Consider the following 70,748-nt stretch of genomic DNA (forward strand, 5'->3'; position numbering starts at 1 on the left):
GGAAGAGACGTGGAGTATCAGAGTGGTTTAACAAAACGGTTTTAATGCCCCTAGTAAGAGATGTGAAGTATCAGAGTTGTTTAACAAGACGGTTTTAATGCCCTTTGGAAGAGACGTGAAGAATCAGAGTGGTTTAACAAGACGGTTTTAATGCCTCTTGGAAGAGACGTGGAGGTCACAGTAGCTTAACAAGACGTTTTTAAAGCCCCTTGGAAGAGACGTGGAGGTCAGAGTGGTTTAACAAGACAGTTTTAATGCCCCTTGGAGGAGATGTGGAGGTCAAAGTTGCTTAACAAGACGGTTTTAATGCCCCTTGGAAGAGACGTGGAGTTCAAAGTGGTTTAACTAGACGGTTTTATTGCCCCTTGGAAGAGACGTGGAGGTCACAGTAGCATAACAAGACGGTTTTAATGCCCGTTGGAAGAGACGTGGGGTTCAGAGTGGTTTAACAAGACGGTTTTAATGCCCCTTGGAAGAGACGTGGAGGTCACAGTAGCTTAACAAGACAGTTTTAATGCACATTGGAAGAGACGTGGATGTTAAAGTAGCTTAACAAGACGGTTTTAATGCCCCTTGGAAGAGACATGGAGTTCAGAGTGGTTTAACAAGACGGTTTTAATGCCCCTTGGAAGAGACGTGGAGTTCAGAGTGGTTTAAAAAGACGGATTTATTGCCCCTTGGAAGAGACGTGGAGGTCACAGTAGCTTAACAAGACGGTTTTAATGCCCCTTGGAAGAGACCTGGAGTTCAGAGTGGTTTAGCAAGACGGTTTTAATGCCACTTGGAAGAGACATGGAGGTCCCAGTAGCTTAACAAGACGGTTTTAATGCCCCTTGGAAGAGACGTGGAGGTCACAGTAGCTTAACAAGACGGTTTTAATGCCCGTTGGAAGAGACGTGGGGTTCAGAGTGGTTTAACAAGATGGTTTTAATGCCCCTTGGAAGAGACGTGGAAGTCACAGTAGCTTAACAAGACAGTTTTAATGGCCATTGGAAGAGACGTGGAGGTTAAAGTAGCTTATCAAGACGGTTTTAATGCCCCTTGGAAGAGACATGGAGTTCAGAGTGGTTTAACAAGACGGTTTTAATGCCCCTTGGAAGAGACGTGGAGTTCAGATTGGTTTAACAAGACGGTTTTAATGCCTCTTGGAAGAGACGTGGAGGTCACAGTAGCTTAACAAGACGGTTTTAATGCCCCTTGGAAGAGACATGGAGTTCAGAGTGGTTTAACAAGACATCTTTAATGCCCCTTGGAAGAGAAGTGGAGGTCAGAGAGGTTTAACAAGACGGTTTTAATGCCCCTTAGAGGAGACGTGGAGGTCAAAGTAGCTTAATAAGATGTTTTTAATGACCCTTGGAAGAGACGTGGAGTTCAGAGTGGTTTAACAAGACGGTTTTATTGCCCCTCTGAAGAGACGTGGAGGTCACAGTAGCTTAACAAGATGGTTTTAATGCCCCGTGGAAGAGATGTGGAGTTCAGAGTGGTTTAACAAGACAGTTTTTATGCCCCTTGGAAGAGACGTGGAGGTCACAGTAGCTTAATAAGATGGTTTTAATGCCCCTTGGATGAGAAGTGGAGGTTAAAGTAGCTTAACAAGACGGTTTTAATGCCCCTTGGAAGAGACGTGGAGTTCAGAGTGGTTTAAAAAGACGGATTTATTGCCCATTGGAAGAGACGTGGAGGTCACAGTAGCTTAACAAGACGCTTTTAATGCCCCTTGGAAGAGACCTGGAGTTCAGAGTGGTTTAGCAAGACGGTTTTAATGCCCCTTGGAAGAGACATGGAGGTCCCAGTAGCTTAACAAGACGGTTTTAATGCCCCTTGGAAGAGACGTGGAGGTCACAGTAGCTTAACAAGACGGTTTTAATGCCACTTGGAAGAGACGTGGAGGTCACAGTAGCTTAACAAGATGGTTTTAATGCCCCTTGGAAGAGACTTGGAGTTCAGAGTGGTTTAACAAGACGGTTTTATTGCCCCTTGGAAGAGACGTGGAGGTCACAGTAGCTTAACAAGATGGTTTTAATGCCCCGTGGAAGAGATGTGGAGTTCAGAGTGGTTTAACAAGACAGTTTTAATGCCCCTTGGAAGAGACGTGGAGGTCACAGTAGCTTAATAAGACGGTTTTAATGCCCCTTGGAAGAGAAGTGGAGGTTAAAGTAGCTTAACAAGACGGTTTTAATGCCCCTTGGAAGAGACGTGGAGTTCAGAGTGGTTTAAAAAGACGTATTTATTGCCCCTTGGAAGAGACGTGGAGGTCACAGTAGCTTAACAAGACGCTTTTAATGCCCCTTGGAAGAGACCTGGAGTTCAGAGTGGTTTAGCAAGACGGTTTTAATGCCCCTTGGAAGAGACATGGAGGTCCCAGTAGCTTAACAAGACGGTTTTAATGCCCCTTTGGATGAAACGTGGAGGTCACAGTAGCTTAACAAGACGGTTTTAATGCCTCTTGGAAGAGACGTGGAGTTCAGAGTGGTTTAACAAGACGGTTTTAATGCCCCTTGGAAGAGACGTGGAGGTCACAGTAGCTTAACAAGATGGTTTTAATGCCCCTTGGAAGAGACTTGGAGTTCAGAGTGGTTTAACAAGACGGTTTTAATGCCCCTTGGAAGAGACGTGGAGTTCAGAGTGGTTTAAGAAAACGGTTTTAATGCCCTTGGAAGAGAGGTGGAGTTCAGAGTGGTGTAACAAACTGGTTTTAATGCCCCTTGGAAGAGATGTGGAGGTCACAGTAGCTTAACAAGACATTTTTAATGCCCCTTGGAAGAGACGTAGAGGTCAGAGTGGTTTAACAAGACGGTTTTAAGGCCCCTTGGAAGAGACGTGGAGGTCAAAGTAGCTTAATAAGACGGTTTTAATGCCCCTTGGAAGAGACGTGGAGTTCAGAGTGGTTTAACAAGACGGTTTTAATGCCCCTTGGAAGAGACGTGGAGGTCACAGTAGCTTAACAAGATGCTTTTAATGCCCCTTGGAAGAGACTTGGAGTTCAGAGTGGTTTAACAAGACGGTTTTAATGCCCCTTGGAAGAGACGTGGAGGTTCCAGTAGCTTAACAAGACGGTTTTAATGCCCCTTGGAAGAGACGTGGAGGTCATAGTAGCTTAACAAGACGGTTTTAATGCCTCTTGGAAGAGACGTGGAGTACAGAGTGTTTTAAAAAGACGGTTTTAATGCCCCTTGGAAGAGATGTGGAGTTCAGAGTGGTTTAAGAAGACGGTTTTAATGCCCTTGGAAGAGAGGTGGAGTTCAGAGTGGTGTAACAAACTGGTTTTAATGCCCCTTGGAAGAGATGTGGAGGTCACAGTAGCTTAACAAGACAGTTTTAATGCCCCTTGGAAGAGACGTGGAGTTCAGAGTGGTTTAACAAGACGGTTTTAATGCCCCTTGGAAGAGACGTGGAGGTCACAGTAGCTTAACAAGACGGTTTTAATGCCCCTTGGAAGAGACGTGGAGTATCAGAGTGGTTTAACAAAACGGTTTTAATGCCCCTAGTAAGAGATGTGAAGTATCAGAGTTGTTTAACAAGACGGTTTTAATGCCCTTTGGAAGAGACGTGAAGAATCAGAGTGGTTTAACAAGACGGTTTTAATGCCTCTTGGAAGAGACGTGGAGGTCACAGTAGCTTAACAAGACGTTTTTAAAGCCCCTTGGAAGAGACGTGGAGGTCAGAGTGGTTTAACAAGACAGTTTTAATGCCCCTTGGAGGAGATGTGGAGGTCAAAGTTGCTTAATAAGACGGTTTTAATGCCCCTTGGAAGAGACAAGGAGTTCAAAGTGGTTTAACTAGACGGTTTTATTGCCCCTTGGAAGAGACGTGGAGGTCACAGTAGCATAACAAGACGGTTTTAATGCCTCTTGGAAGAAATGTGGAGTTCAGAGTGGTTTAAGAAGACGGTTTTAATGCCCCTTGGAAGAGACGTGGAGGTCACAGTAGCTTAACAAGACAGTTTTAATGCACATTGGAAGAGACGTGGATGTTAAAGTAGCTTAACAAGACGGTTTTAATGCCCCTTGGAAGAGACATGGAGTTCAGAGTGGTTTAACAAGACGGTTTTAATGCCCCTTGGAAGAGACGTGGAGTTCAGAGTGGTTTAAAAAGACGGATTTATTGCCCCTTGGAAGAGACGTGGAGGTCACAGTAGCTTAACAAGACGGTTTTAATGCCCCTTGGAAGAGACCTGGAGTTCAGAGTGGTTTAGCAAGACGGTTTTAATGCCACTTGGAAGAGACATGGAGGTCCCAGTAGCTTAACAAGACGGTTTTAATGCCCCTTGGAAGAGACGTGGAGGTCACAGTAGCTTAACAAGACGGTTTTAATGCCCGTTGGAAGAGACGTGGGGTTCAGAGTGGTTTAACAAGATGGTTTTAATGCCCCTTGGAAGAGACGTGGAAGTCACAGTAGCTTAACAAGACAGTTTTAATGGCCATTGGAAGAGACGTGGAGGTTAAAGTAGCTTATCAAGACGGTTTTAATGCCCCTTGGAAGAGACATGGAGTTCAGAGTGGTTTAACAAGACGGTTTTAATGCCCCTTGGAAGAGACGTGGAGTTCAGATTGGTTTAACAAGACGGTTTTAATGCCTCTTGGAAGAGACGTGGAGGTCACAGTAGCTTAACAAGACGGTTTTAATGCCCCTTGGAAGAGACATGGAGTTCAGAGTGGTTTAACAAGACATCTTTAATGCCCCTTGGAAGAGAAGTGGAGGTCAGAGAGGTTTAACAAGACGGTTTTAATGCCCCTTGGAGGAGACGTGGAGGTCAAAGTAGCTTAATAAGATGTTTTTAATGACCCTTGGAAGAGACGTGGAGTTCAGAGTGGTTTAACAAGACGGTTTTATTGCCCCTCTGAAGAGACGTGGAGGTCACAGTAGCTTAACAAGATGGTTTTAATGCCCCGTGGAAGAGATGTGGAGTTCAGAGTGGTTTAACAAGACAGTTTTTATGCCCCTTGGAAGAGACGTGGAGGTCACAGTAGCTTAATAAGATGGTTTTAATGCCCCTTGGATGAGAAGTGGAGGTTAAAGTAGCTTAACAAGACGGTTTTAATGCCCCTTGGAAGAGACGTGGAGTTCAGAGTGGTTTAAAAAGACGGATTTATTGCCCCTTGGAAGAGACGTGGAGGTCACAGTAGCTTAACAAGACGCTTTTAATGCCCCTTGGAAGAGACCTGGAGTTCAGAGTGGTTTAGCAAGACGGTTTTAATGCCCCTTGGAAGAGACATGGAGGTCCCAGTAGCTTAACAAGATGGTTTTAATGCCCCTTGGAAGAGACGTGGAGGTCACAGTAGCTTAACAAGACGGTTTTAATGCCACTTGGAAGAGACGTGGAGGTCACAGTAGCTTAACAAGATGGTTTTAATGCCCCTTGGAAGAGACTTGGAGTTCAGAGTGGTTTAACAAGACGGTTTTAATGCCCCTTGGAAGAGACGTGGAGGTCACAGTAGCTTAACAAGATGGTTTTAATGCCCCTTGGAAGAGACTTGGAGTTCAGAGTGGTTGAACAAGACGGTTTTAATGCCCCTTGGAAGAGACGTGGAGTTCAGAGTGGTTTAAGAAAACGGTTTTAATGCCCTTGGAAGAGAGGCGGAGTTCAGAGTGGTGTAACAAACTGGTTTTAATGCCCCTTGGAAGAGATGTGGAGGTCACAGTAGCTTAACAAGACATTTTTAATGCCCCTTGGAAGAGACGTAGAGGTCAGAGTGGTTTCACAAGATGGTTTTAAGGCCCCTTGGAAGAGACGTGGAGGTCAAAGTAGCTTAATAAGACGGTTTTAATGCCCCTTGGAAGAGACGTGGAGTTCAGAGTGGTTTAAAAAGACGGTTTTATTGCCCCTTGGAAGAGACGTGGAGGTCACAGTAGATTAACAAGACGGTTTTAATGCCCCTTGGAAGAGACGTGGAGTTCAGAGTGGTTTAACAAGACGGTTTTAATGCCCCTTGGAAGAGACGTGGAGGTCACAGTAGCTTAACAAGATGCTTTTAATGCCCCTTGGAAGAGACTTGGAGTTCAGAGTGGTTTAACAAGACGGTTTTAATGCCCCTTGGAAGAGACGTGGAGGTTCCAGTAGCTTAACAAGACGGTTTTAATGCCCCTTGGAAGAGATGTGGAGGTCACAGTAGCTTAACAAGACAGTTTGAATACCCCTTGGAAGAGACGTGGAGTTCAGAGTGGTTTAACAAGACGGTTTTAATGCCCCTTGGAAGAGACGTGGAGGTCACAGTAGCTTAACAAGACGGTTTTAATGCCCCTTGGAAGAGACGTGGAGTATCAGAGTGGTTTAACAAAACGGTTTTAATGCCCTTAGTAAGAGATGTGAAGTATCAGAGTTGTTTAACAAGACGGTTTTAATGCCCTTTGGAAGAGACGTGAAGAATCAGTGTGGTTTAACAAGACGGTTTTAATGCCTCTTGGAAGAGACGTGGAGGTCACAGTAGCTTAACAAGACGTTTTTAAAGCCCCTTGGAAGAGACGTGGAGGTCACAGTAGCTTAACAAGATGGTTTTAATGCCCCTTGGAAGAGACTTGGAGTTCAGAGTGGTTTAACAAGACGGTTTTAATGCCCCTTGGAAGAGACGTGGAGTTCAGAGTGGTTTAAGAAAACGGTTTTAATGCCCTTGGAAGAGAGGTGGAGTTCAGAGTGGTGTAACAAACTGGTTTTAATGCCCCTTGGAAGAGATGTGGAGGTCACAGTAGCTTAACAAGACATTTTTAATGCCCCTTGGAAGAGACGTAGAGGTCAGAGTGGTTTAACAAGATGGTTTTAATACCCCTTGGAGGAGACGTGGAGGTTACAGTAGCTTAACAAGACGGTTTTAATGCCCCTTGGAAGAGACGTGGAGTTCAAAGTGGTTTAACTAGACGGTTTTATTGCCCCTTGGAAGAGACGTGGAGGTCACAGTAGCATAACAAGACGGTTTTAATGCCCGTTGGAAGAGACGTGGGGTTCAGAGTGGTTTAACAAGATGGTTTTAATGCTCCTTGCAAGAGACGTGGAAGTCACAGTAGCTTAACAAGACAGTTTTAATGCCCATTGGAAGAGACGTGGAGGTTAAAGTAGCTTATCAAGACGGTTTTAATGCCCCTTGGAAGAGACATGGAGTTCAGAGTGGTTTAACAAGACGGTTTTAATGCCCCTTGGAAGAGACGTGGAGTTCAGAGTGGTTTAACAAGACGGTTTTAATGCCTCTTGGAAGAGACGTGGAGGTCACAGTAGCTTAACAAGACATCTTTAATGCCCCTTGGAAGAGAAGTGGAGGTCAGAGAGGTTTCACAAGACGGTTTTAATGCCCCTTGGAGGAGACGTGGAGGTCAAAGTAGCTTAATAAGATGTTTTTAATGACCCTTGGAAGAGGCGTGGAGTTCAGAGTGGTTTAACAAGACGGTTTTATTGCCCCTTGGAAGAGACGTGGAGGTCACAGTAGCTTAACAAGATGGTTTTAATGCCCCGTGGAAGAGATGTGGAGTTCAGAGTGGTTTAACAAGACAGTTTTAATGCCCCTTGGAAGAGACGTTGAGGTCACAGTAGCTTAATAAGACGGTTTTAATGCCCCTTGGAAGAGAAGTGGAGGTTAAAGTAGCTTAACAAGACGGTTTTAATGCCCTTTGGAAGAGACGTGGAGTTCAGAGTGGTTTAAAAAGACGGATTTATTGCCCCTTGGAAGAGACGTGGAGGTCACAGTAGCTTAACAAGACGCTTTTAATGCCCCTTGGAAGAGACCTGGAGTTCAGAGTGGTTTAGCAAGACGGTTTTAATGGCCCTTGGAAGAGACATGGAGGTCCCAGTAGCTTAACAAGACGGTTTTAATGCCCCTTGGAAGAGACGTGGAGGTCACAGTAGCTTAACAAGACGGTTTTAATGCCTCTTGGAAGAGACGTGGAGTTCAGAGTGGTTTAACAAGACGGTTTTAATGCCCCTTGGAAGAGACGTGGAGGTCACAGTAGCTTAACAAGATGGTTTTAATGCCCCTTGGAAGAGACTTGGAGTTCAGAGTGGTTTAACAAGACGGTTTTAATGCCCCTTGGAAGAGACGTGGAGTTCAGAGTGGTTTAAGAAAACGGTTTTAATGCCCTTGGAAGAGAGGTGGAGTTCAGAGTGGTGTAACAAACTGGTTTTAATGCCCCTTGGAAGAGATGTGGAGGTCACAGTAGCTTAACAAGACATTTTTAATGCCCCTTGGAAGAGACGTAGAGGTCAGAGTGGTTTAACAAGACGGTTTTAAGGCCCCTTGGAAGAGACGTGGAGGTCAAAGTAGCTTAATAAGACGGTTTTAATGCCCCTTGGAAGAGACGTGGAGTTCAGAGTGGTTTAAATAGACGGTTTTATTGCCCCTTGGAAGAGACGTGGAGGTCACAGTAGATTAACAAGACGATTTTAATGCCCCTTGGAAGAGACGTGGAGTTCAGAGTGGTTTAACAAGACGGTTTTAATGCCCCTTGGAAGAGACGTGGAGGTCACAGTAGCTTAACAAGATGCTTTTAATGCCCCTTGGAAGAGACTTGGAGTTCAGAGTGGTTTAACAAGACGGTTTTAATGCCCCTTGGAAGAGACGTGGAGGTTCCAGTAGCTTAACAAGACAGTTTTAATGCCCCTTGGAAGAGACGTGGAGGTCATAGTAGCTTAACAAGACGGTTTAATGCCTCTTGGAAGAGACGTGGAGTACAGAGTGTTTTAAAAAGACGGTTTTAATGCCCCTTGGAAGAGACGTGGAGTTCAGAGTGGTTTAAGAAGACAGTTTTAATGCCCTTGGAAGAGAGGTGGAGTTCAGAGTGGTGTAACAAACTGGTTTTAATGCCCCTTGGAAGAGATGTGGAGGTCACAGTAGCTTAACAAGACAGTTTTAATGCCCCTTGGAAGAGACGTGGAGTTCAGAGTGTTTTAACAAGACGGTTTTAATGCCCCTTGGAAGAGACGTGGAGGTCACAGTAGCTTAACAAGACGGTTTTAATGCCCCTTGAAAGAGACTTGGAGTTCAGAGTGGTTTAACAAGACGGTTTTAATGCCCCTTGGAAGAGACGTGGAGGTTCCAGTTGCTTAACAAGACGGTTTTAATGCCCCTTGGAAGAGACGTGGAGGTCATAGTAGCTTAACAAGACGGTTTTAATGCCTCTTGGAAGAGACGTGGAGTTCAGAGTGGTTTAACAAGACGGTTTTAATGCCCCTTGGAAGAGACGTGGAGGTCACAGTAGCTTAACAAGACGGTTTTAATGCCCCTTGGAAGAGACGTGGAGTATCAGAGTGGTTTAACAAAACGGTTTTAATGCCCCTAGTAAGAGATGTGAAGTATCAGAGTGGTTTAACAAGACGGTTTTAATGCCCTTTGGAAGAGACGTGAAGAATCAGAGTGGTTTAACAAGACGGTTTTAATGCCTCTTGGAAGAGACGTGGAGGTCACAGTAGCTTAACAAGATGTTTTTAAAGCCCCTTGGAAGAGACGTGGAGGTCAGAGTGGTTTAACAAGATGGTTTTAATGCCCCTTGGAGGAGACGTGGAGGTTAAAGTAGCTTAACAAGACGGTTTTAATGCCCCTTGGAAGAGACGTGGAGTTCAAAGTGGTTTAACTAGACGGTTTTATTGCCCCTTGGAAGAGACGTGGAGGTCACAGTAGCATAACAAGACGGTTTTAATGCCCGTTGGAAGAGACGTGGGGTTCAGAGTGGTTTAACAAGATGGTTTTAATGCCCCTTGGAAGAGACGTGGAAGTCACAGTAGCTTAACAAGACAGTTTTAATGGCCATTGGAAGAGACGTGGAGGTTAAAGTAGCTTATCAAGACGGTTTTAATGCCCCTTGGAAGAGACATGGAGTTCAGAGTGGTTTAACAAGACGGTTTTAATGCCCCTTGGAAGAGACGTGGAGTTCAGAGTGGTTTAACAAGACGGTTTTAATGCCTCTTGGAAGAGACGTGGAGGTCAGAGAGGTTTAACAAGACGGTTTTAATGCCCCTTGGAGGAGACGTGGAGGTCAAAGTAGCTTAATAAGATGTTTTTAATGACCCTTGGAAGAGACGTGGAGTTCAGAGTGGTTTAACAAGACGGTTTTATTGCCCCTTGGAAGAGATGTGGAGGTCACAGTAGCTTAACAAGATGGTTTTATTGCCCCTTGGAAGAGAAGTGGAGGTTAAAGTAGCTTAACAAGACGGTTTTAATGCCCCTTGGAAGAGACGTGGAGTTCAGAGTGGTTTAAAAAGACGGATTTATTGCCCCTTGGAAGAGACGTGGAGGTCACAGTAGCTTAACAAGATGCTTTTAATGCCCCTTGGAAGAGACCTGGAGTTCAGAGTGGTTTAGCAAGACGGTTTTAATGCCCCTTGGAAGAGACATGGAGGTCCCAGTAGCTTAACAAGACGGTTTTATTGCCCCTTGGAAGAGACGTGGAGGTCACAGTAGCTTAACAAGACGGTTTTAATGCCTCTTGGAAGAGATGTGGAGTTCAGAGTGGTTTAACAAGACGGTTTTAATGCCCCTTGGAAGAGACGTGGAGGTCACAGTAGCTTAAGAAGATGGTTTTAATGCCCCTTGGAAGAGACTTGGAGTTCAGAGTGGTTTAACAAGACGGTTTTAATGCCCCTTGGAAGAGACGTGGAGTTCAGAGTGGTTTAAGAAAACGGTTTTAATGCCCTTGGAAGAGAGGTGGAGTTCAGAGTGGTGTAACAAACTGGTTTTAATGCCCCTTGGAAGAGATGTGGAGGACACAGTAGCTTAACAAGACATTTTTAATGCCCCTTGGAAGAGACGTAGAGGTCAGAGTGGTTTAACAAGATGGTTTTAATGCCCCTTGGAGGAGACGTGGAGGTTAAAGTAGCTTAACAAGACGGTTTTAATGCCCCTTGGAAGAGACGTGGAGTTCAAAGTGGTTTAACTAGATGGTTTTATTGCCCCTTGGAAGATACGTGGAGGTCACAGTAGCATAACAAGACGGTTTTAATGCCCGTTGGAAGAGACGTGGGATTCAGAGAGGTTTAACAAGATGGTTTAAATGCCCCTTGGAAGAGACGTGGAAGTCACAGTAGCTTAACAAGACAGTTTTAATGCCCATTGGAAGAGACGTGGAGGTTAAAGTAGCTTATCAAGACGGTTTTAATGCCCCTTGGAAGAGACATGGAGTTCAGAGTGGTTTAACAAGACGGTTTTAATGCCCCTTGGAAGAGACGTGGAGTTCAGAGTGGTTTAACAAGACGGTTTTAATGCCTCTTGGAAGAGACGTGGAGGTCACAGTAGCTTAACAAGACATCTTTAATGCCCCTTGGAAGAGAAGTGGAGGTCAGAGAGGTTTCACAAGACGGTTTTAATGCCCCTTGGAGGAGACGTGGAGGTCAAAGTAGCTTAATAAGATGTTTTTAATGACCCTTGGAAGAGACGTGGAGTTCAGAGTGGTTTAACAAGACGGTTTTATTGCCCCTTGGAAGAGACGTGGAGGTCACAGTAGCTTAACAAGATGGTTTTAATGCCCCGTGGAAGAGATGTGGAGTTCAGAGTGGTTTAACAAGACAGTTTTAATGCCCCTTGGAAGAGACGTGGAGGTCACAGTAGCTTAATAAGACGGTTTTAATGCCCCTTGGAAGAGAAGTGGAGGTTAAAGTAGCTTAACAAGACGGTTTTAATGCCCCTTGGAAGAGACGTGGAGTTCAGAGTGGTTTAAAAAGACGTATTTATTGCCCCTTGGAAGAGACGTGGAGGTCACAGTAGCTTAACAAGACGCTTTTAATGCCCCTTGGAAGAGACCTGGAGTTCAGAGTGGTTTAGCAAGACGGTTTTAATGCCCCTTGGAAGAGACATGGAGGTCCCAGTAGCTTAACAAGACGGTTTTAATGCCCCTTTGGATGAGACGTGGAGGTCACAGTAGCTTAACAAGACGGTTTTAATGCCTCTTGGAAGAGACGTGGAGTTCAGAGTGGTTTAACAAGACGGTTTTAATGCCCCTTGGAAGAGACGTGGAGGTCACAGTAGCTTAACAAGATGGTTTTAATGCCCCTTGGAAGAGACTTGGAGTTCAGAGTGGTTTAACAAGACGGTTTTAATGCCCCTTGGAAGAGACGTGGAGTTCAGAGTGGTTTAAGAAAACGGTTTTAATGCCCTTGGAAGAGAGGTGGAGTTCAGAGTGGTGTAACAAACTGGTTTTAATGCCCCTTGGAAGAGATGTGGAGGTCACAGTAGCTTAACAAGACATTTTTAATGCCCCTTGGAAGAGACGTAGAGGTCAGAGTGGTTTAACAAGACGGTTTTAAGGCCCCTTGGAAGAGACGTGGAGGTCAAAGTAGCTTAATAAGACGGTTTTAATGCCCCTTGGAAGAGATGTGGAGTTCAGAGTGGTTTAACAAGACGGTTTTAATACCCCTTGGAAGAGACGTGGAGGTCACAGTAGCTTAACAAGATGCTTTTAATGCCCCTTGGAAGAGACTTGGAGTTCAGAGTGGTTTAACAAGACGGTTTTAATGCCCCTTGGAAGAGACGTGGAGGTTCCAGTAGCTTAACAAGACGGTTTTAATGCCCCTTGGAAGAGACGTGGAGGTCATAGTAGCTTAACAAGACGGTTTTAATGCCTCTTGGAAGAGACGTGGAGTACAGAGTGTTTTAAAAAGACGGTTTTAATGCCCCTTGGAAGAGAGGTGGAGTTCAGAGTGGTGTAACAAACTGGTTTTAATGCCCCTTGGAAGAGATGTGGAGGTCACAGTAGCTTAACAAGACAGTTTTAATGCCCCTTGGAAGAGACGTGGAGTTCAGAGTGGTTTAACAAGACGGTTTTAATGCCCCTTGGAAGAGACGTGGAGGTCACAGTAGCTTAACAAGACGGTTTTAATGCCCCTTGGAAGAGACGTGGAGTATCAGAGTGGTTTAACAAAACGGTTTTAATGCCCCTAGTAAGAGATGTGAAGTATCAGAGTTGTTTAACAAGACGGTTTTAATGCCCTTTGGAAGAGACGTGAAGAATCAGAGTGGTTTAACAAGACGGTTTTAATGCCTCTTGGAAGAGACGTGGAGGTCACAGTAGCTTAACAAGACGTTTTTAAAGCCCCTTGGAAGAGACGTGGAGGTCAGAGTGGTTTAACAAGACAGTTTTAATGCCCCTTGGAGGAGATGTGGAGGTCAAAGTTGCTTAACAAGACGGTTTTAATGCCCCTTGGAAGAGACGTGGAGTTCAAAGTGGTTTAACTAGACGGTTTTATTGCCCCTTGGAAGAGACGTGGAGGTCACAGTAGCATAACAAGACGGTTTTAATGCCCGTTGGAAGAGACGTGGGGTTCAGAGTGGTTTAACAAGACGGTTTTAATGCCCCTTGGAAGAGACGTGGAGGTCACAGTAGCTTAACAAGACAGTTTTAATGCACATTGGAAGAGACGTGGATGTTAAAGTAGCTTAACAAGACGGTTTTAATGCCCCTTGGAAGAGACATGGAGTTCAGAGTGGTTTAACAAGACGGTTTTAATGCCCCTTGGAAGAGACGTGGAGTTCAGAGTGGTTTAAAAAGACGGATTTATTGCCCCTTGGAAGAGACGTGGAGGTCACAGTAGCTTAACAAGACGGTTTTAATGCCCCTTGGAAGAGACCTGGAGTTCAGAGTGGTTTAGCAAGACGGTTTTAATGCCACTTGGAAGAGACATGGAGGTCCCAGTAGCTTAACAAGACGGTTTTAATGCCCCTTGGAAGAGACGTGGAGGTCACAGTAGCTTAACAAGACGGTTTTAATGCCCGTTGGAAGAGACGTGGGGTTCAGAGTGGTTTAACAAGATGGTTTTAATGCCCCTTGGAAGAGACGTGGAAGTCACAGTAGCTTAACAAGACAGTTTTAATGGCCATTGGAAGAGACGTGGAGATTAAAGTAGCTTATCAAGACGGTTTTAATGCCCCTTGGAAGAGACATGGAGTTCAGAGTGGTTTAACAAGACGGTTTTAGTGCCCCTTGGAAGAGACGTGGAGTTCAGATTGGTTTAACAAGACGGTTTTAATGCCTCTTGGAAGAGACGTGGAGGTCACAGTAGCTTAACAAGACGGTTTTAATGCCCCTTGGAAGAGACATGGAGTTCAGAGTGGTTTAACAAGACATCTTTAATGCCCCTTGGAAGAGAAGTGGAGGTCAGAGAGGTTTAACAAGACGGTTTTAATGCCCCTTAGAGGAGACGTGGAGGTCAAAGTAGCTTAATAAGATGTTTTTAATGACCCTTGGAAGAGACGTGGAGTTCAGAGTGGTTTAACAAGACGGTTTTATTGCCCCTCTGAAGAGACGTGGAGGTCACAGTAGCTTAACAAGATGGTTTTAATGCCCCGTGGAAGAGATGTGGAGTTCAGAGTGGTTTAACAAGACAGTTTTTATGCCCCTTGGAAGAGACGTGGAGGTCACAGTAGCTTAATAAGATGGTTTTAATGCCCCTTGGATGAGAAGTGGAGGTTAAAGTAGCTTAACAAGACGGTTTTAATGCCCCTTGGAAGAGACGTGGAGTTCAGAGTGGTTTAAAAAGACGGATTTATTGCCCATTGGAAGAGACGTGGAGGTCACAGTAGCTTAACAAGACGCTTTTAATGCCCCTTGGAAGAGACCTGGAGTTCAGAGTGGTTTAGCAAGACGGTTTTAATGCCCCTTGGAAGAGACATGGAGGTCCCAGTAGCTTAACAAGACGGTTTTAATGCCCCTTGGAAGAGACGTGGAGGTCACAGTAGCTTAACAAGACGGTTTTAATGCCACTTGGAAGAGACGTGGAGGTCACAGTAGCTTAACAAGATGGTTTTAATGCCCCTTGGAAGAGACTTGGAGTTCAGAGTGGTTTAACAAGACGGTTTTATTGCCCCTTGGAAGAGACGTGGAGGTCACAGTAGCTTAACAAGATGGTTTTAATGCCCCGTGGAAGAGATGTGGAGTTCAGAGTGGTTTAACAAGACAGTTTTAATGCCCCTTGGAAGAGACGTGGAGGTCACAGTAGCTTAATAAGACGGTTTTAATGCCCCTTGGAAGAGAAGTGGAGGTTAAAGTAGCTTAACAAGACGGTTTTAATGCCCCTTGGAAGAGACGTGGAGTTCAGAGTGGTTTAAAAAGACGTATTTATTGCCCCTTGGAAGAGACGTGGAGGTCACAGTAGCTTAACAAGACGCTTTTAATGCCCCTTGGAAGAGACCTGGAGTTCAGAGTGGTTTAGCAAGACGGTTTTAATGCCCCTTGGAAGAGACATGGAGGTCCCAGTAGCTTAACAAAACGGTTTTAATGCCCCTTTGGATGAAACGTGGAGGTCACAGTAGCTTAACAAGACGGTTTTAATGCCTCTTGGAAGAGACGTGGAGTTCAGAGTGGTTTAACAAGACGGTTTTAATGCCCCTTGGAAGAGACGTGGAGGTCACAGTAGCTTAACAAGATGGTTTTAATGCCCCTTGGAAGAGACTTGGAGTTCAGAGTGGTTTAACAAGACGGTTTTAATGCCCCTTGGAAGAGACGTGGAGTTCAGAGTGGTTTAAGAAAACGGTTTTAATGCCCTTGGAAGAGAGGTGGAGTTCAGAGTGGTGTAACAAACTGGTTTTAATGCCCCTTGGAAGAGATGTGGAGGTCACAGTAGCTTAACAAGACATTTTTAATGCCCCTTGGAAGAGACGTAGAGGTCAGAGTGGTTTAACAAGACGGTTTTAAGGCCCCTTGGAAGAGACGTGGAGGTCAAAGTAGCTTAATAAGACGGTTTTAATGCCCCTTGGAAGAGACGTGGAGTTCAGAGTGGTTTAACAAGACGGTTTTAATGCCCCTTGGAAGAGACGTGGAGGTCACAGTAGCTTAACAAGATGCTTTTAATGCCCCTTGGAAGAGACTTGGAGTTCAGAGTGGTTTAACAAGACGGTTTTAATGCCCCTTGGAAGAGACGTGGAGGTTCCAGTAGCTTAACAAGACGGTTTTAATGCCCCTTGGAAGAGACGTGGAGGTCATAGTAGCTTAACAAGACGGTTTTAATGCCTCTTGGAAGAGACGTGGAGTACAGAGTGTTTTAAAAAGACGGTTTTAATGCCCCTTGGAAGAGATGTGGAGTTCAGAGTGGTTTAAGAAGACGGTTTTAATGCCCTTGGAAGAGAGGTGGAGTTCAGAGTGGTGTAACAAACTGGTTTTAATGCCCCTTGGAAGAGATGTGGAGGTCACAGTAGCTTAACAAGACAGTTTTAATGCCCCTTGGAAGAGACGTGGAGTTCAGAGTGGTTTAACAAGACGGTTTTAATGCCCCTTGGAAGAGACGTGGAGGTCACAGTAGCTTAACAAGACGGTTTTAATGCCCCTTGGAAGAGACGTGGAGTATCAGAGTGGTTTAACAAAACGGTTTTAATGCCCCTAGTAAGAGATGTGAAGTATCAGAGTTGTTTAACAAGACGGTTTTAATGCCCTTTGGAAGAGACGTGAAGAATCAGAGTGGTTTAACAAGACGGTTTTAATGCCTCTTGGAAGAGACGTGGAGGTCACAGTAGCTTAACAAGACGTTTTTAAAGCCCCTTGGAAGAGACGTGGAGGTCAGAGTGGTTTAACAAGACAGTTTTAATGCCCCTTGGAGGAGATGTGGAGGTCAAAGTTGCTTAACAAGACGGTTTTAATGCCCCTTGGAAGAGACAAGGAGTTCAAAGTGGTTTAACTAGACGGTTTTATTGCCCCTTGGAAGAGACGTGGAGGTCACAGTAGCATAACAAGACGGTTTTAATGCCTCTTGGAAGAAATGTGGAGTTCAGAGTGGTTTAAGAAGACGGTTTTAATGCCCCTTGGAAGAGACGTGGAGGTCACAGTAGCTTAACAAGACAGTTTTAATGCACATTGGAAGAGACGTGGATGTTAAAGTAGCTTAACAAGACGGTTTTAATGCCCCTTGGAAGAGACATGGAGTTCAGAGTGGTTTAACAAGACGGTTTTAATGCCCCTTGGAAGAGACGTGGAGTTCAGAGTGGTTTAAAAAGACGGATTTATTGCCCCTTGGAAGAGACGTGGAGGTCACAGTAGCTTAACAAGACGGTTTTAATGCCCCTTGGAAGAGACCTGGAGTTCAGAGTGGTTTAGCAAGACGGTTTTAATGCCACTTGGAAGAGACATGGAGGTCCCAGTAGCTTAACAAGACGGTTTTAATGCCCCTTGGAAGAGACGTGGAGGTCACAGTAGCTTAACAAGACGGTTTTAATGCCCGTTGGAAGAGACGTGGGGTTCAGAGTGGTTTAACAAGATGGTTTTAATGCCCCTTGGAAGAGACGTGGAAGTCACAGTAGCTTAACAAGACAGTTTTAATGGCCATTGGAAGAGACGTGGAGGTTAAAGTAGCTTATCAAGACGGTTTTAATGCCCCTTGGAAGAGACATGGAGTTCAGAGTGGTTTAACAAGACGGTTTTAATGCCCCTTGGAAGAGACGTGGAGTTCAGATTGGTTTAACAAGACGGTTTTAATGCCTCTTGGAAGAGACGTGGAGGTCACAGTAGCTTAACAAGACGGTTTTAATGCCCCTTGGAAGAGACATGGAGTTCAGAGTGGTTTAACAAGACATCTTTAATGCCCCTTGGAAGAGAAGTGGAGGTCAGAGAGGTTTAACAAGACGGTTTTAATGCCCCTTGGAGGAGACGTGGAGGTCAAAGTAGCTTAATAAGATGTTTTTAATGACCCTTGGAAGAGACGTGGAGTTCAGAGTGGTTTAACAAGACGGTTTTATTGCCCCTCTGAAGAGACGTGGAGGTTACAGTAGCTTAACAAGATGGTTTTAATGCCCCGTGGAAGAGATGTGGAGTTCAGAGTGGTTTAACAAGACAGTTTTTATGCCCCTTGGAAGAGACGTGGAGGTCACAGTAGCTTAATAAGATGGTTTTAATGCCCCTTGGATGAGAAGTGGAGGTTAAAGTAGCTTAACAAGACGGTTTTAATGCCCCTTGGAAGAGACGTGGAGTTCAGAGTGGTTTAAAAAGACGGATTTATTGCCCCTTGGAAGAGACGTGGAGGTCACAGTAGCTTAACAAGACGCTTTTAATGCCCCTTGGAAGAGACCTGGAGTTCAGAGTGGTTTAGCAAGACGGTTTTAATGCCCCTTGGAAGAGACATGGAGGTCCCAGTAGCTTAACAAGATGGTTTTAATGCCCCTTGGAAGAGACGTGGAGGTCACAGTAGCTTAACAAGACGGTTTTAATGCCACTTGGAAGAGACGTGGAGGTCACAGTAGCTTAACAAGATGGTTTTAATGCCCCTTGGAAGAGACTTGGAGTTCAGAGTGGTTTAACAAGACGGTTTTAATGCCCCTTGGAAGAGACGTGGAGGTCACAGTAGCTTAACAAGATGGTTTTAATGCCCCTTGGAAGAGACTTGGAGTTCAGAGTGGTTGAACAAGACGGTTTTAATGCCCCTTGGAAGAGACGTGGAGTTCAGAGTGGTTTAAGAAAACGGTTTTAATGCCCTTGGAAGAGAGGCGGAGTTCAGAGTGGTGTAACAAACTGGTTTTAATGCCCCTTGGAAGAGATGTGGAGGTCACAGTAGCTTAACAAGACATTTTTAATGCCCCTTGGAAGAGACGTAGAGGTCAGAGTGGTTTCACAAGATGGTTTTAAGGCCCCTTGGAAGAGACGTGGAGGTCAAAGTAGCTTAATAAGACGGTTTTAATGCCCCTTGGAAGAGACGTGGAGTTCAGAGTGGTTTAAAAAGACGGTTTTATTGCCCCTTGGAAGAGACGTGGAGGTCACAGTAGATTAACAAGACGGTTTTAATGCCCCTTGGAAGAGACGTGGAGTTCAGAGTGGTTTAACAAGACGGTTTTAATGCCCCTTGGAAGAGACGTGGAGGTCACAGTAGCTTAACAAGATGCTTTTAATGCCCCTTGGAAGAGACTTGGAGTTCAGAGTGGTTTAACAAGACGGTTTTAATGCCCCTTGGAAGAGACGTGGAGGTTCCAGTAGCTTAACAAGACGGTTTTAATGCCCCTTGGAAGAGATGTGGAGGTCACAGTAGCTTAACAAGACAGTTTGAATACCCCTTGGAAGAGACGTGGAGTTCAGAGTGGTTTAACAAGACGGTTTTAATGCCCCTTGGAAGAGACGTGGAGGTCACAGTAGCTTAACAAGACGGTTTTAATGCCCCTTGGAAGAGACGTGGAGTATCAGAGTGGTTTAACAAAACGGTTTTAATGCCCCTAGTAAGAGATGTGAAGTATCAGAGTTGTTTAACAAGACGGTTTTAATGCCCTTTGGAAGAGACGTGAAGAATCAGTGTGGTTTAACAAGACGGTTTTAATGCCTCTTGGAAGAGACGTGGAGGTCACAGTAGCTTAACAAGACGTTTTTAAAGCCCCTTGGAAGAGACGTGGAGGTCACAGTAGCTTAACAAGATGGTTTTAATGCCCCTTGGAAGAGACTTGGAGTTCAGAGTGGTTTAACAAGACGGTTTTAATGCCCCTTGGAAGAGACGTGGAGTTCAGAGTGGTTTAAGAAAACGGTTTTAATGCCCTTGGAAGAGAGGTGGAGTTCAGAGTGGTGTAACAAACTGGTTTTAATGCCCCTTGGAAGAGATGTGGAGGTCACAGTAGCTTAACAAGACATTTTTAATGCCCCTTGGAAGAGACGTAGAGGTCAGAGTGGTTTAACAAGATGGTTTTAATACCCCTTGGAGGAGACGTGGAGGTTACAGTAGCTTAACAAGACGGTTTTAATGCCCCTTGGAAGAGACGTGGAGTTCAAAGTGGTTTAACTAGACGGTTTTATTGCCCCTTGGAAGAGACGTGGAGGTCACAGTAGCATAACAAGACGGTTTTAATGCCCGTTGGAAGAGACGTGGGGTTCAGAGTGGTTTAACAAGATGGTTTTAATGCTCCTTGCAAGAGACGTGGAAGTCACAGTAGCTTAACAAGACAGTTTTAATGCCCATTGGAAGAGACGTGGAGGTTAAAGTAGCTTATCAAGACGGTTTTAATGCCCCTTGGAAGAGACATGGAGTTCAGAGTGGTTTAACAAGACGGTTTTAATGCCCCTTGGAAGAGACGTGGAGTTCAGAGTGGTTTAACAAGACGGTTTTAATGCCTCTTGGAAGAGACGTGGAGGTCACAGTAGCTTAACAAGACATCTTTAATGCCCCTTGGAAGAGAAGTGGAGGTCAGAGAGGTTTCACAAGACGGTTTTAATGCCCCTTGGAGGAGACGTGGAGGTCAAAGTAGCTTAATAAGATGTTTTTAATGACCCTTGGAAGAGGCGTGGAGTTCAGAGTGGTTTAACAAGACGGTTTTATTGCCCCTTGGAAGAGACGTGGAGGTCACAGTAGCTTAACAAGATGGTTTTAATGCCCCGTGGAAGAGATGTGGAGTTCAGAGTGGTTTAACAAGACAGTTTTAATGCCCCTTGGAAGAGACGTGGAGGTCACAGTAGCTTAATAAGACGGTTTTAATGCCCCTTGGAAGAGAAGTGGAGGTTAAAGTAGCTTAACAAGACGGTTTTAATGCCCTTTGGAAGAGACGTGGAGTTCAGAGTGGTTTAAAAAGACGGATTTATTGCCCCTTGGAAGAGACGTGGAGGTCACAGTAGCTTAACAAGACGCTTTTAATGCCCCTTGGAAGAGACCTGGAGTTCAGAGTGGTTTAGCAAGACGGTTTTAATGGCCCTTGGAAGAGACATGGAGGTCCCAGTAGCTTAACAAGACGGTTTTAATGCCCCTTGGAAGAGACGTGGAGGTCACAGTAGCTTAACAAGACGGTTTTAATGCCTCTTGGAAGAGACGTGGAGTTCAGAGTGGTTTAACAAGACGGTTTTAATGCCCCTTGGAAGAGACGTGGAGGTCACAGTAGCTTAACAAGATGGTTTTAATGCCCCTTGGAAGAGACTTGGAGTTCAGAGTGGTTTAACAAGACGGTTTTAATGCCCCTTGGAAGAGACGTGGAGTTCAGAGTGGTTTAAGAAAACGGTTTTAATGCCCTTGGAAGAGAGGTGGAGCTCAGAGTGGTGTAACAAACTGGTTTTAATGCCCCTTGGAAGAGATGTGGAGGTCACAGTAGCTTAACAAGACATTTTTAATGCCCCTTGGAAGAGACGTAGAGGTCAGAGTGGTTTAACAAGACGGTTTTAAGGCCCCTTGGAAGAGACGTGGAGGTCAAAGTAGCTTAATAAGACGGTTTTAATGCCCCTTGGAAGAGACGTGGAGTTCAGAGTGGTTTAAATAGACGGTTTTATTGCCCCTTGGAAGAGACGTGGAGGTCACAGTAGATTAACAAGACGATTTTAATGCCCCTTGGAAGAGACGTGGAGTTCAGAGTGGTTTAACAAGACGGTTTTAATGCCCCTTGGAAGAGACGTGGAGGTCACAGTAGCTTAACAAGATGCTTTTAATGCCCCTTGGAAGAGACTTGGAGTTCAGAGTGGTTTAACAAGACGGTTTTAATGCCCCTTGGAAGAGACGTGGAGGTTCCAGTAGCTTAACAAGACAGTTTTAATGCCCCTTGGAAGAGACGTGGAGGTCATAGTAGCTTAACAAGACGGTTTTAATGCCTCTTGGAAGAGACGTGGAGTACAGAGTGTTTTAAAAAGACGGTTTTAATGCCCCTTGGAAGAGACGTGGAGTTCAGAGTGGTTTAAGAAGACAGTTTTAATGCCCTTGGAAGAGAGGTGGAGTTCAGAGTGGTGTAACAAACTGGTTTTAATGCCCCTTGGAAGAGATGTGGAGGTCACAGTAGATTAACAAGACAGTTTTAATGCCCCTTGGAAGAGACGTGGAGTTCAGAGTGTTTTAACAAGACGGTTTTAATGCCCCTTGGAAGAGACGTGGAGGTCACAGTAGCTTAACAAGACGGTTTTAATGCCCCTTGGAAGAGACGTGGAGTATCAGAGTGGTTTAACAAAACGGTTTTAATGCCCCTAGTAAGAGATGTGAAGTATCAGAGTTGTTTAACAAGACGGTTTTAATGCCCTTTGGAAGAGACGTGAAGAATCAGAGTGGTTTAACAAGACGGTTTTAATGCCTCTTGGAAGAGACGTGGAGGTCACAGTAGCTTAACAAAACGTTTTTAAAGCCCCTTTTAAGAGACGTGGAGGTCAGTGTGGTTTAACAAGACAGTTTTAATGCCCCTTGGAGTAGATGTGGAGGTCAAAGTAGCTTAACAAGACCGTTTTAATGCCCCTTGGAAGAGACGTGGAGTTCAAAGTGGTTTAACTAGACGGTTTTATTGCCCCTTGGAAGAGACGTGGAGGTCACAGTAGCATAACAAGACGGTTTTAATGCCCGTTGGAAGAGACGTGGGGTTCAGAGTGGTTTAACAAGACGGTTTTAATGCCCCTTGGAAGAGACGTGGAGGTCACAGTAGCTTAACAAGACAGTTTTAATGCACATTGGAAGAGACGTGGAGGTTAAAGTAGCTTAACAAGACGGTTTTAATGCCCCTTGGAAGAGACATGGAGTTCAGAGTGGTTTAACAAGACGGTTTTAATGCCCCTTGGAAGAGACGTGGAGTTCAGAGTGGTTTAAAAAGACGGATTTATTGCCCCTTGGAAGAGACGTGGAGGTCACAGTAGCTTAACAAGACGCTTTTAATGCCCCTTGGAAGAGACCTGGAGTTCAGAGTGGTTTAGCAAGACGGTTTTAATGCCAATTGGAAGAGACATGGAGGTCCCAGTAGCTTAACAAGACGGTTTTAATGCCCCTTGGAAGAGAGGTGGAGGTCACAGTAGCTTAACAAGACGGTTTTAATGCCTCTTGGAAGAGACGTGGAGTTCAGAGTGGTTTAACAAGACGGTTTAATTGCCCCTTGGAAGAGACGTGAAGGTCACAGTAGCTTAACAAGATGGTTTTAATGCCCCTTGGAAGAGACTTGGAGTTCAGAGAGGTTTAACAAGACGGTTTTAATGCCCCTTGGAAGAGACGTGGAGTTCAGAGTGGTTTAAGAAAACGGTTTTAATGCCCTTGGAAGAGAGGTGGAGTTCAGAGTGGTGTAACAAACTGGTTTTAATGCCCCTTGGAAGAGATGTGGAGGTTACAGTTGCTTAACAAGACGTTTTTAATGCCCCTTGGAAGAGACATGGAGGTCAGAGTGGTTTAACAAAACGGTTTTAAGGCCCCTTGGAAGAGACGTGGAGGTCAAAGTAGCTTAATAAGACTGTTTGAATGCCCCATGGAAGAGACGTGGAGTTCAGAGTGGTTTAAAAAGACGGTTTTATTGCCCCTTGGAAGAGACGTGGAGGTCACAGTAGATTAACAAGACGGTTTTAATGCCCCTTGGAAGAGACGTGGAGTTCAGAGTGGTTTAACAAGACGGTTTTAATGCCCGTTGGAACAGACGTGGAGGTCACAGTAGCTTAACAAGACGCTTTTAATGCCTCTTGAAAGAGACTTGGAGTTCAGAGTGGTTTAACAAGACGGTTTTAATGCCCCTTGGAAGAGACGTGGAGGTTCCAGTAGCTTAACAAGACGGTTTTAATGCCCCTTGGAAGAGACGTGGAGGTCATAGTAGCTTAACAAGACGGTTTTAATGCCTCTTGGAAGAGACGTGGAGTACAGAGTGGTTTAACAAGACGGTTTTAATGCCCCTTGGAAGAGACGTGGGGTTCAGAGTGGTTTAAGAAGACGGTTTTAATGCCCCTTGGAAGAGACGTGGAGGTCACAGTAGCTTAACAAGACAGTTTTAATGCCCCTTGGAAGAGACGTGGAGTATCAGAGTGGTTTAACAAAACGGTTTTAATGCCCCTAGTAAGAGATGTGAAGTATGAGAGTGGTTTAACAAGACGGTTTTAATGCCCTTTGGAAGAGACGTGAAGAATCAGAGTGGTTTACCAAGACGGTTTTAATGCCTCTTGGAAGAGACGTGGAGGTCACAGTAGCTTAACAAGATGTTTTTAAAGCCGCTTGGAAGAGACGTGGAGGTCAGAGTGGTTTAACAAGATGGTTTTAATGCCCCTTGGAGGAGACGTGGAGGTTAAAGTAGCTTAACAAGACGGTTTTAATGCCCCTTGGAACAGACGTGGAGTTCAAAGTGGTTTAACTAGACGGTTTTATTGCCCCTTGGAAGAGACGTGGAGGTCACAGTAGCATAACAAGACGGTTTTAATGCTCCTTGGAAGAGACGTGGGGTTCAGAGTGGTTTAACAAGATGGTTTTAATGCCCCTTGGAAGAGACATGGAAGTCACAGTAGCTTAACAAGACAGTTTTAATGCCCATTGGAAGAGACGTGGAGGTTAAAGTAGCTTATCAAGACGGTTTTAATGCCCCTTGGAAGAGACATGGAGTTCAGAGTGGTTTAACAAGACGGTTTTAATGCCCCTTGGAAGAGACGTGGAGTTCAGAGTGGTTTAACAAGACGGTTTTAATGCCTCTTGGAAGAGACGTGGAGGTCACAGTAGCTTAACAAGACATCTTTAATGCCCCTTGGAAGAGAAGTGGAGGTCAGAGAGGTTTAACAAGACGGTTTTAATGCCCCTTGGAGGAGACGTGGAGGTCAAAGTAGCTTAATAAGATGTTTTTAATGACCCTTGGAAGAGACGTGGAGTTCAGAGTGGTTTAACAAGACGGTTTTATTGCTCCTCTGAAGAGACGTGGAGGTCACAGTAGCTTAACAAGATGGTTTTAATGCCCCGTGGAAGAGATGTGGAGTTCAGAGTGGTTTAACAAGACAGTTTTAATGCCCCTTGGAAGAGACGTGGAGGTCACAGTAGCTTAATAAGACGGTTTTAATGCCCCTTGGAAGAGAAGTGGAGGTTAAAGTAGCTTAACAAGACGGTTTTAATGCCCCTTGGAAGAGACGTGGAGTTCAGAGTGGTTTAAAAAGACGGATTTATTGCCCCTTGGAAGAGACGTGGAGGTCACAGTAGCTTAACAAGACGCTTTTAATGCCCCTTGGAAGAGACCTGGAGTTCAGAGTGGTTTAGCAAGACGGTTTTAATGCCCCTTGGAAGAGACAAGGAGGTCCCAGTAGCTTAACAAGACGGTTTTAATGCCCTTTGGAAGAGACGTGGAGGTCACAGTAGCTTAACAAGACGGTTTTAATGCCACTTGGAAGAGACGTGGAGTTCAGAGTGGTTTAACAAGACGGTTTTAATGCCCCTTGGAAGGGACGTGGAGGTCACAGTAGCTTAACAAGATGGTTTTAATGCCCCTTGGAAGAGACTTGAAGTTAAGAGTGGTTTAACAAGACGGTTTTAATGCCCCTTGGAAGAGACGTGGAGTTCAGAGTGGTTTAAGAAAACGGTTTTAATGCCCTTGGAAGAGAGGTGGAGTTCAGAGTGGTGTAACAAACTGGTTTTAATGCCCCTTGGAAGAGATGTGGAGGTCACAGTAGCTTAACAAGACATTTTTAATGCCCCTTGGAAGAGACGTAGAGGTCAGAGTGGTTTAACAAGACGGTTTTAAGGCCCCTTGGAAGAGACGTGGAGGTCAAAGTAGCTTAATAAGACGGTTTTAATGCCCCTTGGAAGAGACGTGGAGTTCAGAGTGGTTTAAAAAGACGGTTTTATTGCCCCTTGGAAGAGACGTGGAGGTCACATTAGATTAACAAGACGGTTTTAATGCCCCTTGGAAGAGACGTGGAGTTCAGAGTGGTTTAACAAGACGGTTTTAATGCCCCTTGGAAGAGACGTGGAGGTCACAGTAGCTTAACAAGACGGTTTTAATGCCCCTTGGAAGAGACGTGGAGTATCAGAGTGTTTTAACAAAACGGTTTTAATGCCCCTAGTAAGAGATGTGAAGAATCAGAGTTGTTTAACAAGACGGTTTTAATGCCCTTTGGAAGAGACGTGAAGAATCAGTGTGGTTTAACAAGACGGTTTTAATGCCTCTTGGAAGAGACGTGGAGGTCACAGTAGCTTAACAAGACGTTTTTAAAGTCCCTTGGAAGAGACTTGGAGGTCAGAGTGGTTTAACAAGACAGTTTTAATGTCCCTTGGAGGAGATGTGGAGGTCAAAGTAGCTTAACAAGACGGTTTTAATGCCCCTTGGAAGAGACGTGGAGTTCAAAGTGGTTTAACTAGACGGTTTTATTGCCCCTTGGAAGAGACGTGGAGGTCACAGTAGCATAACAAGACGGTTTTAATGCCCGTTGGAAGAGACGTGGGGTTCAGAGTGGTTTAACAAGACGGTTTTAATGCCCTTTGGAAGAGACGTGGAGGTCACAGTAGCTTAACAAGACAGTTTTAATGCACATTGGAAGAGACGTGGAGTTCAGAGTGGTTTAACAAGACGGTTTTAATGTCCCTTGGAAGAGACGTGGAGGTCACAGTAGCTTAACAAGATGGTTTTAATGCCCCTTGGAAGAGACTTGGAGTTCAGAGTGGTTTAACAAGACGGTTTTAATGCCCCTTGGAAGAGACGTGGAGTTCAGAGTGGTTTAAGAAAACGGTTTTAATGCCCTTGGAAGAGAGGTGGAGTTCAGAGTGGTGTAACAAACGGGTTTTAATGCCCCTTGGAAGAGATGTGGAGGTCACAGTAGCTTAACAAGACATTTTTAATGCCCCTTGGAAGAGACGTGGAGGTCAAAGTAGCTTAATAAGACGGTTTTAATGCCCCTTGGAAGAGACGTAGAGTTCAGAGTGGTTTAAAAAGACGGTTTTATTGCCCCTTGGAAGAGACGTGGAGGTCACATTAGATTAACAAGACGGTTTTAATGCCCCTTGGAAGAGACGTGGAGTTCAGAGTGGTTTAACAAGACGGTTTTAATGCCCCTTGGAAGAGACGTGGAGGTCACAGTAGCTTAACAAGACGGTTTTAATGCCCCTTGGAAGAGACGTGGAGTATCAGAGTGGTTTAACAAAACGGTTTTAATGCCCCTAGTAAGAGATGTGAAGAATCAGAGTTGTTTAACAAGACGGTTTTAATGCCCTTTGGAAGAGACGTGAAGAATCAGTGTGGTTTAACAAGACGGTTTTAATGCCTCTTGGAAGAGACGTGGAGGTCACAGTAGCTTAACAAGACGTTTTTAAAGTCCCTTGGAAGAGACTTGGAGGTCAGAGTGGTTTAACAAGACAGTTTTAATGTCCCTTGGAGGAGATGTGGAGGTCAAAGTAGCTTAACAAGACGGTTTTAATGCCCCTTGGAAGAGACGTGGAGTTCAAAGTGGTTTAACTAGACGGTTTTATTGCCCCTTGGAAGAGACGTGGAGGTCACAGTAGCATAACAAGACGGTTTTAATGCCCGTTGGAAGAGACGTGGGGTTCAGAGTGGTTTAACAAGACGGTTTTAATGCCCTTTGGAAGAGACGTGGAGGTCACAGTAGCTTAACAAGACAGTTTTAATGCACATTGGAAGAGACGTGGAGTTCAGAGTGGTTTAACAAGACGGTTTTAATGTCCCTTGGAAGAGACGTGGAGGTCACAGTAGCTTAACAAGATGGTTTTAATGCCCCTTGGAAGAGACTTGGAGTTCAGAGTGGTTTAACAAGACGGTTTTAATGCCCCTTGGAAGAGACGTGGAGTTCAGAGTGGTTTAAGAAAACGGTTTTAATGCCCTTGGAAGAGAGGTGGAGTTCAGAGTGGTGTAACAAACGGGTTTTAATGCCCCTTGGAAGAGATGTGGAGGTCACAGTAGCTTAACAAGACATTTTTAATGCCCCTTGGAAGAGACGTGGAGGTCAGAGTGGTTTAACAAGACGGTTTTAAGGCCCCTTGGAAGAGACGTGGAGGTCACTGTAGCTTAACAAGACGGTTTTAATGCCCCTTTGAAGAGACGTGGAGTGTCAGAGTGGTTTAACAAAACGGTTTTAATGCCCCTAGTAAGAGATATGAAGTATCAGAGTGGTTTAACAAGACGGTTTTAATGCCCCTTGGAAGAGACGTGAAGAATCAGAGTGGTTTAACAAGACGGTTTTAATGCCTCTTGGAAGAGACATGGAGGTCACAGTAGCTTAACAAGACGTTTTTAATGCCCCTTGGAAGATATGTGGAGGTCAGAGTGGTTTAACAAGACGGTTTTAATGCCCCTTGGAAGAGACGTGGAGGTCAAAGTAGCTTAACAAGACGGTTTTAATGCACCTTGGAACAGACGTGGAGTTCAGAGTGGTTCAAAAAGACGGTTTTATTGCCCCTTGGAAGAGAAGTGGAGGTCACAGGAGCTTAACAAGACGGTTTTAATGCCCCTGGGAAGAGACTTGGGGTTCAGAGTGGTTTAACAAGACGGTTTTAATGCGCCTTGGAAGAGACATGGAGGTCACAGTAGCTTAACAAGACATTAGTAATGCCCCTTGGAGGAGACGTGGAGGTCAGAGTGGCTTAACAGGGCGGTTTTAATGCCTCTTGGAAGAGACGTGGAGGTCACAGTAGCTTAACAAGACGTTATTAATGCCCCTTGGAGGAGACGTGGAGGTCAGAGTGGTTTAACAAGAAGGTTTTAATGCCCCTTGGAAGAGACGTGGAGTTCAGAGTGGTTTAACATGATGGTTTTAATGCTCCTTGAAAGAGACGTGGAGGTTACAGTAGCTTAACAAGACGGTTTTAATGCCCCTTGGAAGAGACGTGGAGTTCAGAGTGGTTTAACCAGATGGTTTTAATGCCCCTTGGAAGAGACGTGGAGTTCAGAGTGGTGTAACAAGACCCTTTTAATGCCCCTTGGAAGAGATGTGGAGGTCACAGTAGCTTAACAAGACCGTTTTAATGCCCCTTGGAAGAGACGTGGAGTTCAGAGTGGTTTAACAAGACGGTTTTAATGCCCCTTGGAAGAGAGGTGGAGGTCACAGCAGCTTAACAAGACGGTTTTAATGCCCCTTGCAAGAGACGTGGAGTATCAGAGTGGTTTAACAAAACGGTTTTAATGCCCTTATTAAGAGATGTGAAGTATCAGAGTTTTTTAACAAGACAGTTTTAATGCCCCTTGGAAGAGACGTGAAGAATCAGAGTGGTTTAACAAGACGGTTTTAATGCCTCTTGGAAGAGACGTGGAGGTCACAGTAGCTTAACAAGACGTTTTTAAAGCCCCTATGAAGAGACGTGGAGGTCAAAGTGGTTTAACAAGACGGTTTTAATGCCCCTTGGAAGAGAGGTGGAGGTCACAGTAGCTTAACAAGACGGTTTTAATGCCTCTTGGAAGAGACGTGGAGTTCAGAGTGGTTTAACAAGACGGTTTTAATGCCTCTTGGAAGAGACGTGGAGGTCACAGTAGCTTAACAAGATTGTTTTAATGCCACTTGGAAGAGACGTGGAGTTCAGAGTGGTTTAACAAGACGGTTTTAATGCCCGTTGGAAGAGACGTGGAGGTTGCAGTAGCTGAAGAAGATGGTTTTAATGCCCCTTGGAAGAGACGTGGAGTTCAGAGTGGTTTAACAACACGGTTTTAATGCCCCTTGGAAAAGACGTGGAGTTCAGAGTGGTTTAACAAGATGGTTTTAATGCCCCTTGGAAGAGAGGTGGAGGTCACAGCAGCTTAACAAGACGGTTTTAATGCGCCTTGCAAGAGACGTGGAGTATCAGAGTGGTTCAACAAAACGGTTTTAATGCCCTTATTAAGAGATGTGAAGTATCAGAGTGGTTAACAAGACGGTTTTAATGCCCCTTGGAAGAGACTTGAAGAATCAGAGTGGTTTAACAAGACGGTTTTAATGCCTCTTGGAAGAGACGTGGAGTTCAGAGTGGTTTAACAAGATGGTTTTAATGCCCCTTGGAAGAGACGTGGAGGTCAAAGTAGCTTAACAAGATGCTTTTAATGCCCCTTGGAAGAGACTTGGAGTTCAGAGTGGTTTAACAAGATGGTTTTAATGCCCCTTGGAAGAGACGTGGAGGTTCCAGTAGCTTAACAAGACGGTTTTAATGCCCCTTGGAAGAGACGTGGAGGTCATAGTAGCTTAACAAGACGGTTTTAATGCCTCTTGGAAGAGACGTGGAGTTCAGAGTGTTTTAACAAGACGGTTTTAATGCCCCTTGGAAGAGACGTGGAGTTCAGAGTGGTTTAAGAAGACGGTTTTAATGCCCTTGGAAGAGAGGTGGAGTTCAGAGTGGTGTAACAAACTGGTTTTAATGCCCCTTGGAAGAGATGTGGAGGTCACAGTAGCTTAACAAGACAGTTTTAATGCCCCTTGGAAGAGACGTGGAGTTCAGAGTGGTTTAACAAGACGGTTTTAATGCCCCTTGGAAGAGACGTGGAGGTCACAGTAGCTTAACAAGACGGTTTTAATGCCCCTTGGAAGAGACGTGGAGTATCACAGTGGTTTAACAAAACGGTTTTAATGCCCCTAGTAAGAGATGTGAAGTATCAGAGTGGTTTAACAAGACGGTTTTAATGCCCTTTGGAAGAGACGTGAAGAATCAGAGTGGTTTAACAAGACGGTTTTAATGCCTCTTGGAAGAGACGTGGAGGTCACAGTAGCTTAACAAGACGTTTTTAAAGCCCCTTGGAAGAGACGTGGAGGTCAGAGTGGTTTAACAAGACGGTTTTAATGCCCCTTGGAGGAGACGTGGAGGTCAAAGTAGCATAACAAGACGGTTTTAATGCCCCTTGGAAGAGACGTGGAGTTCAAAGTGGTTTAACTAGACGGTTTTATTGCCCCTTGGAAGAGACGTGGAGGTCACAGTAGCATAACAAGACGGTTTTAATGCCCGTTGGAAGAGACGTGGGGTTCAGAGTGGTTTAGCAAGACGGTTTTAATGCCCCTTGGAAGAGACGTGGAGGTCACAGTAGCTTAACAAGACAGTTTTAATGCACATTGGAAGAGACGTGGAGGTTAAAGTAGCTTAACAAGACGGTTTTAATGCCCCTTGGAAGAGACATGGAGTTCAGAGTGGTTTAACAAGACGGTTTTAATGCCCCTTGGAAGAGACGTGGAGTTCAGAGTGGTTTAACAAGACGGTTTTAATGCCTCTTGGAAGAGACGTGGAGGTCACAGTAGCTTAACAAGACATTTTTAATGCCCCTTGGAAGAGAAGTGGAGGTCAGAGAGGTTTAACAAGACGGTTTTAATGCCCCTTGGAGGAGACGTGGAGGTCAAAGTAGCTTAATAACATGGTTTTAATGACCCTTGGAAGAGACGTGGAGTTCAGAATGGTTTAACAAGACGGTTTTATTGCCCCTTGGAAGAGACGTGGAGGTCAGAGTAGCTTAACAAGATGGTTTTAATGCCCCGTGGAAGAGATGTGGAGTTCAGAGTGGTTTAACAAGACGGTTTTAATGCCCCTTGGAAGAGACGTGGAGGTCACAGTAGCTTAATAAGACGGTTTTAATGCCCCTTGGAAGAGAAGTGGAGGTTAAAGTAGCTTAACAAGACGGTTTTAATGCCCCTTGGAAGAGACTTGGAGATCAGAGTGGTTTAACAAGACGGTTTTAATGCCCCTTGGAAGAGACGTGGAGGTCCCAGTAGCTTAACAAGACGGTTTTAATGCCCCTTGGAAGAGACGTGTAGTTCAGAGTGGTTTAACAGGACGGTTTTAATGCCCCTTGGAAGAGACGTGGAGGTCACAGTAGCTTAACAAGACGGTTTTAATGCCTCTTGGAAGAGACGTGGAGTTCAGAGTGGTTTAACAAGACGGTTTTAATGCCTCTTGGAAGAGACGTGGAGGTCACAGTAGCTTAACAAGATGGTTTTAATGCCCCTTGGAAGAGACGTGGAGTTCACAGTGGTTTAACAAGACATTTTTAATGCCCGTTGGAAGAGACGTGGAGGTTGCAGTAGCTGAACAAGACGGTTTTAATGCCCCTTGGAAGAGACGTGGAGTTCAGAGTGGTTTAACAACACGGTTTTAATGCCACTTGGAAGAGACGTGGAGTTCAGAGTGATGTAACAAACAGGTTTTAATACCCCTTGGTAGAGATGTGGTGGTCACAGTAGCTTAACAAGACAGTTTTAATGCCCCTTGGAAGAGACGTGGAGCTCAGAGTGGTTTAACAAGACGGTTTTAATGCCCCTTGGAAGAGACGTGGAGGTCACTGTAGCTTAACATGACGGTTTTAATGCCCCTTGGAAGAGACGTGAAGTGTCAGAGTGGTTTAACAAAACGGTTTTAATGCCCCTAGTAAGAGATATGAAGTATCAGAGTGGTTTAACAAGACGTTTTTAATGCCCCTTGGAAGAGACGTGAAGAATCAGAGTGGTTTAACAAGACGGTTTTAATGCCTTTTGGAAGAGACATGGAGGTCACAGTAGCTTAACAAGACGTTTTTAATGCCCCTTGGAAGAGATGTGGAGGTCAAAGTAGCTTAACAAGACGGTTTTAATGCCCCTTGGAATAGATGTGGAGTTCAGAGTGGTTTAAAAAGACGGTTTTATTGCCCCTTGGAAGAGAAGTGGAGGTCACAGGAGCTTAACAAGACGGTTTTAATGCTCCTGGGAAGAGACTTGGGGTTCAGAGTGGCTTAACAAGACGGTTTTAATGCGCCTTGGAAGAGACATGGAGGTCACAGTAGCTTAACAAGACAGTTTTAATGCCCCTTGGAAGAGACGTGGAGGTCACAGTAGCTTAACAAGACGTTATTAATGCCCCTTGGAGGAGACGTGGAGGTCAGAGTGGCTTAACAGGGCCGTTTTAATGCCTCTTGGAAGAGACGTGGAAGTCACAGTAGCTTAACAAGACGTTATTAATGCCCCTTGGAGGAGACGTGGAGGTCAGAGTGGTTTAACAAGAAGGTTTTAATGCCCCTTGGAACAGACGTGGAGTTCAGAGTGGTTTAACATGATGGTTTTAATGCCCTTGAAAGAGACGTGGAGGTTACAGTAGCTTAACAAGACGGTTTTAATGCCCCTTGGAAGAGACGTGGAGTTCAGAGTGGTTTAACCAGATGGTCTTAATGCCCCTTGGAAGAGACGTGGAGTTCAGAGTGGTGTAACAAGACGCTTTTAATGCCCCTTGGAAGAGATGTGGAGGTCACAGTAGCTTAACAAGACCGTTTTAATGCCCCTTGGAAGAGACGTGGAGTTCAGAGTGGTTTAACAAGACGGTTTTAATGCCCCTTGGAAGAGAGGTGGAGGTCACAGCAGCTTAACAAGACGGTTTTAATGCCCCTTGCAAGAGACGTGGAGTATCAGAGTGGTTTAACAAAACGGTTTTAATGCCCTTATCAAGAGATGTGAAGTATCAGAGTTTTTTAACAAGACGGTTTTAATGCCCCTTGGAAGAGACGTGAAGAATCAGAGTGGTTTAACAAGACGGTTTTAATGCCTCTTGGAAGAGACGTGGAGGTCACAGTAGCTTAACAAGACGTTTTTAATGCCCCTATGAAGAGACGTGGAGATCAAAGTGGTTTAACAAGACGGTTTTAATGCCCCTTGGAAGAGACGTGGAGGTCAAAGTAGCTTAATAAGACGGTTTTAATGCCCCTTGGAAGAGACGTGGAGTTCAGAGTGGTTTAAAAAGACGTTTTTATTGCCCCTTGGAAGAGACGTGGAGGTCACAGTAGCTTAACAAGACGGTTTTAATGCCCCTTGGAAGAGACGTGGAGTTCAGAGTGGTTTAACAAGAGGGTTTTAATGCGCCTTGGAAGAGACGTGGAGGTCACAGTAGCTCAACAAGACAGTTTTAATGCCTCTTGGAAGAGACGTGGAGGTCACAGTAGCTTAACAAGACATTATTAATGCCCCTTGGAAGAGAAGTGGAGTTCAGAGTGGTTTAACAAGAAGGTTTTAATGCCCCTTGGAAGAGACGTGGAGTTCAGAGTGGTTTAACATGATGGTTTTAATGCCCCTTGAAAGAGACGTGGAGGTTACAGTAGCTTAACAAGACGGTTTTAATGCCCCTTGGAAGAGACGTGGAGTTCAGAGTGGTTTAACCAGATGGTTTTAATGCCCCTTGGAAGAGACGTGGAGTTCAGAGTGTTGTAACAAGACGCTTTTAATGCCCCTTGGAAGAGATGTGGAGGTCACAGTAGCTTAACAAGACCGTTTTAATGCCCCTTGGAAGAGACGTGGAGTTCAGAGTGGTTTAACAAGACTTTTTTAATGCCCCTTGGAAGAGAGGTGGAGGTCACAGTAGCTTAACAAGACGGTTTTAATGCCTCTTGGAAGAGACGTGGAGTTCAGAGTGGTTTAACAAGACGGTTTTAATGCCTCTTGGAAGAGACGTGGAGGTCACAGTAGCTTAACAAGATTGTTTTAATGCCACTTGGAAGAGACGTTGAGTTCAGAGTGGTTTAACAAGACGGTTTTAATGCCCGTTGGAAGAGACGTGGAGGTTGCAGTAGCTGAACAAGACGGTTTTAATGCCCCTTGGAAGAGACGTGGAGTTCAGAGTGGTTTAACAACACGGTTTTAATGCCCGTTGGAAGAGACGTGGAGTTCAGAGTGGTTTAACAAGATGGTTTTAATGCCCCTTGGAAGAGAGGTGGAGGTCACAGCAGCTTAACAAGACGGTTTTAATGCGCCTTGCAAGAGACGGGGAGTATCAGAGTTGTTTAACAAAACGGTTTTAATGCCCTTATTAAGAGATGTGAAGTATCAGAGTGGTTTAACAAGACGGTTTTAATGCCCCTTGGAAGAGACGTGAAGAATCAGAGTGGTTTAACAAGACGGTTTTAATGCCCCTTGGAAGAGACGTGGAGGTCAAAGTGGTTTAACAAGACGGTTTTAATGCCCCTTGGAAGAGACGTGGAGGTCAAAGTAGCTTAATAAGACGGTTTTAATGCCCCTTGTAAGAGACGTGGAGTTCAGAGTGGTTTAAAAAGACGGTTTTATTGCCCCTTGGAAGAGACGTGGAGGTCATAGTAGCTTAACAAGACGGTTTTAATGCCCCTTGGAAGAGACGTGAAGTTCAGAGTGGTTTAACAAGACGGTTTTAATGCCCCTTGAAAGAGAAGTGGAGGTCACAGTAGCTTAGCAAGACAGTTTTAATGCCCATTGGAAGAGACGTGGAGGTCACAGTAGCTTAACAAGACGTTATTAATGCCCCTTGGAAGAGACGTGGAGTTCAGAGTGGTTTAACAAGACGGTTTTAATGCCCCTTGGAAGAGACATGGAGGTCACAGTAGCTTAACAAGACAGTTTTAATGCCCCTTGGAAGAGACGTTGAGGTCACAGTAGCTTAACAAGACGTTATTAATGCCCCTTGGAGGAGACGTGGGGGTCAGAGTGGCTTAAAAAGGCGGTTTTAATGCCTCTTGGAAGAGATGTGGAGGTCACAGTAGCTTAACAAGACATTATTAATGCCCCTTGGAAGAAACGTGGAGTTCAGAGTGGTTTAACAAGAAGGTTTTAATGCCCCTTGGAAGAGACGTGGAGTTCAGAGTGGTTTAACATGATGGTTTTAATGCCCCTTGAAAGAGACGTGGAGGTTACAGTAGCTTAACAAGACGGTTTTAATGCCCCTTGGAAGAGACATGGAGTTCAGAGTGGTTTAACCAGATGGTTTTAATGCCCCTTGGAAGAGACGTGGAGTTCAGAGTGTTGTAACAAGACGCTTTTAATGCCACTTGGAAGAGATGTGGAGGTCACAGTAGCTTAACAAGACCGTTTTAATGCCCCTTGGAAGAGACGTGGAGTTCAGAGTGGTTTATCAAGACAGTTTTAATGCCCCTTGGAAGAGAGGTGGAGGTCACAGTAGCTTAACAAGACGGTTTTAATGCCTCTTGGAAGAGACGTGGAGTTCAGAATGGTTTAACAAGACGGTTTTAATGCCTCTTGGAAGAGACGTGGAGGTCACAGTAGCTTAACAAGATTGTTTTAATGCCCCTTGGAAGAGACGTGGAGTTCAGAGTGGTTTAACAAGACGGTTTTAATGCCCGTTGGAAGAGACGTGGAGGTTGCAGTAGCTGAATAAGACGGTTTTAATGCCCCTTGGAAGAGACGTGGAGTTCAGAGTGGTTTAACAACACGGTTTTAATGCCCCTTGGAAGAGACGTGGAGTTCAGAGTGTTGTAACAAACTGGTTTTAATACCACTTGGTAGAGATGTGGAGGTCACAGTACCTTAACAAGACAGTTTTAATGCCCCTTGGAAGAGACGTGGAGTTCAGAGTGGTTTAACAAGACGGTTTTAATGCCCCTTGGAAGAGACGTGGAGGTCACTGTAGCTTAACAAGACGGTTTTAATGCCCCTTGGAAGAGACGTGGAGTGTCAGAGTGGTTTAACAAAACGGTTTTAATGCCCCTAATAAGAGATATGAAGTATCAGAGAGGTTTAACTAGACGGTTTTAATGCCCCTTGGAAGAGACGTGAAGAATCAGAGTGGTTTAACAAGACGGTTTTAATGCCTCTTGGAAGAGACATGGAGGTCACAGTAGCTTAACAAGATGTTTTTAATGCCCCTTGGAAGAGATGTGAGGTCAGAGTGGTTTAACAAGACGGTTTTAATGCCCCTTGGAAGAGACGTGGAGGTCAAAGTAGCTTAACAAGACGGTTTTAATGCCCCTTGGAATAGACGTGGAGTTCAGAGTGGTTTAAAAAGACGGTTTTATTGCCCCTTGGAAGAGATGTGGAGGTCACAGGAGCTTAACAAGACGCTTTTAATGCCCCTGGGAAGAGACGTGGGGTTCAGAGTGGTTTAACAAGACGGTTTTAATGCGCCTTGGAAGAGACATGGAGGTCACAGTAGCTTAACAAGACAGTTTTAATGCCCCTTGTAAGAGACGTGGAGGTCACAGTAGCTTAACAAGACGTTATTAATGCCCCTTGGAGGAGACGTGGAGGTCAGAGTGGCTTAACAAGGCGGTTTTAATGCCTCTTAGAAGAGACGTGGAGGTCACAGTAGCTTAACAAGACATTATTAATGCCCCTTGGAAGAGACGTGGAGTTCAGAGTGGTTTAACAAGAAGGTTTTAATGCCCCTTGGAAGAGACGTGGAGTTCAGAGTGGTTTAACATGATGGTTTTAATGCCCCTTGAAAGAGACGTGGAGGTTACAGTAGCTTAACAAGACGGTTTTAATGCCACTTGGAAGAGACGTGGAGTTCAGAGTGGTTTAACCAGATGGTTTTAATGCCCCTTGGAAGAGACGTGGAGTTCAGAGTGGTGTAACAAGACGCTTTTAATGCCCCTTGGAAGAGATGTGGAGGTCACAGTAGCTTAACAAGACCATTTTAATGCCACTTGGAAGAGACGTGGAGTTCAGCGTGGTTTAACAAGACGGTTTTAATGCCCCTTGGAAGAGAGGTGGAGGTCACAGCACCTTAACAAGACGGTTTTAATGCCCATTGCAAGAGACGTGGAGTATCAGAGTGGTTTAACAAAACGGTTTTAATGCCCTTTTTAAGAGATGTGAAGTATCAGAGTGGTTTAACAAGATGGTTTTAATGCCCCTTGGAAAAGACGTGAAGAATCAGAGTGGTTTAACAAGACGTTTTTAATGCCCCTAGGAAGAGACGTGGAGGTCAAAGTGGTTTAACAAGACGGTTTTAATGCCCCTTGGAAGAGACGTGGAGGTCAAAGTAGCTTAATAAGACCGTTTTAATGCCCCTTGGAAGAGACGTGGAGTTCAGAGTGGTTTAACAAGACAGTTTTAATGCCCCTTGGAAGAGAGGTGGAGGTCACAGTAGCTTAACAAGACGGTTTTAATGCCTCTTGGAAGAGACGTGGAGTTCAGAGTGGTTTAACAAGACGGTTTTAATGCCTCTTGGCAGAGATGTGGAGGTCACAGTAGCTTAACAAGATTGTTTTAATGCCACTTGGAAGAGACGTGGAGTTCAGAGTGGTTTAGCAAGACGGTTTTAATGCCCGTTGGAAGAGACGTGGAGGTTGCAGTAGCTGAACAAGACGGTTTTAATGCCCCTTGGAAGAGACGGGGAGTTCAGAGTGTTGTAACAAACTGGTTTTAATACCGCTTGGTAGAGATGTGGAGGTCACAGTAGCTTAACAAGACAGTTTTAATGCCCCTTGGAAGAGACGTGGAGTTCAGAGTGGTTTAACAAGACGGTTTTAATGCCCCTTGGAAGAGACGTGGAGGTCACTGTAGCTTAACAAGACGGTTTTAATGCCCCTTGGAAGAGACATGGAGTGTCAGAGTGGTTTAACAAAACGGTTTTAATGCCCCTAGTAAGAGATATGAAGTATCAGAGTGGTTTAACAAGACGGTTTTAATGCCCCTTGGAAGAGACGTGGAGGTCAAAGTAACTTAACAAGACGGTTTTAATGCCCCTTGGAATAGACGTGGAGTTCAGAGCGATTTAAAAAGACTGTTTTATTGCCCCTTGGAAGAGAAGTGGATGTCACAGGAGCTTAACAAGACGGTTTCAATGTCCCTGGGAAGAGACGTGGGGTTCAGAGTGGTTTAACAAGACGATTTTAATGCGCCTTGGAAGAGACATGGAGGTCACAGTAGCTTAACAAGACAGTTTTAAAGCCCCTTGGAAGAGACGTGGAGGTCACAGTAGCTTAACAAGACGTTAATAATGCCCCTTGGAGGAGACTTGGAGGTCAGAGTGGCTTAACAAGGCGGTTTTAATGCCTCTTGGAAGAGACGTGGAGGTCACAGTATCTTAACAAGACATTATTAATGCCCCTTGGAAGAGACGTGGATTTCAGAGTGTTGTAACAAGACGCTTTTAATGCCCCTTGGAAGAGATGTGGAGGTCACAGTAGCTTAACAAGACCGTTTTAATGCCCCTTGGAAGAGACGTGGAGTTCAGAGTGGTTTAACAAGACGGTTTTAATGCCCCTTGGAAGAGAGGTGGAGGTCACAGTAGCTTAACAAGACGGTTTTAATGCCTCTTGGAAAAGACGTGGAGTTCAGAGTGGTTTAACAAGACAGGTTTAATGCCTCTTGGAAGAGACGTGGAGGTCACAGTAGCTTAACAAGATTGTTTTAATGCCCCTTGGAAGAGACGTGGAGTTCAGAGTGGTTTAACAAGACGGTTTTATTGCCCGTTGGAAGAGACGTGGAGGTTGCAGTAGCTGAACAAGACGGTTTTAATGCCCCTTGGAAGAGACGTGGAGTTCAGATTGGTTTTACAACACGGTTTTAATGCCCCTTGGAAGAGACGTGGAGTTCAGAGTGTTGTAACAAACTGGTTTTAATACCCCTTGGTAGAGATGTGGAGGTCACAGTAGCTTAACAAGACAGTTTTAATGCCCCTTGGAAGAGACGTGGAGTTCAGAGTGGTTTAACAAGACGGTTTAAATGCCCCGTGGAAGAGACGTGGAGGTCACTGTAGCTTAACAAGACGGTTTTAATGCCCCTTGGAAGAGACGTGGAGTGTGAGAGTGGTTTAACAAAATGGTTTTAATGCCCCTAGTAAGAGATATGAAGTATCAGAGTGCTTTAGCAAGACGGTTTTAATGCCCCTTGGAAGAGACGTGAAGAATCAGAGTGGTTTAACAAGACGGTTTTAATGCCTCTTGGAAGAGACATGGAGGTCACAGTAGCTTAACAAGACATTTTTAATGCCCCTTGGAAGAGATGTGGAGGTCAGAGTGGTTTAACAAGACGGTTTTAATGCCCCTTGGAAGAGACGTGGAGGTCAAAGTAGCTTAACAAGACGGTTTTAATGCCCCTTGGAATAGACGTGGAGTTCAGAGTGGTTTAAAAGACGGTTTTATTGCCTCTTGGAAGAGAAGTGGAGGTCACAGGAACTTAACAAGACGGTTTTAATGCCGCTGGGAAGAGACGTGGGGTTCAGAGTGGTTTAACAAGACGGTTTTAATGCGCCTTGGAAGAGACATGGAGGTCACAGTAGCTTAACAAGACAGTTTTAATGCCCCTTGGAAGAGACGTGGAGTTCAGAGTGGTTTAACAAGATGGTTTTAATGCCCCTTGAAAGAGACGTGGAGGTTACAGTAGCTTAACAAGACTGTTTTAATGCCCCTTGGAAGAGACGTGGAGTTCAGAGTGGTTTAACCAGATGGTTTTAATGCCCCTTGGAAGAGACGTGGAGTTCAGAGTGTTGTAACAAGACGCTTTTAATGCCACTTGGAAGAGATGTGGAGGTCACAGTAGCTTAACAAGACCGTTTTAATGCCCCTTGGAAGAGACGTGGAGTTCAGAGTGGTTTATCAAGACAGTTTTAATGCCCCTTGGAAGAGAGGTGGAGGTCACAGTAGCTTAACAAGACGGTTTTAATGCCTCTTGGAAGAGACGTGGAGTTCAGAATGGTTTAACAAGACGGTTTTAATGCCTCTTGGAAGAGACGTGGAGGTCACAGTAGCTTAACAAGATTGTTTTAATGCCCCTTGGAAGAGACGTGGAGTTCAGAGTGGTTTAACAAGATGGTTTTAATGCCCGGTGGAAGAGACGTGGAGGTTGCAGTAGCTGAACAAGACGGTTTTAATGCCCCTTGGAAGAGACGTGGAGTTCAGAGTGGTTTAACAACACGGTTTTAATGCCCCTTGGAAGAGACGTGAAGTTCAGAGTGTTGTAACAAACTGGTTTTAATACCACTTGGTAGAGATTTGGAGGTCACAGTACCTTAACAAGACAGTTTTAATGCCCCTTGGAAGAGACGTGGAGTTCAGAGTGGTTTAACAAGACGGTTTTAATGCCCCTTGGAAGAGACGTGGAGGTCACTGTAGCTTAACAAGACGGTTTTAATGCCCCTTGGAAGAGACGTGGAGTGTCAGAGTGGTTTAACAAAACGGTTTTAATGCCCCTAATAAGAGATATGAAGTATCAGAGTGGTTTAACTAGACGGTTTTAATGCCCCTTGGAAGAGACGTGAAGAATCAGAGTGGTTTAACAAGACGGTTTTAATGCCTCTTGGAAGAGACGTGGAGGTCACAGTAGCTTAACAAGACGTTTTTAATGCCACTTGGAAGAGACGTGGAGGTCAGAGTGGTTTAACAAGACGGTTTTAATGCCCCTTGGAAGAGACGTGGAGGTCAAAGTAGCTTAATAAGACGGTTTTAATGCCCCTTGGAAGAGACGTGGAGTTCAGAGTGGTTTAAAAAGACGGTTTTATTGCCCCTTGGAAGAGACGTGGAGGTCACAGTAGCTTAACAAGACGGTTTTAATGCCCCTTGGAAGAGACGTGGAGTTCAGAGTGGTTTAACAAGGCGGTTTTAATGCCCCTTGGAAGAGACGTGGAGGTCACAGTAGCTTAACAAGACAGTTTTAATGTCCATTGGAAGAGACGTGGAGGTTAAAGTAGCTTAACAAGACGGTTTTAATGCCCCTTGGAAGAGACGTGGAGTTCAGAGTGGTTTAACAAGACGGTTTTAATGCCCCTTGGAAGAGACGTGGAGTTCAGACTGGTTTAACAAGACGGTTTTAATGCCCCTTGGAAGAGACGTGAAGTATCAGAGTGGTTTAACAAGACGGTTTTAATGCCTCTTGGAAGAGACATGGAGGTCACAGTAGCTTAACAAGACATTTTTAATGCCCCTTGGAAGAGAAGTGGAGGTCAGAGTGGTTTAACAAGACGGTTTTAATGCCCCTTGGAAGAGACGTGTAGGTCAAAGTAGCTTAATAAGACGGTTTTAATGCCCCTTGGAAGAGACGTGGAGTTCAGAGTGGTTTAACAAGACAGTTTTAATGCCCCTTGGAAGAGACGTGGAGGTCAAAGTAGCTTAATAAGACGGTTTTAATGCCCCTTGGAAGAGACGTGGAGTTCAGTGTGGTTTAAAAAGACGGTTTTATTGCCCCTTGGAAGAGACGTGGAGGTCACAGTAGCTTAACAAGACGCTTTTAATGTCCCTTGGAAAGACGTGAAGATCAGAGTGGTTTAACAAGACGGTTTTAATGCCCATTGGAAGAGACGTGGAGGTCCCAGTAGCTTAACAAGATGGTTTTAATGCCCCTTGGAAGAGACGTGGAGGTCACAGTAGCTTAACAAGACGGTTTTAATGCCTCTTGGAAGAGACGTGGAGTTCAGAGTGGTTTAACAAGACGGTTTTAATGCCCCTTGGAAGAGACGTGGAGGTCACAGTAGCTTAACAAGATGGTTTTAATGCCCCTGGGAAGAGACGTGGAGTTCAGAGTGGTTTAACAAGACGGTTTTAATGCCCCTTGGAAGAGACGTGGCGTTCAGAGTGGTTTACGAAGACGGTTTTAATGCCCTTGGAAGAGACGTGGAGTTCAGAGTGGTGTAACAAACTGGTTTTAATGCCCCTTGGAAGAGATGTGGAGGTCACAGTAGCTTAACAAGACAGTTTTAATGCCCCTTGGAAGAGAAGTGGAGTTCAGAGTGGTTTAACAAGACGGTTTTAATGCCCCTTGGAAGAGACGTGGATGTCACAGTAGCTTAACAAGACGGTTTTAATGCCCCTTGGAAGAGACTTGGAGTATCAGAGTGGTTTAACAAAACGGTTTTAATACCCCTAGTAAGAGATGTGAAGTATCAGAGTGGTTTAACAAGACGGTTTTAATGTCCCTTGGAAGAGACGTGAAGAATCAGAGTGGTTTAACAAGACGGTTTTAATGCCTCTTGGAAGAGACGTGGAGGTCACAGTAGCTTAACAAGACGTTTTAAAGCCCCTTGGAAGAGACGTGGATGTCAGAGTGGTTTAACAAGACGGTTGTAATGCCCCTTGGAAGAGATTTGGAGGTCACAGTAGCTTAACAAGACAGTTTTAATGCCCCTTGGAAGAGACTTGGAGGTTAACGCAGCTTAACAAGACGGTTTTAATGCCCCTTGGAAGAGACGTGGAGTTCAGAGTGGTTTAACAAGACGGTTTTAATGCCTCTTGGAAGAGACGTGGAGGTCACAGTAGCTTAACAAGATGGTTTTAATGCCCCTTGGAAGAGAAGTGGAGTTCAGAGTGGTTTAACAAGACGGTTTTAATGCCTCTTGGAAGAGACGTGGAGGTCACAGTAGCTTAACAAGATGGTTTTAATGCCCCTTGGAAGAGAAGTGGAGTTCAGATTGGTTTAACAAGACGGTTTTAACGCCCCTTGGAAGAGACGTGGAGGTCACAGTAGCTTAACAAGACGGTTTTAATGCCCCTTGCAAGAGACGTGGAGTGTCAGAGTGGTTTAACAAAACGGTTTTAATGCACGTATTAAGAGATGTGAAGTATCTGAGTAGCTTAACAACACGGTTTTAATGCCCCTTGGAAGAGACATGAAGAATCAGAGTGGTTTAACAAGACGGTTTTAATGCCCCTTGGAAGAGACGTGAAGAATCAGAGTGGTTTAACAAGACGGTTTTAATGCCTCTTGGAAGAGACGTGGAGGTCACAGTAGCTTAACAAGATTGTTTTAATGCCACTTGGAAGAGACGTGGAGTTCAGAGTGGTTTAGCAAGACGGTTTTAATGCCCGTTGGAAGAGACGTGGAGGTTGCAGTAGCTGAACAAGACGGTTTTAATGCCCCTTGGAAGAGACGGGGAGTTCAGAGTGTTGTAACAAACTGGTTTTAATACCGCTTGGTAGAGATGTGGAGGTCACAGTAGCTTAACAAGACAGTTTTAATGCCCCTTGGAAGAGACGTGGAGTTCAGAGTGGTTTAACAAGACGGTTTTAATGCCCCTTGGAAGAGACGTGGAGGTCACTGTAGCTTAACAAGACGGTTTTAATGCCCCTTGGAAGAGACATGGAGTGTCAGAGTGGTTTAACAAAACGGTTTTAATGCCCCTAGTAAGAGATATGAAGTATCAGAGTGGTTTAACAAGACGGTTTTAATGCCCCTTGGAAGAGACGTGGAGGTCAAAGTAACTTAACAAGACGGTTTTAATGCCCCTTGGAATAGACGTGGAGTTCAGAGCGATTTAAAAAGACTGTTTTATTGCCCCTTGGAAGAGAAGTGGATGTCACAGGAGCTTAACAAGACGGTTTCAATGTCCCTGGGAAGAGACGTGGGGTTCAGAGTGGTTTAACAAGACGATTTTAATGCGCCTTGGAAGAGACATGGAGGTCACAGTAGCTTAACAAGACAGTTTTAAAGCCCCTTGGAAGAGACGTGGAGGTCACAGTAGCTTAACAAGACGTTAATAATGCCCCTTGGAGGAGACTTGGAGGTCAGAGTGGCTTAACAAGGCGGTTTTAATGCCTCTTGGAAGAGACGTGGAGGTCACAGTATCTTAACAAGACATTATTAATGCCCCTTGGAAGAGACGTGGATTTCAGAGTGTTGTAACAAGACGCTTTTAATGCCCCTTGGAAGAGATGTGGAGGTCACAGTAGCTTAACAAGACCGTTTTAATGCCCCTTGGAAGAGACGTGGAGTTCAGAGTGGTTTAACAAGACGGTTTTAATGCCCCTTGGAAGAGAGGTGGAGGTCACAGTAGCTTAACAAGACGGTTTTAATGCCTCTTGGAAAAGACGTGGAGTTCAGAGTGGTTTAACAAGACAGGTTTAATGCCTCTTGGAAGAGACGTGGAGGTCACAGTAGCTTAACAAGATTGTTTTAATGCCCCTTGGAAGAGACGTGGAGTTCAGAGTGGTTTAACAAGACGGTTTTATTGCCCGTTGGAAGAGACGTGGAGGTTGCAGTAGCTGAACAAGACGGTTTTAATGCCCCTTGGAAGAGACGTGGAGTTCAGAGTGGTTTTACAACACGGTTTTAATGCCCCTTGGAAGAGACGTGGAGTTCAGAGTGTTGTAACAAACTGGTTTTAATACCCCTTGGTAGAGATGTGGAGGTCACAGTAGCTTAACAAGACAGTTTTAATGCCCCTTGGAAGAGACGTGGAGTTCAGAGTGGTTTAACAAGACGGTTTAAATGCCCCGTGGAAGAGACGTGGAGGTCACTGTAGCTTAACAAGACGGTTTTAATGCCCCTTGGAAGAGACGTGGAGTGTGAGAGTGGTTTAACAAAATGGTTTTAATGCCCCTAGTAAGAGATATGAAGTATCAGAGTGCTTTAACAAGACGGTTTTAATGCCCCTTGGAAGAGACGTGAAGAATCAGAGTGGTTTAACAAGACGGTTTTAATGCCTCTTGGAAGAGACATGGAGGTCACAGTAGCTTAACAAGACATTTTTAATGCCCCTTGGAAGAGATGTGGAGGTCAGAGTGGTTTAACAAGACGGTTTTAATGCCCCTTGGAAGAGACGTGGAGGTCAAAGTAGCTTAACAAGACGGTTTTAATGCCCCTTGGAATAGACGTGGAGTTCAGAGTGGTTTAAAAGACGGTTTTATTGCCTCTTGGAAGAGAAGTGGAGGTCACAGGAACTTAACAAGACGGTTTTAATGCCGCTGGGAAGAGACGTGGGGTTCAGAGTGGTTTAACAAGACGGTTTTAATGCGCCTTGGAAGAGACATGGAGGTCACAGTAGCTTAACAAGACAGTTTTAATGCCCCTTGGAAGAGACGTGGAGTTCAGAGTGGTTTAACAAGATGGTTTTAATGCCCCTTGAAAGAGACGTGGAGGTTACAGTAGCTTAACAAGACTGTTTTAATGCCCCTTGGAAGAGACGTGGAGTTCAGAGTGGTTTAACCAGATGGTTTTAATGCCCCTTGGAAGAGACGTGGAGTTCAGAGTGTTGTAACAAGACGCTTTTAATGCCACTTGGAAGAGATGTGGAGGTCACAGTAGCTTAACAAGACCGTTTTAATGCCCCTTGGAAGAGACGTGGAGTTCAGAGTGGTTTATCAAGACAGTTTTAATGCCCCTTGGAAGAGAGGTGGAGGTCACAGTAGCTTAACAAGACGGTTTTAATGCCTCTTGGAAGAGACGTGGAGTTCAGAATGGTTTAACAAGACGGTTTTAATGCCTCTTGGAAGAGACGTGGAGGTCACAGTAGCTTAACAAGATTGTTTTAATGCCCCTTGGAAGAGACGTGGAGTTCAGAGTGGTTTAACAAGATGGTTTTAATGCCCGGTGGAAGAGACGTGGAGGTTGCAGTAGCTGAACAAGACGGTTTTAATGCCCCTTGGAAGAGACGTGGAGTTCAGAGTGGTTTAACAACACGGTTTTAATGCCCCTTGGAAGAGACGTGAAGTTCAGAGTGTTGTAACAAACTGGTTTTAATACCACTTGGTAGAGATTTGGAGGTCACAGTACCTTAACAAGACAGTTTTAATGCCCCTTGGAAGAGACGTGGAGTTCAGAGTGGTTTAACAAGACGGTTTTAATGCCCCTTGGAAGAGACGTGGAGGTCACTGTAGCTTAACAAGACGGTTTTAATGCCCCTTGGAAGAGACGTGGAGTGTCAGAGTGGTTTAACAAAACGGTTTTAATGCCCCTAATAAGAGATATGAAGTATCAGAGTGGTTTAACTAGACGGTTTTAATGCCCCTTGGAAGAGACGTGAAGAATCAGAGTGGTTTAACAAGACGGTTTTAATGCCTCTTGGAAGAGACGTGGAGGTCACAGTAGCTTAACAAGACGTTTTTAATGCCACTTGGAAGAGACGTGGAGGTCAGAGTGGTTTAACAAGACGGTTTTAATGCCCCTTGGAAGAGACGTGGAGGTCAAAGTAGCTTAATAAGACGGTTTTAATGCCCCTTGGAAGAGACGTGGAGTTCAGAGTGGTTTAAAAAGACGGTTTTATTGCCCCTTGGAAGAGACGTGGAGGTCACAGTAGCTTAACAAGACGGTTTTAATGCCCCTTGGAAGAGACGTGGAGTTCAGAGTGGTTTAACAAGGCGGTTTTAATGCCCCTTGGAAGAGACGTGGAGGTCACAGTAGCTTAACAAGACAGTTTTAATGTCCATTGGAAGAGACGTGGAGGTTAAAGTAGCTTAACAAGACGGTTTTAATGCCCCTTGGAAGAGACGTGGAGTTCAGAGTGGTTTAACAAGACGGTTTTAATGCCCCTTGGAAGAGACGTGGAGTTCAGAGTGGTTTAACAAGACGGTTTTAATGCCCCTTGGAAGAGACGTGAAGTATCAGAGTGGTTTAACAAGACGGTTTTAATGCCTCTTGGAAGAGACATGGAGGTCACAGTAGCTTAACAAGACATTTTTAATGCCCCTTGGAAGAGAAGTGGAGGTCAGAGTGGTTTAACAAGACGGTTTTAATGCCCCTTGGAAGAGACGTGTAGGTCAAAGTAGCTTAATAAGACGGTTTTAATGCCCCTTGGAAGAGACGTGGAGTTCAGAGTGGTTTAACAAGACAGTTTTAATGCCCCTTGGAAGAGACGTGGAGGTCAAAGTAGCTTAATAAGACGGTTTTAATGCCCCTTGGAAGAGACGTGGAGTTCAGTGTGGTTTAAAAAGACGGTTTTATTGCCCCTTGGAAGAGACGTGGAGGTCACAGTAGCTTAACAAGACGCTTTTAATGTCCCTTGGAAAGACGTGAAGATCAGAGTGGTTTAACAAGACGGTTTTAATGCCCATTGGAAGAGACGTGGAGGTCCCAGTAGCTTAACAAGATGGTTTTAATGCCCCTTGGAAGAGACGTGGAGGTCACAGTAGCTTAACAAGACGGTTTTAATGCCTCTTGGAAGAGACGTGGAGTTCAGAGTGGTTTAACAAGACGGTTTTAATGCCCCTTGGAAGAGACGTGGAGGTCACAGTAGCTTAACAAGATGGTTTTAATGCCCCTGGGAAGAGACGTGGAGTTCAGAGTGGTTTAACAAGACGGTTTTAATGCCCCTTGGAAGAGACGTGGCGTTCAGAGTGGTTTACGAAGACGGTTTTAATGCCCTTGGAAGAGACGTGGAGTTCAGAGTGGTGTAACAAACTGGTTTTAATGCCCCTTGGAAGAGATGTGGAGGTCACAGTAGCTTAACAAGACAGTTTTAATGCCCCTTGGAAGAGAAGTGGAGTTCAGAGTGGTTTAACAAGACGGTTTTAATGCCCCTTGGAAGAGACGTGGATGTCACAGTAGCTTAACAAGACGGTTTTAATGCCCCTTGGAAGAGACTTGGAGTATCAGAGTGGTTTAACAAAACGGTTTTAATACCCCTAGTAAGAGATGTGAAGTATCAGAGTGGTTTAACAAGACGGTTTTAATGTCCCTTGGAAGAGACGTGAAGAATCAGAGTGGTTTAACAAGACGGTTTTAATGCCTCTTGGAAGAGACGTGGAGGTCACAGTAGCTTAACAAGACGTTTTAAAGCCCCTTGGAAGAGACGTGGATGTCAGAGTGGTTTAACAAGACGGTTGTAATGCCCCTTGGAAGAGATTTGGAGGTCACAGTAGCTTAACAAGACAGTTTTAATGCCCCTTGGAAGAGACTTGGAGGTTAACGCAGCTTAACAAGACGGTTTTAATGCCCCTTGGAAGAGACGTGGAGTTCAGAGTGGTTTAACAAGACGGTTTTAATGCCTCTTGGAAGAGACGTGGAGGTCACAGTAGCTTAACAAGATGGTTTTAATGCCCCTTGGAAGAGAAGTGGAGTTCAGAGTGGTTTAACAAGACGGTTTTAATGCCTCTTGGAAGAGACGTGGAGGTCACAGTAGCTTAACAAGATGGTTTTAATGCCCCTTGGAAGAGAAGTGGAGTTCAGATTGGTTTAACAAGACGGTTTTAACGCCCCTTGGAAGAGACGTGGAGGTCACAGTAGCTTAACAAGACGGTTTTAATGCCCCTTGCAAGAGACGTGGAGTGTCAGAGTGGTTTAACAAAACGGTTTTAATGCACGTATTAAGAGATGTGAAGTATCTGAGTAGCTTAACAACACGGTTTTAATGCCCCTTGGAAGAGACATGAAGAATCAGAGTGGTTTAACAAGACGGTTTTAATGCCCCTTGGAAGAGACGTGAAGAATCAGAGTGGTTTAACAAGACGGTTTTAATGCCTCTTGGAAGAGACGTGGAGGTCACAGTAGCTTAACAAGACGTTTTAAAGCCCCTTGGAAGAGACGTGGATGTCAGAGTGGTTTAGCAAGACGGTTGTAATGCCCCTTGGAAGAGATTTGGAGGTCACAGTAGCTTAACAAGACAGTTTTAATGCCCCTTGGAAGAGACTTGGAGGTTAAAGCAGCTTAACAAGACGGTTTTAATGCCCCTTGGAAGAGACGTGGAGTTCAGAGTGGTTTAACAAGACGGTTTTAATGCCCCTTGGAAGAGACGTGGAGGTCACAGTAGCTTAACAAGACATTTTTAATGCCCCTTGGAAGAGAAGTGGAAGTCAGAGTGGTTTAACAAGACGGTTTTAATGCCCCTTGGAAGAGACGTGGAGGTCAGAGTGGTTTAACAAGATGGTTTTAATGCCCCTTGGAAGAGACGTGGAGGTCACAGTAGCTTAACAAGACGGTTTTAATGCCTCTTGGAAGAGACGTGGAGTTCAGAGTGGTTTAACCAGATGGTTTTAATGCCCCTTGGAAGAGACGTGGAGTTCAGAGTGGTGTAACAAGACGCTTTTAATGCCCCTTGGAAGAGATGTGGAGGTCACAGTAGCTTAACAAGACCATTTTAATGCCACTTGGAAGAGACGTGGAGTTCAGCGTGGTTTAACAAGACGGTTTTAATGCCCCTTGGAAGAGAGGTGGAGGTCACAGCACCTTAACAAGACGGTTTTAATGCCCATTGCAAGAGACGTGGAGTATCAGAGTGGTTTAACAAAACGGTTTTAATGCCCTTTTTAAGAGATGTGAAGTATCAGAGTTTTTTAACAAGATGGTTTTAATGCCCCTTGGAAGAGACGTGAAGAATCAGAGTGGTTTAACAAGACGTTTTTAATGCCCCTAGGAAGAGACGTGGAGGTCAAAGTGGTTTAACAAGACGGTTTTAATGCCCCTTGGAAGAGACGTGGAGGTCAAAGTAGCTTAATAAGACCGTTTTAATGCCCCTTGGAAGAGACGTGGAGTTCAGAGTGGTTTAACAAGACAGTTTTAATGCCCCTTGGAAGAGAGGTGGAGGTCACAGTAGCTTAACAAGACGGTTTTAATGCCTCTTGGAAGAGACGTGGAGTTCAGAGTGGTTTAACAAGACGGTTTTAATGCCTCTTGGCAGAGATGTGGAGGTCACAGTAGCTTAACAAGATTGTTTTAATGCCACTTGGAAGAGACGTGGAGTTCAGAGTGGTTTAGCAAGACGGTTTTAATGCCCGTTGGAAGAGACGTGGAGGTTGCAGTAGCTGAACAAGACGGTTTTAATGCCCCTTGGAAGAGACGGGGAGTTCAGAGTGTTGTAACAAACTGGTTTTAATACCGCTTGGTAGAGATGTGGAGGTCACAGTAGCTTAACAAGACAGTTTTAATGCCCCTTGGAAGAGACGTGGAGTTCAGAGTGCTTTAACAAGACGGTTTTAATGCCCCTTGGAAGAGACGTGGAGGTCACTGTAGCTTAACAAGACGGTTTTAATGCCCCTTGGAAGAGACATGGAGTGTCAGAGTGGTTTAACAAAACGGTTTTAATGCCCCTAGTAAGAGATATGAAGTATCAGAGTGGTTTAACAAGACGGTTTTAATGCCCCTTGGAAGAGACGTGGAGGTCAAAGTAACTTAACAAGACGGTTTTAATGCCCCTTGGAATAGACGTGGAGTTCAGAGCGATTTAAAAAGACTGTTTTATTGCCCCTTGGAAGAGAAGTGGATGTCACAGGAGCTTAACAAGACGGTTTCAATGTCCCTGGGAAGAGACGTGGGGTTTAGAGTGGTTTAACAAGACGATTTTAATGCGCCTTGGAAGAGACATGGAGGTCACAGTAGCTTAACAAGACAGTTTTAAAGCCCCTTGGAAGAGACGTGGAGGTCACAGTAGCTTAACAAGACGTTATTAATGCCCCTTGGAGGAGACTTGGAGGTCAGAGTGGCTTAACAAGGCGGTTTTAATGCCTCTTGGAAGAGACGTGGAGGTCACAGTATCTTAACAAGACATTATTAATGCCCCTTGGAAGAGACGTGGATTTCAGAGTGTTGTAACAAGACGCTTTTAATGCCCCTTGGAAGAGATGTGGAGGTCACAGTAGCTTAACAAGACCGTTTTAATGCCCCTTGGAAGAGACGTGGAGTTCAGAGTGGTTTAACAAGACGGTTTTAATGCCCCTTGGAAGAGAGGTGGAGGTCACAGTAGCTTAACAAGACGGTTTTAATGCCTCTTGGAAAAGACGTGGAGTTCAGAGTGGTTTAACAAGACAGGTTTAATGCCTCTTGGAAGAGACGTGGAGGTCACAGTAGCTTAACAAGATTGTTTTAATGCCCCTTGGAAGAGACGTGGAGTTCAGAGTGGTTTAACAAGACGGTTTTATTGCCCGTTGGAAGAGACGTGGAGGTTGCAGTAGCTGAACAAGACAGTTTTAATGCCCCTTGGAAGAGACGTGGAGTTCAGAGTGGTTTTACAACACGGTTTTAATGCCCCTTGGAAGAGACGTGGAGTTCAGAGTGTTGTAACAAACTGGTTTTAATACCCCTTGGTAGAGATGTGGAGGTCACAGTAGCTTAACAAGACAGTTTTAATGCCCCTTGGAAGAGACGTGGAGTTCAGAGTGGTTTAACAAGACGGTTTAAATGCCCCGTGGAAGAGACGTGGAGGTCACTGTAGCTTAACAAGACGGTTTTAATGCCCCTTGGAAGAGACGTGGAGTGTGAGAGTGGTTTAACAAAATGTTTTTAATGCCCCTAGTAAGAGATATGAAGTATCAGAGTGCTTTAACAAGACGGTTTTAATGCCCCTTGGAAGAGACGTGAAGAATCAGAGTGGTTTAACAAGACGGTTTTAATGCCTCTTGGAAGAGACATGGAGGTCACAGTAGCTTAACAAGACATTTTTAATGCCCCTTGGAAGAGATGTGGAGGTCAGAGTGGTTTAACAAGACGGTTTTAATGCCCCTTGGAAGAGACGTGGAGGTCAAAGTAGCTTAACAAGACGGTTTTAATGCCCCTTGGAATAGACGTGGAGTTCAGAGTGGTTTAAAAGACGGTTTTATTGCCTCTTGGAAGAGAAGTGGAGGTCACAGGAACTTAACAAGACGGTTTTAATGCCGCTGGGAAGAGACGTGGGGTTCAGAGTGGTTTAACAAGACGGTTTTAATGCGCCTTGGAAGAGACATGGAGGTCACAGTAGCTTAACAAGACAGTTTTAATGCCCCTTGGAAGAGACGTGGAGTTCAGAGTGGTTTAACAAGATGGTTTTAATGCCCCTTGAAAGAGACGTGGAGGTTACAGTAGCTTAACAAGACTGTTTTAATGCCCCTTGGAAGAGACGTGGAGTTCAGAGTGGTTTAACCAGATGGTTTTAATGCCCCTTGGAAGAGACGTGGAGTTCAGAGTGTTGTAACAAGACGCTTTTAATGCCACTTGGAAGAGATGTGGAGGTCACAGTAGCTTAACAAGACCGTTTTAATGCCCCTTGGAAGAGACGTGGAGTTCAGAGTGGTTTATCAAGACAGTTTTAATGCCCCTTGGAAGAGAGGTGGAGGTCACAGTAGCTTAACAAGACGGTTTTAATGCCTCTTGGAAGAGACGTGGAGTTCAGAATGGTTTAACAAGACGGTTTTAATGCCTCTTGGAAGAGACGTGGAGGTCACAGTAGCTTAACAAGATTGTTTTAATGCCCCTTGGAAGAGACGTGGAGTTCAGAGTGGTTTAACAAGATGGTTTTAATGCCCGGTGGAAGAGACGTGGAGGTTGCAGTAGCTGAACAAGACGGTTTTAATGCCCCTTGGAAGAGACGTGGAGTTCAGAGTGGTTTAACAACACGGTTTTAATGCCCCTTGGAAGAGACGTGAAGTTCAGAGTGTTGTAACAAACTGGTTTTAATACCACTTGGTAGAGATTTGGAGGTCACAGTACCTTAACAAGACAGTTTTAATGCCCCTTGGAAGAGACGTGGAGTTCAGAGTGGTTTAACAAGACGGTTTTAATGCCCCTTGGAAGAGACGTGGAGGTCACTGTAGCTTAACAAGACGGTTTTAATGCCCCTTGGAAGAGACGTGGAGTGTCAGAGTGGTTTAACAAAACGGTTTTAATGCCCCTAATAAGAGATATGAAGTATCAGAGTGGTTTAACTAGACGGTTTTAATGCCCCTTGGAAGAGACTTGAAGAATCAGAGTGGTTTAACAAGACGGTTTTAATGCCTCTTGGAAGAGACGTGGAGGTCACAGTAGCTTAACAAGACGTTTTTAATGCCACTTGGAAGAGACGTGGAGGTCAGAGTGGTTTAACAAGACGGTTTTAATGCCCCTTGGAAGAGACGTGGAGGTCAAAGTAGCTTAATAAGACGGTTTTAATGCCCCTTGGAAGAGACGTGGAGTTCAGAGTGGTTTAAAAAGACGGTTTTATTGCCCCTTGGAAGAGACGTGGAGGTCACAGTAGCTTAACAAGACGGTTTTAATGCCCCTTGGAAGAGACGTGGAGTTCAGAGTGGTTTAACAAGGCGGTTTTAATGCCCCTTGGAAGAGACGTGGAGGTCACAGTAGCTTAACAAGACAGTTTTAATGTCCATTGGAAGAGACGTGGAGGTTAAAGTAGCTTAACAAGACTGTTTTAATGCCCCTTGGAAGAGACGTGGAGTTCAGAGTGGTTTAACAAGACGGTTTTAATGCCCCTTGGAAGAGACGTGGAGTTCAGAGTGGTTTAACAAGACGGTTTTAATACCCCTTGGAAGAGACGTGAAGTATCAGAGTGGTTTAACAAGACGGTTTTAAAGCCTCTTGGAAGAGACATGGAGGTCACAGTAGCTTAACAAGACATTTTTAATGCCCCTTGGAAGAGAAGTGGAGGTCAGAGTGGTTTAACAAGACGGTTTTAATGCCCCTTGGAAGAGACGTGTAGGTCAAAGTAGCTTAATAAGACGGTTTTAATGCCCCTTGGAAGAGACGTGGAGTTCAGAGTGGTTTAACAAGACAGTTTTAATGCCCCTTGGAAGAGACGTGGAGGTCAAAGTAGCTTAATAAGACGGTTTTAATGCCCCTTGGAAGAGACGTGGAGTTCAGTGTGGTTTAAAAAGACGGTTTTATTGCCCCTTGGAAGAGACGTGGAGGTCACAGTAGCTTAACAAGACGCTTTTAATGTCCCTTGGAAAGACGTGAAGATCAGAGTGGTTTAACAAGACGGTTTTAATGCCCATTGGAAGAGACGTGGAGGTCCCAGTCGCTTAACAAGATGGTTTTAATGCCCCTTGGAAGAGACGTGGAGGTCACAGTAGCTTAACAAGACGGTTTTAATGCCTCTTGGAAGAGACGTGGAGTTCAGAGTGGTTTAACAAGACGGTTTTAATGCCCCTTGGAAGAGACGTGGAGGTCACAGTAGCTTAACAAGATGGTTTTAATGCCCCTGGGAAGAGACGTGGAGTTCAGAGTGGTTTAACAAGACGGTTTTAATGCCCCTTGGAAGAGACGTGGCGTTCAGAGTGGTTTACGAAGACGGTTTTAATGCCCTTGGAAGAGACGTGGAGTTCAGAGTGGTGTAACAAACTGGTTTTAATGCCCCTTGGAAGAGATGTGGAGGTCACAGTAGCTTAACAAGACAGTTTTAATGCCCCTTGGAAGAGAAGTGGAGTTCAGAGTGGTTTAACAAGACGGTTTTAATGCCCCTTGGAAGAGACGTGGATGTCACAGTAGCTTCACAAGACGGTTTTAATGCCCCTTGGAAGAGACTTGGAGTATCAGAGTGGTTTAACAAAACGGTTTTAATACCCCTAGTAAGAGATGTGAAGTATCAGAGTGGTTTAACAAGACGGTTTTAATGTCCCTTGGAAGAGACGTGAAGAATCAGAGTGGTTTAACAAGACGGTTTTAATGCCTCTTGGAAGAGACGTGGAGGTCACAGTAGCTTAACAAGACGTTTTAAAGCCCCTTGGAAGAGACGTGGATGTCAGAGTGGTTTAACAAGACGGTTGTAATGCCCCTTGGAAGAGATTTGGAGGTCACAGTAGCTTAACAAGACAGTTTTAATGCCCCTTGGAAGAGACTTGGAGGTTAAAGCAGCTTAACAAGACGGTTTTAATGCCCCTTGGAAGAGACGTGGAGTTCAGAGTGGTTTAACAAGACGGTTTTAATGCCTCTTGGAAGAGACGTGGAGGTCACAGTAGCTTAACAAGATGGTTTTAATGCCCCTTGGAAGAGAAGTGGAGTTCAGAGTGGTTTAACAAGACGGTTTTAATGCCTCTTGGAAGAGACGTGGAGGTCACAGTAGCTTAACAAGATGGTTTTAATGCCCCTTGGAAGAGAAGTGGAGTTCAGATTGGTTTAACAAGACGGTTTTAACGCCCCTTGGAAGAGACGTGGAGGTCACAGTAGCTTAACAAGACGGTTTTAATGCCCCTTGCAAGAGACGTGGAGTGTCAGAGTGGTTTAACAAAACGGTTTTAATGCACGTATTAAGAGATGTGAAGTATCTGAGTAGCTTAACAACACGGTTTTAATGCCCCTTGGAAGAGACATGAAGAATCAGAGTGGTTTAACAAGACGGTTTTAATGCCCCTTGGAAGAGACGTGAAGAATCAGAGTGGTTTAACAAGACGGTTTTAATGCCTCTTGGAAGAGACGTGGAGGTCACAGTAGCTTAACAAGACGTTTTAAAGCCCCTTGGAAGAGACGTGGAGTTCAGAGTGGTTTAACAAGACGGTTTTAATGCCCCTTGGAAGAGACGTGGAGGTCACAGTAGCTTAACAAGACATTTTTAATGCCCCTTGGAAGAGACGTGGAGGTTAAAGTAGCTTATCAAGACCGTTTTAATGCCCCTTGGAAGAGACGTGGAGGTCACAGTAGCTTAACAAGACAATTTTAATGCCTCTTGGAAGAGACGTGGAGTTCAGAGTGGTTTAACAAGACGGTTTTAATGCCTCTTGGAAGAGACGTGAAGGTCACAGTAGCTTAACAAGATGGTTTTAATGCCCCTTGGAAGAGAAGTGGAGTTCAGAGTGGTTTAACAAGACGGTTTTAATGCCTCTTGGAAGAGACGTGGAGGTCACAGTAGCTTAACAAGATGGTTTTAATGCCCCTTGGAAGAGAAGTGGAGTTCAGATTGGTTTAACAAGACGGTTTTAACGCCCCTTGGAAGAGACGTGGAGGTCACAGTAGCTTAACAAGACGGTTTTAATGCCCCTTGCAAGAGACGTGGAGTGTCAGAGTGGTTTAACAAAACGGTTTTAATGCACGTATTAAGAGATGTGAAGTATCTGAGTAGCTTAACAACACGGTTTTAATGCCCCTTGGAAGAGACATGAAGAATCAGAGTGGTTTAACAAGACGGTTTTAATGCCTCTTGGAAAAGACGTGAAGTATCAGAGTGGTTTAACAAGATGGTTTTAATGCCTCTTGGAAGAGACGTGGAGGTCACAGTAGCTTAACAAGACATTTTTAATGCCCCTTGGAAGAGAAGTGGAAGTCAGAGTGGTTTAACAAGACGGTTTTAATGCCCCTTGGAAGAGACGTGGAGGTCAGAGTGGTTTAACAAGATGGTTTTAATGCCCCTTGGAAGAGACATGGAGGTCCCAGTAGCTTAACAAGACGGTTTTAATGCCCCTTGGAAGAGACGTGGAGTTCAGAGTGGTTTAACAAGATGGTTTTAATGCCCCTTGGAAGAGACGTGGAGGTCACAGTAGCTTAACAAGACGGTTTTAATGCCTCTTGGAAGAGACGTGGAGTTCAGAGTGGTTTAACAAGACGGTTTTATTGCCCCTTGGAAGAGACGTGGAGGTCACAGTAGCTTAACAAGACGGTTTTAATGCCCCTTGGAAGAGATGTGGAGTTCAGAGTGGTTTAACAAGACGGTTTTAATGCCCCTTGGAAGAGACGTGGAGGTCACAGTAGCTTAACAAGACTGTTTTAAAGCCCCTTGGAAGAGACGTGGAGGTTAAAGTAGCTTATCAAGACCGTTTTAATGCCCCTTGGAAGAGACGTGGAGTTCAGAGTGGTTTAACAAGATGGTTTTAATGCCCCTTGGAAGAGACGTGGAGGTCCCAGTAGCTTAACAAGACGGTTTTAATGCCCCTTGGAAGAGACATGGAGTTCAGAGTGGTTTAGCAAGACGGTTTTAATGCCCCTTGGAAGAGACGTGGAGGTCACAGTAGCTTAACAAGACGGTTTTAATGCCTCTTGGAAGAGACGTGGAGTTCAGAGTGGTTTAACAAGACGATTTTAATGCCTCTTGGAAGAGACGTGAAGGTCACAGTAGCTTAACAAGATGGTTTTAATGCCCCTTGGAAGAGAAGTGGAGTTCAGAGTGGTTTAACAAGACGGTTTTAATGCCTCTTGGAAGAGACGTGGAGGTCACAGTAGCTTAACAAGATGGTTTTAATGCCCCTTGGAAGAGAAGTGGAGTTCAGAGTGGTTTAACAAGACGGTTTTAACGCCCCTTGGAAGAGACGTGGAGGTCACAGTAGATTAACAAGACGGTTTTAATGCCCCTTGCAAGAGACGTGAAGAATCAGAGTGGTTTAACAAGACGGTTTTAATGCCCCTTGGAAGAGACGTGGAGGTCACAGTAGCTTAACAAGACGTTTTTAATGCCCCTTGGAAAAGACGTGGAGGTCAGAGTGGTTTAACAAGACGGTTATAATGCCCCTTGGAAGAGACGTGGAGGTCAAAGTAGCTTAATAAGACGGTTTTAATGCCCCTTGGAAGAGACGTGGAGTTCAGAATGGTTTAAAAAGATGGTTTTATTGCCCCTTGGAAGAGACGTGGAGGTCACAGTAGCTTATCAAGACGGTTTTAAAGCCCCTTGGAAGAGACGTGAGTTCAGAGTGGTTTAACAAGACGGTTTTAATGCCCCTTGGAAGAGACGTGGAGGTCACAGTAGCTTAACAAGACGCTTTTAATGCCCCTTGGAAGAGAAGTGGAGTTCGGAGTGGGTTAACAAGACGGTTTTAATGCCCCTTGGAAGAGACGTGGTGGTCCCAGTAACTTAACAAGACGGTTTTAATGCCCCTTGGAAGAGACGTGGAGGTCCCAGTAGCTTAACAAGATGGTTTTAACGCCTCTTGGAAGAGACGTGGAGTTCAGAGTGGTTTAATAAGATGGTTTTAATGCCCCTTGGAAGAGACGTGGAGGTAACAGTAGCTTAACAAGATGGTTTTAATGCCCCTTGGAAGAGACGTGGAGTTCAGAGTGGTTTAACAAGATGGTTTTAATGCCCCTTGGAAGAGACGTGGAGTTCAGAGGGGTTTAAGAAGACGGTTTTAATGCACTTGTAAGAGACGTGGAGTTCAGAGTGGTGTAACAAACTGGTTTTAATGCCCCTTGGAAGAGATGTGGAGGTCACAGTAGCTTAACAAGACAGTTTTAATGCCCCTTGGAAGAGACGTGGAGTTCAGAGTTGTTTAGCAAGACGGTTTTAATGCCCCTTGGAAGAGACGTATAGGTCACAGTAGCTTAACAAGACGGTTTTAATGCCCCTTGGAAGAGACGTTGAGTATCAGAGTGGTTTAACAAAACGGTTTTAATGCCCCTAGTAAGAGATGTGAAGTATCAGAGTGGTTTAACAAGACGGTTTTAATGCCCCTTGGAAGAGACGTGAAGTATCAGAGTGGTTTAACAAGACGGTTTTAATGCCTCTTGGAAGAGACGTGGAGGTCACAGTAGCTTAACAAGACGTTTTTAAAGCCCCTTGGAAGAGACGTGGAGGTCAGAGTGGTTTAACAAGACGGTTTTAATGCCCCTTGGAGGAGACGTGGAGGTCAAAGTAGCTTAACAAAACGGGTTTAATGCCTCATGAAAGAGATGTGGAGTTCAGAGTGGTTTAACTAGACGGTTTTATTGCCCCTTGGAAGAGACTTGGAGGTCACAGTAACATAGCAACATAGTAACATAGTTTGTAAAGCCGAATAAAGACTTGCGTCCATCAAGTTCGACCAGTTAGTTCTGTAATTGCTAAAGTTGATCCAGAGGAGCGCAAAAACCCCAAATGATTTAGCCAATCTTCACCTGAGGAAAAATTCCCTCCCGACTCTGAAACAAGCAGTCAGAATAAATCCCTGTATCAACCTACTATTTTATTTTATTTTTAAGTATATGCTGAAATCTGCCTGGTATCTAGAAATGCATCCAGTCCCCGCTTGAACTGGTGTAGTGAATCTGACATTACCGTCTCCTCACTCAGTGAATTCCATATTCTCAGGTAGCTTAGCAAGACGTTTTTAAAGCCCCTTGGAAGAGACGTGGAGGTCAAAGTGGTTTAACAAGACGGTTTTAATGCCCCTTGGAGGAGACGTGGAGGTCAAAGTAGCTTAACAAGACGATTTTAATGCCCCTTGGAAGAGACGTGGAGTTCAGAGTGGTTTAACTAGACGGTTTTATAGCCCCTTGGAAGAGACGTGGAGGTCACAGTAGCTTAACAAGATGGTTTTAATGCCCCTTGGAAGAGACGTGGAGGTCAAAGTGGTTTAACAAGACGGTTTTAATGCCCCTTGGAGGAGACGTGGAGGTCAAAGTAGCTTAACAAGACGATTTTAATGCCCCTTGGAAGAGACGTGGAGTTCAGAGTGGTTTAACTAGACGGTTTTATAGCCCCTTGGAAGAGACGTGGAGGTCACAGTAGCTTAACAAGATGGTTTTAATGCCCCTTGGAAGAGACGTGGAGGTTAAAGTAGCTTAACAAGATGGTTTTAATGCCCCTTGGAAGAGACATGGAGTTCAGAGTGGTTTAACAAGACGGTTTTAATGCCCCTTGGAAGAGACGTGGAGTTCAGAGTGGTTTAACAAGACGGTTTTAATGCCCCTTGGAAGAGACATGAAGTATCAGAGTGGTTTAACAAGACGGTTTTAATGCCTCTTGGAAGAGACGAGGAGGTCACAGTAGCTTAACAAGACATTTTTAATGCCCCTTGGAAGTGAAGTGGAGGTCAGAGTGGTTTAACAAGACCGTTTTAATGCCCCTTGGAAGAGACTTGGAGGTCAAAGTAGCTTAATAAGGCGGTTTTAATGCCTCTTGGAAGAGACATGGAGTTCAGAGTGGTTTAACAAGACGGTTTTATTGCCCCTTGGAAGAGACGTGGAGGTCACAGTAGCTTAACAAGACGGTTTTAATGACCCTTGGAAGAGATGTGGAGCTTAGAGTGGTTTAACAAGACGGTTTTAATGCCCCTTGGAAGAGACGTGGAGGTCACAGTGGCTTAACAAGACGGTTTTAATGCCCCTTGGAAGAGACGTGGAGGTTAAAGTAGCTTAACAAGACGGTTTTAATGCCCCTTGGAAGAGACGTGGAGTTCAGAGTGGTTTAACAAGATGGTTTTAATGCCCCCTGGAAGAGACGTGGAGGACCCAGTAGCTTAACAAGACGGTTTTAATGCCCCTTGGAAGAGACGTGGAGTTCAGAGTGGTTTAACAAGACGGTTTTAATGCCCCTTGGAAGAGAAGTGGAGGTCACAGTAGCTTAACAAGACGGTTTTAATGCTTCATGGAAGAGACGTGGAGTTCAGAGTGGTTTAACAAGACGGTTTTAATGCCTCTTGGAAGAGACGTGGAGGTCACAGTAGCTTAACAAGATGGTTTTAATGCCCCTTGGAAGAGACGTGGAGTTCAGAGTGATTTAACAAGACGGTTTTAATGCCCCTTGGAAGAGATGTCGAGTTCAGAGTGGTTTAACATGATGGTTTTAATGCCCCTTGGAAGAGACGTGAAGGTTACAGTAGCTTAACAAGACGGTTTTAATGCATCTATGAAGAGACGTGGAGTTCAGAGTGGTTTAACAAGACGGTTTTAATGCCCCTTGGAAGAGACGTGGAGTTCAGAGTGGTTTAACAAGACGGTTTTAATGCCCCTTGGAAGAGACGTGGAGTTCAGAGTGGTTTAAAAAGACGGTTATAATGCCCCTTGGAAGAGACGTGAAGGTCAAAGTAGCTTAATAAGACGGTTTTAATGCCCCTTGGAAGAGACGTGGAGTTCAGAGTGGTTTAAAAAGATGGTTTTATTGCCCCTTGGAAGAGACGTGGAGGTCACAGTAGCTTAACAAAACGGTTTTAAAGCCCATTGGAAGAGACGTGAGTTCAGAGTGGTTTAACAAGACGGTTTTAATGCCCCTTGGAAGAGACGTGGAGGTCACAGTAGCTTAACAAGACGCTTTTAATGCCCCTTGGAAGAGAAGTGGAGTTCAGAGTGGTTTAACAAGACGGTTTTAATGCCCCTTGGAAGAGACGTGGTGGTCCCAGTAACTTAACAAGACGGTTTTAATGCCCCTTGGAAGAGACGTGGAGGTCACAGTAGCTTAACAAGATGGTTTTAACGCCTCTTGGAAGAGACGTGGAGTTCAGAGTGGTTTAATAAGACGGTTTTAATGCCCCTTGGAAGAGATGTGGAGGTAACAGTAGCTTAACAAGATGGTTTTAATGCCCCTTGGAAGAGACGTGGAGTTCAGAGTGGTTTAACAAGATGGTTTTAATGCCCCTTGGAAGAGACGTGGAGTTCAGAGGGGTTTAAGAAGACGGTTTTAATGCACTTGTAAGAGACGTGGAGTTCAGAGTGGTGTAACAAACTGGTTTTAATGCCCCTTGGAAGAGATGTGGAGGTCACAGTAGCTTAACAAGACAGTTTTAATGCCCCTTGGAAGAGACGTGGAGTTCAGAGTGGTTTAACAAGACGGTTTTAATGCCCCTTGGAAGAGACGTATAGGTCACAGTAGCTTAACAAGACGGTTTTAATGCCCCTTGGAAGAGACGTTGAGTATCAGCGTGGTTTAACAAAACGGTTTTAATGCCCCTAGTAAGAGATGTGAAGTATCAGAGTGGTTTAACAAGACGGTTTTAATGCCCCTTGGAAGAGACGTGAAGAATCAGAGTGTTTTAACAAGACGGTTTTAATGCCTCTTGGAAGAGACGTGGAGGTCACAGTAGCTTAACAAGACGTTTTTAAAGCCCCTTGGAAGAGACGTGGAGGTCAGAGTGGTTTAACAAGACAGTTTTAATGCCCCTTGGAGGAGACGTGGAGGTCAAAGTAGCTTAACAAAACGGTTTTAATGCCTCTTGAAAGAGATGTGGAGTTCAGAGTGGTTTAACTAGACGGTTTTATTGCCCCTTGGAAGAGACTTGGAGGTCACAGTAACATAGCAACATAGTTTGTAAAGCCGAATAAAGACTTGCGTCCATCAAGTTCGACCAGTTAGTTCTGTAATTGCTAAAGTTGATCCAGAGGAGGGCAAAAACCCCAAATGATTTAGCCAATCTTCACCTAAGGAAAAATTCCCTCCCGACTCTGAAACAAGCAGTCAGAATAAATCCCTGTATCAACCTACTATTTTATTTTATTTTTAAGTATATGCTGAAATCTGCCTGGTATCTAGAAATGCATCCAGTCCCCGCTTGAACTGGTGTAGTGAATCTGACATTACCGTCTCCTCACTCAGTGAATTCCATATTCTCAGTAGCTTAGCAAGACGTTTTTAAAGCCCCTTGGAAGAGACGTGGAGGTCACAGTGGTTTAACAAGACGGTTTTAATGCCCCTTGGAGGAGACGTGGAGGTCAAAGTAGCTTAACAAGACGGTTTTAATGCCCCTTGGAAGAGACGTGGAGTTCAGAGTGGTTTAACTAGACGGTTTTATAGCCCCTTGGAAGAGACGTGGAGGTCACAGTAGCTTAACAAGATGGTTTAAATGCCCCTTGGAAGAGACGTGGAGGTTAAAGTAGCTTAACAAGATGGTTTTAATGCCCCTTGGAAGAGACGTGGAGTTCAGAGTGGTTTAACAAGACGGTTTTAATGCCCCTTGGAAGAGACGTGGAGTTCAGAGTGGTTTAACAAGACGGTTTTAATGCCCCTTGGAAGAGACGTGAAGTATCAGAGTGGTTTAACAAGACGGTTTTAATGCCTCTTGGAAGAGACGAGGAGGTCAGAGTAGCTTAACAAGACATTTTTAATGCCCCTTGGAAGTGAAGTGGAGGTCAGAGTGGTTTAACAAGACCGTTTTAATGCCCCTTGGAAGAGACTTGGAGGTCAAAGTAGCTTAATAAGGCGGTTTTAATGCCTCTTGGAAGAGACGTGGAGTTCAGAGTGGTTTAACAAGACGGTTTTAATGCCCCTTGGAAGAGACGTGGAGGTCACAGTAGCTTAACAAGACGGTTTTAATGCCCCTTGGAAGAGACGTGGAGGTCACAGTAGCTTAACAAGATGGTTTTAACGCCTCTTGGAAGAGACGTGGAGTTCAGAGTGGTTTAATAAGAAGGTTTTAATGCCCCTTGGAAGAGACGTGGAGGTAACAGTAGCTTAACAAGATGGTTTTAATGCCCCTTGGAAGAGACGTGGAGTTCAGAGTGGTTTAACAAGATGGTTTTAATGCCCCTTGGAAGAGACGTGGAGTTCAGAGGGGTTTAAGAAGACGGTTTTAATGCACTTGTAAGAGACGTGGAGTTCAGAGTGGTGTAACAAACTGGTTTTAATGCCCCTTGGAAGAGATGTGGAGGTCACAGTAGCTTAACAAGACAGTTTTAATGCCCCTTGGAAGAGACGTGGAGTTCAGAGTGGTTTAACAAGACGGTTTTAATGCCCCTTGGAAGAGACGTATAGGTCACAATAGCTTAACAAGACGGTTTTAATGCCCCTTGGAAGAGACGTTCAGTATCAGAGTGGTTTAACAAAATGGTTTTAATGCCCCTAGTAAGAGATGTGAAGTATCAGAGTGGTTTAACAAGACGGTTTTAATGCCCCTTGGAAGAGACGTGAAGAATCAGAGTGGTTTAACAAGACGGTTTTAATGCCTCTTGGAAGAGACGTGGAGGTCACAGTATCTTAACAAGACGTTTTTAAAGCCCCTTGGAAGAGACGTGGAGTTCAGTGTGGTTTAAAAAGACGGTTTTATTGCCCCTTGGAAGAGACGTGGAGGTCACAGTAGCTTAACAAGACGCTTTTAATGTCCCTTGGAAGAGACGTGAAGATCAGAGTGGTTTAACAAGACGGTTTTAATGCCCATTGGAAGAGACGTGGAGGTCCCAGTTTCTTAACAAGATGGTTTTAATGCCCCTTGGAAGAGACGTGGAGGTCACAGTAGCTTAACAAGACTGTTTTAATGCCTCTTGGAAGAGACGTGGAGTTCAGAGTGGTTTAACAAGACGGTTTTAATGCCCCTTGGAAGAGACGTGGAGTTCAGAGTGGTTTACGAAGACGGTTTTAATGCCCTTGGAAGAGACGTGGAGTTCAGAGTGGTGTAACAAACTGGTTTTAATGCCCCTTGGAAGAGATGTGGAGGTCACAGTAGCTTAACAAGACAGTTTTAATGCCCCTTGGAAGAGACGTGGAGTTCAGAGTGGTTTAACAAGACGGTTTTAATGCCCATTGGAAGAGACGTGGATGTCACAGTAGCTTAACAAGACGGTTTTAATGCCCCTTGGAAGAGACGTGGAGGTCACAGTATCTTAACAAGACGTTTTTAAAGCCCCTTGGAAGAGACGTGGAGTTCAGTGTGGTTTAAAAAGACGGTTTTATTGCCCCTTGGAAGAGACGTGGAGGTCACAGTAGCTTAACAAGACGCTTTTAATGTCCCTTGGAAGAGACGTGAAGATCAGAGTGGTTTAACAAGACGGTTTTAATGCCCATTGGAAGAGACGTGGAGGTCCCAGTAGCTTAACAAGATGGTTTTAATGCCCCTTGGAAGAGACGTGGAGGTCACAGTATCTTAACAAGACGTTTTTAAAGCCCCTTGGAAGAGACGTGGAGTTCAGTGTGGTTTAAAAAGATGGTTTTATTGCCCCTTGGAAGAGACGTGGAGGTCACAGTAGCTTAACAAGACGCTTTTAATGTCCCTTGGAAGAGACGTGAAGATCAGAGTGGTTTAACAAGACGGTTTTAATGCCCATTGGAAGAGACGTGGAAGTCCCAGTAGCTTAACAAGATGGTTTTAATGCCCCTTGGAAGAGACGTGGAGGTCACAGTAGCTTAACAAGATGGTTTTAATGCCCCTGGGAAGAGACGTGGAGTTCAGAGTGGTTTAACAAGACGGTTTTAATGCCCCTTGGAAGAGACGTGGAGTTCAGAGTGGTTTACGAAGACGGTTTTAATGCCCTTGGAAGAGACGTGGAGTTCAGAGTGGTGTAACAAACTGGTTTTAATGCCCCTTGGAAGAGATGTGGAGGTCACAGTAGCTTAAGAAGACAGTTTTAATGCCCCTTGGAAGAAACGTGGAGTTCAGAGTGGTTTAACAAGACGGTTTTAATGCCCATTGGAAGAGACGTGGATGTCACAGTAGCTTAACAAGACGGTTTTAATGCCCCTTGTAAGAGACTTGGAGTATCAGAGTGGTTTAACAAAACGGTTTTAATACCCCTAGAAAGAGATGCGAAGTATCAGAGTGGTTTAACAAGACGGTTTTAATGTCCCTTGGAAGAGACGTGAAGAATCAGAGTGGTTTAACAAGACGGTTTTAATGCCTCTTGGAAGAGACGTGGAGGTCACAGTAGCTTAACAAGACGTTTTAAAGCCCCTTGGAAGAGACGTGGAGGTCAGAGTGGTTTAACAAGACGGTTTTAATGCCCCTTGGAGGAGACGTGGAGGTCAAAGTAGCTTAACAAGACGGTTTTAATGCCCATTCGAAGAGACGTGGGGTTGAGAGTCGTTTAACAAGACGGTTTTAATGCCCCTTGGAAGAGATGTGTAGGTCACAGTAGCTTAACAAGACAGTTTTAATGCCCCTTGGAAGAGACGTGGAGGTTAATGCAGCTTAACAAGACGGTTTTAATGCCCCTTGGAAGAGACTTGGAGATCAGAGTGGTTTAACAAGACGGTTTTAATCCCCCTTGGAAGAGACGTGGAGTTCAGAGTGGTTTAACAAGACGGTTTTAATGCCTCTTGGAAGAGACGTGAAGTATCAGAGTGGTTTAACAAGATGGTTTTAATGCCTCTTGGAAGAGACGTGGAGGTCACAGTAGCTTAACAAGACATTTTTAATGCCCCTTGGAAGAGAAGTGGAAGTCAGAGTGGTTTAACAAGACTTTTTTAATGCCCCTTGGAAGAGACGTGGAGGTCAGAGTGGTTTAACAAGATGGTTTTAATGCCCCTTGGAAGAGACGTGGAGGTCCCAGTAGCTTAACAAGACGGTTTTAATGCCCCTTGGAAGAGACGTGGAGTTCAGAGTGGTTTAACAAGATGGTTTTAATGCCCCTTGGAAGAGACGTGGAGGTCACAGTAGCTTAACAAGACGGTTTTAATGCCTCTTGGAAGAGACGTGGAGTTCAGAGTCGTTTAACAAGACGGTTTTATTGCCCCTTGGAAGAGACGTGGAGGTCACAGTAGCTTAACAAGACGGTTTTAATGCCCCTTGGAAGAGATGTGGAGTTCAGAGTGGTTTAACAAGACGGTTTTAATGCCCCTTGGAAGAGACGTGGAGGTCACAGTAGCTTAACAAGACTGTTTTAAAGCCCCTTGGAAGAGACGTGGAGGTTAAATTAGCTTATCAAGACCGTTTTAATGCCCCTTGGAAGAGACGTGGAGTTCAGAGTGGTTTAACAAGATGGTTTTAATGCCCCTTGGAAGAGACGTGGAGGTCCCAGTAGCTTAACAAGACGGTTTTAATGCCCCTTGGAAGAGACATGGAGTTCAGAGTGGTTTAACAAGACGGTTTTAATGCCCCTTGGAAGAGACGTGGAGGTCACAGTAGCTTAACAAGACGGTTTTAATGCCTCTTGGAAGAGACGTGGAGTTCAGAGTGGTTTAACAAGACGATTTTAATGCCTCTTGGAAGAGACGTGAAGGTCACAGTAGCTTAACAAGATGGTTTTAATGCCCCTTGGAAGAGAAGTGGAGTTCAGAGTGGTTTAACAAGACGGTTTTAATGCCTCTTGGAAGAGACGTGGAGGTCACAGTAGCTTAACAAGATGGTTTTAATGCCCCTTGGAAGAGAAGTGGAGTTCAGAGTGGTTTAACAAGACGGTTTTAACGCCCCTTGGAAGAGACGTGGAGGTCACAGTAGATTAACAAGACGGTTTTAATGCCCCTTGCAAGAGACGTGAAGAATCAGAGTGGTTTAACAAGACGGTTTTAATGCCCCTTGGAAGAGACGTGGAGGTCACAGTAGCTTAACAAGACGTTTTTAATGCCCCTTGGAAAAGACGTGGAGGTCAGAGTGGTTTAACAAGACGGTTATAATGCCCCTTGGAAGAGACGTGGAGGTCAAAGTAGCTTAATAAGACGGTTTTAATGCCCCTTGGAAGAGACGTGGAGTTCAGAATGGTTTAAAAAGATGGTTTTATTGCCCCTTGGAAGAGACGTGGAGGTCACAGTAGCTTAACAAGACGGTTTTAAAGCCCCTTGGAAGAGACGTGAGTTCAGAGTGGTTTAACAAGACGGTTTTAATGCCCCTTGGAAGAGACGTGGAGGTCACAGTAGCTTAACAAGACGCTTTTAATGCCCCTTGGAAGAGAAGTGGAGTTCGGAGTGGTTTAACAAGACGGTTTTAATGCCCCTTGGAAGAGACGTGGTGGTCCCAGTAACTTAACAAGACGGTTTTAATGCCCCTTGGAAGAGACGTGGAGGTCCCAGTAGCTTAACAAGATGGTTTTAACGCCTCTTGGAAGAGACGTGGAGTTCAGAGTGGTTTAATAAGATGGTTTTAATGCCCCTTGGAAGAGACGTGGAGGTAACAGTAGCTTAACAAGATGGTTTTAATGCCCCTTGGAAGAGACGTGGAGTTCAGAGTGGTTTAACAAGATGGTTTTAATGCCCCTTGAAAGAGATGTGGAGTTCAGAGGGGTTTAAGAAGACGGTTTTAATGCACTTGTAAGAGACGTGGAGTTCAGAGTGGTGTAACAAACTGGTTTTAATGCCCCTTGGAAGAGATGTGGAGGTCACAGTAGCTTAACAAGACAGTTTTAATGCCCCTTGGAAGAGACGTGGAGTTCAGAGTGGTTTAGCAAGACGGTTTTAATGCCCTTTGGAAGAGACGTATAGGTCACAGTAGCTTAACAAGACGGTTTTAATGCCCCTTGGAAGAGACGTTGAGTATCAGAGTGGTTTAACAAAACGGTTTTAATGCCCCTAGTAAGAGATGTGAAGTATCAGAGTGGTTTAACAAGACGGTTTTAATGCCCCTTGGAAGAGACGTGAAGTATCAGAGTGGTTTAACAAGACGGTTTTAATGCCTCTTGGAAGAGACGTGGAGGTCACAGTAGCTTAACAAGACGTTTTTAAAGCCCCTTGGAAGAGACGTGGAGGTCAGAGTGGTTTAACAAGACGGTTTTAATGCCCCTTGGAGGAGACGTGGAGGTCAAAGTAGCTTAACAAAACGGGTTTAATGCCTCATGAAAGAGATGTGGAGTTCAGAGTGGTTTAACTAGACGGTTTTATTGCCCCTTGGAAGAGACTTGGAGGTCACAGTAACATAGCAACATAGTAACATAGTTTGTAAAGCCGAATAAAGACTTGCGTCCATCAAGTTCGACCAGTTAGTTCTGTAATTGCTAAAGTTGATCCAGAGGAGTGCAAAAACCCCAAATGATTTAGCCAATCTTCACCTGAGGAAAAATTCCCTCCCGACTCTGAAACAAGCAGTCAGAATAAATCCCTGTATCAACCTACTATTTTATTTTATTTTTAAGTATATGCTGAAATCTGCCTGGTATCTAGAAATGCATCCAGTCCCCGCTTGAACTGGTGTAGTGAATCTGACATTACCGTCTCCTCACTCAGTGAATTCCATATTCTCAGGTAGCTTAGCAAGACGTTTTTAAAGCCCCTTGGAAGAGACGTGGAGGTCAAAGTGGTTTAACAAGACGGTTTTAATGCCCCTTGGAGGAGACGTGGAGGTCAAAGTAGCTTAACAAGACGATTTTAATGCCCCTTGGAAGAGACGTGGAGTTCAGAGTGGTTTAACTAGACGGTTTTATAGCCCCTTGGAAGAGACGTGGAGGTCACAGTAGCTTAACAAGATGGTTTTAATGCCCCTTGGAAGAGACGTGGAGGTTAAAGTAGCTTAACAAGATGGTTTTAATGCCCCTTGGAAGAGATTTGGAGTTCAGAGTGGTTTAACAAGACGGTTTTAATGCCCCTTGGAAGAGACGTGGAGTTCAGAGTGGTTTAACAAGACGGTTTTAATGCCCCTTGGAAGAGACATGAAGTATCAGAGTGGTTTAACAAGACGGTTTTAATGCCTCTTGGAAGAGACGAGGAGGTCACAGTAGCTTAACAAGACATTTTTAATGCCCCTTGGAAGTGAAGTGGAGGTCAGAGTGGTTTAACAAGACCGTTTTAATGCCCCTTGGAAGAGACTTGGAGGTCAAAGTAGCTTAATAAGGCGGTTTTAATGCCTCTTGGAAGAGACATGGAGTTCAGAGTGGTTTAACAAGACGGTTTTATTGCCCCTTGGAAGAGACGTGGAGGTCACAGTAGCTTAACAAGACGGTTTTAATGACCCTTGGAAGAGATGTGGAGCTTAGAGTGGTTTAACAAGACGGTTTTAATGCCCCTTGGAAGAGACGTGGAGGTCACAGTGGCTTAACAAGACGGTTTTAATGCCCCTTGGAAGAGACGTGGAGGTTAAAGTAGATTAACAAGACGGTTTTAATGCCCCTTGGAAGAGACGTGGAGTTCAGAGTGGTTTAACAAGATGGTTTTAATGCCCCCTGGAAGAGACGTGGAGGACCCAGTAGCTTAACAAGACGGTTTTAATGCCCCTTGGAAGAGACGTGGAGTTCAGAGTGGTTTAACAAGACGGTTTTAATGCCCCTTGGAAGAGAAGTGGAGGTCACAGTAGCTTAACAAGACGGTTTTAATGCTTCATGGAAGAGACGTGGAGTTCAGAGTGGTTTAACAAGACGGTTTTAATGCCTCTTGGAAGAGACGTGGAGGTCACAGTAGCTTAACAAGATGGTTTTAATGCCCCTTGGAAGAGACGTGGAGTTCAGAGTGATTTAACAAGACGGTTTTAATGCCCCTTGGAAGAGATGTCGAGTTCAGAGTGGTTTAACATGATGGTTTTAATGCCCCTTGGAAGAGACGTGAAGGTTACAGTAGCTTAACAAGACGTTTTTAATGCATCTATGAAGAGACGTGGAGTTCAGAGTGGTTTAACAAGACGGTTTTAATGCCCCTTGGAAGAGACGTGGAGTTCAGAGTGGTTTAACAAGACGGTTTTAATGCCCCTTGGAAGAGACGTGGAGTTCAGAGTGGTTTAAAAAGACGGTTATAATGCCCCTTGGAAGAGACGTGAAGGTCAAAGTAGCTTAATAAGACGGTTTTAATGCCCCTTGGAAGAGACGTGGAGTTCAGAGTGGTTTAAAAAGATGGTTTTATTGCCCCTTGGAAGAGACGTGGAGGTCACAGTAGCTTAACAAAACGGTTTTAAAGCCCATTGGAAGAGACGTGAGTTCAGAGTGGTTTAACAAGACGGTTTTAATGCCCCTTGGAAGAGACGTGGAGGTCACAGTAGCTTAACAAGACGCTTTTAATGCCCCTTGGAAGAGAAGTGGAGTTCAGAGTGGTTTAACAAGACGGTTTTAATGCCCCTTGGAAGAGACGTGGTGGTCCCAGTAACTTAACAAGACGGTTTTAATGCCCCTTGGAAGAGACGTGGAGGTCACAGTAGCTTAACAAGATGGTTTTAACGCCTCTTGGAAGAGACGTGGAGTTCAGAGTGGTTTAATAAGACGGTTTTAATGCCCCTTGGAAGAGACGTGGAGGTAACAGTAGCTTAACAAGATGGTTTTAATGCCCCTTGGAAGAGACGTGGAGTTCAGAGTGGTTTAACAAGATGGTTTTAATGCCCCTTGGAAGAGACGTGGAGTTCAGAGGGGTTTAAGAAGACGGTTTTAATGCACTTGTAAGAGACGTGGAGTTCAGAGTGGTGTAACAAACTGGTTTTAATGCCCCTTGGAAGAGATGTGGAGGTCACAGTAGCTTAACAAGACAGTTTTAATGCCCCTTGGAAGAGACGTGGAGTTCAGAGTGGTTTAACAAGACGGTTTTAATGCCCCTTGGAAGAGACGTATAGGTCACAGTAGCTTAACAAGACGGTTTTAATGCCCCTTGGAAGAGACGTTGAGTATCAGCGTGGTTTAACAAAACGGTTTTAATGCCCCTAGTAAGAGATGTGAAGTATCAGAGTGGTTTAACAAGACGGTTTTAATGCCCCTTGGAAGAGACGTGAAGAATCAGAGTGGTTTAACAAGACGGTTTTAATGCCTCTTGGAAGAGACGTGGAGGTCACAGTAGCTTAACAAGACGTTTTAAAAGCCCCTTGGAAGAGACGTGGAGGTCAGAGTGGTTTAACAAGACGGTTTTAATGCCCCTTGGAGGAGACGTGGAGGTCAAAGTAGCTTAACAAAACGGTTTTAATGCCCCTTGAAAGAGATGTGGAGTTCAGAGTGGTTTAACTAGACGGTTTTATTGCCCCTTGGAAGAGACTTGGAGGTCACAGTAACATAGCAACATAGTTTGT

The sequence above is a fragment of the Phyllobates terribilis genome, unplaced genomic scaffold (assembly GCF_046119375.1).
Source record: "Phyllobates terribilis strain yellow unplaced genomic scaffold, ASM4611937v1 Scaffold_9__5_contigs__length_417890890, whole genome shotgun sequence".
NCBI classification, from domain to species: Eukaryota; Metazoa; Chordata; class Amphibia; order Anura; family Dendrobatidae; genus Phyllobates; species Phyllobates terribilis.